The sequence below is a fragment of the Sebastes fasciatus genome, chromosome 6 (assembly GCF_043250625.1).
Source record: "Sebastes fasciatus isolate fSebFas1 chromosome 6, fSebFas1.pri, whole genome shotgun sequence".
Lineage (NCBI taxonomy): Eukaryota > Metazoa > Chordata > Actinopteri > Perciformes > Sebastidae > Sebastes > Sebastes fasciatus.
In genome coordinates this window covers 5,779,547-5,850,269 of record NC_133800.1, presented here as the reverse complement: position 1 = coordinate 5,850,269, position 70,723 = coordinate 5,779,547, and the positions used below count along the sequence as shown (strand labels likewise).

General features: G+C 41.3%; 4 protein-coding genes across 14 annotated transcripts; 2 read left to right on the top strand and 2 right to left on the bottom strand.

Moving 5' to 3' along the window:
* Positions 1-3,607: 3,607 nt before the first annotated feature.
* Positions 3,608-26,846, bottom strand: LOC141768861 (uncharacterized). Its single transcript, XM_074637306.1, has 7 exons — positions 26,633-26,846; positions 16,165-17,141; positions 12,986-13,037; positions 10,861-10,984; positions 9,424-9,566; positions 5,379-5,621; positions 3,608-5,044 (listed from the first exon to the last, which is right to left on the bottom strand). The coding sequence occupies exons 1-7, from the start codon at positions 26,711-26,713 to the stop codon at positions 4,337-4,339; spliced, it is 2,328 nt and encodes a 775-aa protein (XP_074493407.1). The 5' UTR covers positions 26,714-26,846; the 3' UTR covers positions 3,608-4,336.
* A 2,335-nt stretch (positions 26,847-29,181) lies between these two features.
* golga3 (golgin A3) lies at positions 29,182-48,866 on the top strand. 3 transcript variants are annotated; one of them, XM_074637291.1, is made up of 24 exons: positions 29,182-29,293; positions 30,702-30,985; positions 32,236-32,517; positions 33,578-33,690; positions 34,132-34,865; positions 35,131-35,239; positions 36,102-36,408; positions 36,513-36,715; positions 36,815-36,952; positions 37,186-37,347; positions 37,440-37,808; positions 38,572-38,649; positions 40,210-40,473; positions 40,606-40,700; positions 40,998-41,214; positions 42,625-42,768; positions 42,982-43,179; positions 43,338-43,454; positions 43,701-43,840; positions 43,989-44,121; positions 44,817-44,939; positions 45,192-45,356; positions 46,654-46,820; positions 46,955-48,866. In XM_074637291.1, exons 2-24 carry the CDS (start codon positions 30,832-30,834, stop codon positions 47,145-47,147), a joined length of 4,605 nt encoding a protein of 1,534 aa, XP_074493392.1. In that variant the 5' UTR covers positions 29,182-29,293; positions 30,702-30,831; the 3' UTR covers positions 47,148-48,866. The 3 variants fall into 3 exon arrangements, with proteins under 3 accessions (XP_074493392.1, XP_074493393.1, XP_074493394.1); XM_074637292.1 differs by having other exon boundaries at positions 29,201-29,293; positions 32,236-32,391; XM_074637293.1 differs by lacking the exon at positions 32,236-32,517 and having other exon boundaries at positions 29,201-29,293.
* A 258-nt stretch (positions 48,867-49,124) lies between these two features.
* On the top strand, positions 49,125-63,889 carry ankle2 (ankyrin repeat and LEM domain containing 2). Of its 6 annotated transcripts, none has more exons than XM_074637300.1 (13): positions 49,125-49,246; positions 52,416-52,925; positions 54,070-54,264; positions 55,011-55,195; positions 55,825-56,013; positions 56,107-56,229; positions 56,646-56,709; positions 57,030-57,205; positions 57,315-57,421; positions 59,007-59,197; positions 59,484-60,357; positions 60,826-60,957; positions 62,858-63,889. In XM_074637300.1, exons 2-13 carry the CDS (start codon positions 52,427-52,429, stop codon positions 63,066-63,068), a joined length of 2,946 nt encoding a protein of 981 aa, XP_074493401.1. In that variant the 5' UTR covers positions 49,125-49,246; positions 52,416-52,426; the 3' UTR covers positions 63,069-63,889. The 6 variants fall into 6 exon arrangements, with proteins under 6 accessions (XP_074493401.1, XP_074493397.1, XP_074493398.1 ...); XM_074637296.1 differs by having other exon boundaries at positions 57,030-57,209; positions 57,319-57,421; XM_074637297.1 differs by having other exon boundaries at positions 49,202-49,333; positions 57,030-57,209; positions 57,319-57,421.
* Positions 63,890-65,376: 1,487 nt separating this feature from the next.
* Positions 65,377-70,400, bottom strand: pgam5 (PGAM family member 5, serine/threonine protein phosphatase, mitochondrial). Of its 4 annotated transcripts, none has more exons than XM_074637303.1 (6): positions 69,850-70,400; positions 69,162-69,337; positions 68,935-69,060; positions 67,644-67,732; positions 66,339-66,472; positions 65,377-65,968 (listed from the first exon to the last, which is right to left on the bottom strand). In XM_074637303.1, the coding sequence occupies exons 1-6, from the start codon at positions 70,083-70,085 to the stop codon at positions 65,818-65,820; spliced, it is 912 nt and encodes a 303-aa protein (XP_074493404.1). In that variant the 5' UTR covers positions 70,086-70,400; the 3' UTR covers positions 65,377-65,817. The 4 variants fall into 4 exon arrangements, with proteins under 4 accessions (XP_074493404.1, XP_074493405.1, XP_074493402.1 ...); XM_074637304.1 differs by having other exon boundaries at positions 66,339-66,469; XM_074637301.1 differs by having other exon boundaries at positions 67,644-67,739; positions 68,936-69,060.
* Positions 70,401-70,723: the final 323 nt, after the last annotated feature.

Sequence of the window (70,723 nt, the reverse complement as noted above, 5' to 3'; positions counted from 1 at the left end):
CTTTTCTTGTTTTGCCAGGGCATTACTGTGTTCCCAGACGAGGGCAAAAAGTCACGTCAAAACCTCACATACACGTACTAGGGGTAGATTTATAATCCCATGTGATGTTTGCAGAGGATTGGGAAGGGGATCAATATGTTGTAACGCTGTCAGAGGGCACGGGGGGGGGGGGGGGCTCTGTTGTATGCTTTGCTCTGGATAATCATCTCCAAGGTGATTAGCGTAGTATAGAAGGGACGCTTTCTCCGAGCCTCATAGTAAGGGCTAAGCTGTGATGAAATGCACAGTTACTCCATGTAGACTCTTGAGAGGAAAATCTAAGTTGCACTCCAGGCAACCAGTGCTGGTTAAATATGCCGAAGGGGATGTTGCTTTTTAGAGTAGAGTTTTCATATTGCAGAGTTGTACAGGATACGTACACTTGTAGAACCAACGGTTTAGAGAATCGTGCCAATACAAACAACAGTATGTTCTGTTGTCATTTGTGTTTTCAATTATAGATGTTCTAGTTTATCTTTCTGATAGAGGTTCGTTCAGATGGTAGATGTTTGGTTGGATGTTCTCTGGTTCCTCGGGTATTGATAATTGCAGGTTAACTATTTTTGGTGGTTGGAAAAATTCAGTGTCAACCGGTCACTGAACAGTCATGTTGAATCCGATGACTTCTCGTTTATGACTATCATCACCCAAAGTGTCAGTACGTCCCCATCATGCAAACATGCACAGCTAGTATTGATGTCTACTGTAAAAAAAAAATTGACAAATCAGCCTTTTGTGTTTTGGACTTCTTTAGCCAAGTCAAATGAGAACATCCGGACATTAGTTTCTAGAGGCCTTACTATATATATTGAAATACAAGGATGAAGTAATAGTCTTGATTTTTTTTTTTTTGTAGGATCACTATTGGTGTGTAGAGAACGGTGGAGTAGAAAATGTTAAAAGCGGGCCTTAGTTTAGGCCTTCAGTTGATTTAGAAGAATACGCACTAAAGATGTCTAAAAATGTTTGCTAAATGTGTTTATGTTGTACAGCTATGAGGATATTTGCACATACCTCGTCTCACACAAGGCTTCTCTTTAAGTGTACATCCCTCATCCAACGTAGGGTATAGGATGTCAATACTCTGGCTCATAATATCTGATGTGTGATCATATGAAGAGTTTCATTCCATAATGAAATGTACATCATCAGGAAGACAAATTTAACTTTTTTAAAATTATATCCTTGATAGTTTAATAGAATTATGTGCATTCTTGATGATATGGTAACATTAGCCACCGTTAATATGGATACAGTTTGTGTTGTTTTGGAATGTAGCTCTTCATATTTTCATTGCAAGTGGCAAAATGGGGTTGTGAATGGGCACTTTCCTGGCCTCAGCCTGAGCGCAGTTAATTTGTGGTATTAGCAAGGTGGTTTAGGTGTGTTTTTTTTTTTTACCCCATCAGCCATGGTGGGTCCACACTGGCATTCCTTAGCGGCTCAGGCCCTCAGCACAAGCCCGGTCGATCCCCCGACAGAGTGGCTGAGTTTTAATTACTCCCTACCGGAGATCTGGGCACCCTAAGCCAACAACAGTCCCAAGCCGCTCCAATCAGGAATTGGTAATAAAGAGGCTTTGCGGTGTCCCTGGGGTGGGTTGTGGGAGGGCATGTTGTATACTAAGGCATAATATTTACTCACTTTGTGTGCAAAAGTCTGGACCAGGCTGCTCGGCAGCATGGAAGAGGCAGGTTTCATTCTACCTCATCACAACTCCCAGGAATATGGGAGACTGAACGGGCATCAGTCACATTCACATCAGTTCACAGCTGGGCACACATCTCTTCATATGAGCGATGGGATTCCTCACTGATGATGCCTGTAAACTTTGTATGCAATGCACTATTTGAATAGTTAGTCTAGGGTATAATTAACTTCTAGTTAAATCACTATAGAGTAGCACTAGGCACAATCAAAAATGTTGTTAGGACTTGTGTTTGACAAAATCTGTTTGAGAGTTTAATTTACGCTGTATGTTGTATTAGCAATGCTAAAATTGTCTTTGAAATGCTTTCGTATCTGATTTGCCCATTTATCTTCACAGATTAAAATATAGCTGTCTTGCTTTTGCCAGTACCGCCACTTAAACATGTGTTTTGCTTACTGTTACTTCACTTTGAAAACAGAATGTGAATGAAAACCGATGGTTTAAAGGGAAACTTTGTTATTTTCAGAATCAGAATCTGGTTAATTGCCAAGTAGGCTTTCGCATACGAGGAATTTTTCAACCTGGACCCTATTTTTTCTATGTTGTTGTGTCTAAGTGGCCAATGGGGACAACATTTTTTGAAATTGGTCCAGAATTGATGGAGAGTGCTGCAGCAGCAAAACGGACTGCAATATCATCCTTCCGGGGAATTGATGGTGCGCAATTCCCCCGGAAGAATCCACTAAAAGTGCTTATTGTTTTGCCACTGACCGGCTCAGGTTGTTATAAGTGCCTGACAGCATTATGGAAAGGACCCTACAGAGAAATGATACATTTTTCTTTACCTTTCGCTTGATCCGATCTGTTTCCTGTTGTGTCTAACCAACTCTCGCTCAAGTAGAAGTCTCGTGAGAGGGTAAGGCCTCATCCACATTGTCAAAATCATCTAAATATTCAGCCATGACAGTGAAAATCATTTAGATAACACTAAGCTACTCTTTCTGTACTCTACAACACAGACTCTTCCTGGCACTCCTCTCTTCAACTCTCACGTTTCCACAGTTGTCTTTCGGCAACAAGACACCTCTCACAAGAGAGTCAGTACGAGATCGAGTGAAGGGTAAAGAAAAACGTTTTATTTGTAGGGTCCTTTCCATAATGTTGTCAGACACTTCTATTAACAGTCTGAGCCTGCTCTTGCTCAATACTCAAATTTCTAAAATTGTTGTCCCCATTAGTGACCAAAAACATGGGAAAATAGGGTCCAGGTTTACAGAATACAGAAGTTTCCCTTTAAGACGTGTAGGAGACTCTTTAATTAGTTGTGACATCACAACTAATTAAAGAGTCAATCGTGGTCCAGCATGCAACGTTACACATGTGACATGGAGACCTGAAACCTCCAGCACGCACAAACTGAGAATGGACTTTTAAGTGAAGTAGTGGACATCTTGTGTCTAGCAGTTAAATAGGTGCATATTCATAGATTCTAGATTTTATGAGGGAGTAGATTTAATTTGAACAAGGTAATTGGAATTTTTTGTGGAAAAAAATACATCAAACAAATTATTCAAAGAAGAGTATGTCTTAAAATTTGTGGAGAGGATCTTCAAGTTATGGTGATACGAGTGCAAGGTAGCAAATAACTATACCTGTAATGTCACCTATTGTAAGTAGTGTTCAAGTAAATGGAATAAATATATTTCAGTCCCTTTTATTAAAAATGGCTTCCTTTGTATTTCCAGTTTTGCTGAGGCTTGCACATTCAAAAAATCTTAACAGGTACTGGATCAAAAACGGACGAAAAGTCGGACGAAAAATCAGCACGAGATCCTCTGATTCTAGTTCTCGTCTTAAGTTTGTTTGAGCTTCCTGCTGATGGTGTAACATCTTGCATCAGATCAAGGACACAACATGTGAGTGACATAGCCTTTATTAAAACTTGACATTAAATCATAACTCATTTTAAATACTATTGTGATTGCTAGTTCTCTCTTTATACTACATACTAGTGAATATTAGTACGCTATATGCTTTTACTTTACTTTGATCTCCCTTTTATAATCCAGTATCAGCCTTAGGAAAACATACGGTATGCATACACTGTTGCAACATTAATATTCATGTACGTTCTATGTTCTGCAGAACACTTTTGGGTAACAAGTATAAGCATTTGTTAGCTTGTGCTAATAAAAAAAAAAAATAACCACATTAAGGAAAAAGCATAAAGCTGGCACACGGCAACTGTTGAAAGCAAAGTGCAATTGTTGGAGTATTATAACTCACTGAATAGCATCAAACTGGATATTAAATGTGGTACTTTTTTTGTTCATGTTTGCAATCAGTCATCATTTTTTTTTTTTTAAACACATAATACCAAAGCAGTCATTGCCATGGCACAGTAAGCAGCATGATAGTCCATCTTTGTCCAAACACAACTTATAAAAATAGAAAACAACTAGAGTGAAGACGACTATATTTGCCAGCAGGAGGCTACAGTATATGTAGTAATCATTTTGTAGAAGTTGATTTCAGAAATGAAAGAAGTAGGTTACATGTTTCATAAAGTGGCACTAACAGAGTTCAGAAATGCATAACTGGCCCTCCAGAGTCCCTGCTCTTTTCATCAACTTAAAGCCTGTCTGGTCACATCTGGTTGGTCACACTGCACAGCACTGTGGGCTGACCGAGAGACGGCTGACTGTCATAGACTGTGCTTGACTCGGTCATGGTGGTGAGTGTGTTAGAAGAGAGTGGACCAACCCCTCCTGACACCTGGCTCCCCCAAGGCCTCCACTCTGGTCTGACCCTCTGGCTCTGTGGGCTGAGGCTGGTGTTCCCAACGGCAGGCCCCTTCCCCTCATATGTTCCCTTGACCAATCCATTCAGCGCAGCGGAGGCGGAGGTCTGGTCCAGGTGCTCAGCTGAGACCAGAGGCTGCCGGTCTTCCTCCTCAGAGATGGCGAACACCGGCACACTGACGTGGTCACCCTCGCCCGGGAACTCGCGCCTCTTTCCGGCCTGGCTGCTCTCGATCTGACACTGGGTGGAGGGAGAAGAGCCAGAGCTGGGTTCCGATGGGGAGCCCTGGGCATGAGGAACCCCGGAGGCCTTCGTTGGGTCTGCCGTCCCGGAAAGCAGGCCGAAGCAAGGCCCGGTGAAGCGTGAGCGCCGCAGGTTGCTGGTGGAGTTGAGACGCCGCTGCCTCTGGGCGGGCTGCGAAAGGGGGTAGGAGGCATTACTGATGGATGAGTCAGAGATGATGCTGTTGTCTGCCTTAGCGTCCAGGTGAACATCAGAGAAGACCCTCCTGCTGTTGTCCCCTCTGCAGTCAGCTACCAAACTGGATGGAGCCTGCATGGAGACATGACATTCAGACATACAGTAGGTGTAATGATTTTGTGAAACAGCCCCCTGGTTATTTTGGATAGTGTTGACAGCCTGATTTTAACCAAAACTATTAAAAATGGTATGATAAGTACCACAGGAAGTCAGTGAGATTTTTGTATTTTTCTGGTGAGCTGACCCTTTAAGTCAAGTAAGAATACCTGATCAAGACAAGATCATTTATATAGGAAACAAATTAAATCGACCTAATTAACTGAATGTAGCACTGACCCCTCCTCATCAACCTCACATGCCATTAATGGTCCTAGGTGTGAAAACATCAAATGGTTCTAGTACTGACGCTGTCCACCAGCTTGGTGAAGGGACTGTTGGAGTTCCAGCTGCACCACTTCTTATGCAGCTGCGGCAGCGGAGGGAAGAAGTCCTGGAATGTGCGTACGCTCCATGCTCTCGGTCTGGCACAGCCACCGTTGCCGTCCTTTGCGGACCTGGTACCAGTAGTTGAGGTGGTGGAGTCTGGTGAGGGCCAGTCACCTGCAGGGCTGGGACCGGTGTCACTGTGCCTTAGAAACCTCTCCCGCTGCTACGAGACACAGATTGCACAAATGTATAAATTAAACTGAGTAGTGGGGTCTGCATTGGGCCCCAAAGCAACCTACAGTGGCATGCCCACTGGCAGCCATATTGTCTTTAGCTGCTTGAAAAATTATAATTTTGTCTCTGATGTATATGATACCCAACTGCTTAGTGACTATGAACAAAGACTGTGGGTCCAGATATGAAAATGTGTTCATATAAGAATATCAAGCTGAACAAATACACGTGTAGCAAACAAACTTTCCCTGGAAGAGCAAAGGTTAAAAGACAAGAGTTGCCTAGAGAGGATAAACAAACTAATTAGGTATGAAGACGACCACACAACATAAATAGCTTTTATATCAGAGGTGGCATTATGCTCAAGCACTCAACTGCAGCTACAATGGTAAATGACCTGCACGGACCAGCAGGCTTGTTATTGAATCACGCACGCATATTAGGATTGAGCATGGACAGACTGGACTCTAGTAACAGTAACACTGCTTTATCTCACTGTAAATGTTAATATGGATGAAAATAGATGGATAGGCTAATATTAGTGTCATGCTTTCCTATGCCTTTTTATGACATACTACGCCATGACTTTTTATAGCATACTATACTATGCCTTTTTATGTCATTTTAATGGCATACTATAAGTTTGTCATGTAATTGTATGGCATAGTTTACTGTGGGTTTTTTATGACTTCTTTATGACATTTTTGTGTCATTCTATCCTATGACATTTTTTATGACAAACTAAACTATGACATGTTTTAGGACATTTTTTATGACATACTATACTATGACTTTTTAATGACATTTTTATGGCATACTATACTATGACTTTTTTTTATGGCATGCTATAATATGACTTTTTATTAAAAATAAATTGGAATACTATACAATGACTTTCAATGACATTCTTTATGGCAGGCTATACTATGACTTATCAAGGCATACTAGAGACTAAGACATACTATACTGAGATTTTACTGACATATTTATGGCATTTTTTAAAACATACTATACTATGACTTTTCTATGACATTTTTATGACATACTATACTACTATTTTTTTTATGGCATGCCATACTATGACATTTTATGGCATACTATACTATGAGTTTTCTATGACATACTATACTATGGCTTTTTTATGGCATGCTATACTATGATTTATCAAGGCATTTTTATGGCATAATATATTACAAGTTAATGAGTTTTTATGACCTTCTTATGGCATACTACAACTAAGCCTTTTTTATTAATTTTTTTAGACATACTATACTGTGAGATTTTAATGATATATTCATGGCATTTTTTATGACATACTATACTATTAAATTTTTTATAATTTTTTTTGATATACTATAACATGACCTTGTATGACATACTATACTATGACTTTTTTGTGACTCACTATACTATGACTTTTTGTGACATTTTTATGGCATACTATACTATACCATTGTTATGGCGTACTACAGTATGACATTTTTAAAAACTTTTTTTTTACATACTAATATATTTGTTTATGGCATGCTATTTTTATGACATTTCATGGCATAGTAAACTGATTTTTTTGTGACTTTCTATGCCTTCTTTATAACATTTTTAATGACATACTATACTATGATTTTTTTATGGTATGTATCAATAAACAAATTATTACCAAATCTATTATTATAAATATGATTATTATTATTATTATTATTACAGTTTTATGACATACTATACTATGACATTTTCATTAATGGTATGATATACTATTACTTTTTGATGACATTTTTTATGGCATACTATACTATGACAATAAAAAATACTATGACATAGAATACTATGAGTTTTTGTGACTTACTTTACTGTGACAGTTTTATGAAATGTTTTTATGACATACAATACTATGATATTTTTATGGTATGTATCAAGCAACAAATTATAACCACGTAATTATTTGAACTGCTGTCAATCAGAATCAGCACTCAAATGGTAGTTTCACTACATGCAGCAACATGGTCCTTGTGATAGGGTTATTAGGAAATGACAGGCTGTCAGTCTGCTGATTGCACGTGCAACAGTTCCTCCTAACACCTGAATTTCTTCCTGCAGATTGTATTGTGTACTACATTAATGGATTAACAAGAAGGAACTGTGCTGATTAGCTTGGCCCGCTCAGTCACACAGCCAGCCAGCCAAGCGTTTGTGGCTCACGTACCAATCTCAATCATTATTTATTAAGTAACATAAAGCTGTCCAGAGAACAACAGAGACTTTGGAATGATTTCAGACATTTGTGGTGTTGTGTATGCACACCTCTTAATATCTGAACTGTACATTACGGGTCCAAACAGATGACTACTTGAGAGGACACTTTACTGTATTGAGACTTGCATAGGTCATATTTGCTAATTGACAGGTTAGATGTGCAAAGGCCACGTTATCCTTCCTGTTCGGTCAGCTGCTGTTGATCGGGGGAGGGGGAAGGTTTTAGGGGTTGCAACCATCAGACAGAGAATGAGTCCAGATAATCCTTTACACAGAGTCACTAGCAGCTAGCTTTGTCTAGACAAGAATTAGCTAGGGGTTTAAATAAAATGTTCTTTTGGTCACTAAAGCTCCACCAACACAATGGCAACTTTTAGATTTGACACACGAGGTGAGAAATCAGCCACCCAACACACTCGCCTACAAACCATGGTTCTAAAGGCAGGGTCTGAGACCCTTTTAGGGGTGCATGAAGAACCTTGATATACACCCCAGAAAAATTAGCAACAGTTGAATTAAGTCTCTTGAATTTAGGACAGCAAGGAATGTTCAAGAGCATTTGATCCAGACTTCTTGATCCAGGTATTAAAGTCTTCTCATTGCTTTATTGTAACTAAATTGAAGCTCTCCTTCGAAGGGGTCCTTTGCAACAAAATGTTATCAAATGGGGGTTCATGGCTTAATGCAAGTCGTCTACATATTTGGTGGTGTATGGCATTAAAATACCACGCTAACCTGGAAGTTCACCTGGCAATGACATTGAGAAGATGAACTTTGCATTTTTCAGTGACCTCGGCCGTTGTTAGCCCATGCAACATTTCTCAAACATTATTTACATGGACATCTGCATCGAGGACACACACAGGCAGACCACACACTGTGTGCCAAAGCGTGCATGACACACACAGACACACAAACACACACACAATTGGAGCTGGGAATCTGGCTCTGTAGATAATACTCCATTAGCCTAGGCTGCAGAAAAGCTTGCCAGTCCTTCAAAAAGCTGCCAGAGCTGTTTTATGCCAACTCTTATTCCAAGAGAATACAAAAGAGAGCATAGAAAAAAAATGCTTGGTCGAATTTGGTTCTTCCTCAACACTTCTCCCATCTTTTAATTATCCACATTTCCCATTTATGTCCTCATAGTGTTCATAGTTTTAGACTGTACCACGCGTAAGCCAATAAAGCGGTGTCGGTCTTATTAGGAACACTGGGTCAATTCAAAGCAGTGAATGCCCTGTCACCGCTGATGTTCATTGGTTCAGGGATCATTTCCCCAAAGCGAGGAGATCACCCACTGGGAGTTTGGCCTTGAGATCAGATAGACATTTTCACTGTCCACTGTATAGCATCAAGGCTACTTTCTGATAGAACCTTTGTTGAGATATTTCAGTTTAGACCAAATTGGTGTACCATTCATAGAGCCACGCCACTAGCACGTAGATTTTTAGGGCTCCTGAATGTTTAGCTTTGGAGCAAGTAATTTCCTAACTAGGAGACAACATAGAAAACTGTATTGGCCTGAAACTTGGCCTTACCGTGTGAGGTGAGAAGGGTAGCCTGCTCGGGCTATTGGCTGAGGATACAATGAAGACCTCATCGGCACCAAGGTCGAGTTCAGTCAAACCGCTGCAGGAAAGGTCCACCTCTGCACTTTGGGAAATGTCAAAGCCTGCACTGACTGCAGAAACACAGAAAAAACAATGTATTTAGAGCATTGATGACAAGGTCATTTTTAACAGTTTTACTGAACTGTAATAGTGCTTTATTGTAATAGTACAATGAGATGTAGTACAGAGCAGTTTCAGATAGACAGTGAAATTGTGTGTACATTCAAACTTTGTACATTATATCAGTTTTCACCATTGAAATATCATTTATGCCAATGCTCCACATTGATTTTATGCTGCCTTCTTCTTCTTCTTTAAGTAAGAACTGTTTGCCACTCAGAAAAGCAGCAGAGCTTGTGATGTTGTACTGCAATTTAAATGGCTCAATGAAACAACATGCAGAGTAGGCTAATCTCAACTCCTTCGCTGTTTATAAGCTATGTGTTTTGGTGTAAACTCCTTACACCGTGACTGGAGCACACAGAGAGGGGGACTGTACTCCCCTGTTGTTCAAACTACTCCCAGGCTGCTTTGTGGGTTAAATGCCACAACCCACAAATCTCTCAGCCTGGGTTCAGTCCCACTGAGCGAGAGAGAAGCCTTTGGATTGTTCCAGGATCAAGCCTGTGTGCTGCTCCAAAACTAATGCAACTTTCCTTTCCATTGAAAACTCTACAGATCCACCCAGAGTCCACAGAGGGTTCCTCAGTTTGTTTTGATTTAAAGTTATATCTTACGACATATTTATAACGCAATAGTGAAGCGTTCGATAAATCTTTCTCCTGGAAGGAAAGAAAGATTTCCTGAAACAGCAGTGGCAATTTATTCCAACTTGAAATAAATAGAAGAACTGGGTGGCTAGCATGAGCAGAGATAACCACCATAGATGAACACACAAAGAAAGAGCGCCACCTAGAGATGCTCATACGCAGAAAGTCACAGCAATTGAGGCACATTCCTCAAACCCCAGGCCTTCACTTTTAAACGACTGCACTAAAACTTTATCAGATAATTGCTTTGCCAGGAAATGAATTAATGGTAGATTTATATTTCTAAAGGTATTATTATCATTCCTAAAATTATTCTAGTCAAAAGTCTTAACATGTCGTGTAAATATAAATCAAAATGAATGACATCCACAGTAATGTGTAATTCATGGGCTTTGGGTTTGCTGCAATGCCTCTTAGTCATACGATATAACTTCAGAGTTTACAAGAGGAACTGAGACCGACTAGAATATAAATTAAATATGTTCTGCATGAATACAGTACCTTTAATTGTTATTAAGGACCAACATCGACAAACAGCAGTCCAATATATCAATCTATCTATTGTGCGTGTGCAGGTGTGTGTGTCGTGCCCAACCTGAGTGTGGCGGGCTGTCATTGTTGTTGTCCTGCTCTGTTGTCGCTTCCAGGTCGGTCTGATTCTCAGCCATCAGCTGAAGCTCGCTGACCTCAGCCCCGGTGTTCTGGACTCCCTCCGGCACCTACAACACGAGCACACAGCACAACGCCATTCAGTTCATCCACGGTGCTTCATCACAACACCAAAGATGTTAAGTACAGGTGTTCCCAGAGGGAATCAAGCCCCAAAGCTAGCTGAGGAAATGCCTCGCAATGTCTCATACCTATTTTCAACCTGGATTTTTTTGCCTTTGACTGTTGTCACTCTGTGTGTGTGTATTACTGTAGAAGTGCTCCTGCAATTTGGGTCTCTGTACCACTCTATAACACTAGGATTACCACCTCACAATTGTATGCCTCCGCCAACCAGTCAAATTAAAGTTTACATCCATGTATGTCCAAAATATTATCATTTGATAATTTTTTCCTGTTAGACATTTGTGTGAAATTGTCATAATGGGCATATGAATTCTTGAGTTATGGCTAAAAATATATCTTTTGTGAAGTCACAGTGACCTTTGACAAACAAATTCTGATAAGTTCATCCTTGAGTCCAAGTGGATGTTTGTGCCAGATGAAATCAAAATTCCACCAGGCGTTCCTGAGATATTGCTTTCACGAGAATGGGGTGGACCTGGGGTCACTGTGACCTTGACCTTTAACCATCAAAATCTAATCAGTTCATCCTTGAGTCCAAGTGGACGTTTGTGCCAAATTTTAAGAAATTCCCTCCGAACGTTCCTGAGATATCGCGTTCACAAGAACGGTACTTACGGACGAACAACCTGAAAACATAATTCCTCCGGCCTCCAGGCCAAGGCTGTCACTGGCACAGAGGCATAAAAAAATAATATGGTAGCACAGCTTTCAGTGGTAAATATCTAATAAACGTTTTGTGATTGGTTAGGGCTGCAACGAAAGATAATTTTATTATCGATTATCAATTATCTGTCAACGATTTTCACCTTTTGTCTATAAAATATCAGAAAATAGTTAAAGATGCCCATTTTAATTTCCAACAACACAAAGTGATGTCAATGGTTTTGTCTGACCAACAGTCCCAAACCCTATGATATTCAGTTTACAATTACGTATGACAAAAAAAAAAACATCAAATCCTCAGATTTGAGAAGCTGGAACCAGATAATGTTTGGAATGTTTGCTTAGAAAATTACGCTGAAAATGATGACAACAGTCAGAGATTCAGGTGTGTTACGCCAATAGCAGCTAATTTAGCCCCAAGCCGCTAGCCTCCAGCAGAGATGAGGAGCAGGCTACAGAGGTCTGGTAATCTCACTTTTTTTTTTTTCATTTTCAAATTTGTAGTCTTAAACCACCAAACGAACCTGACTCATGTGACATCACTTGAGGACATTTATGCAGTGTTCTCTGGAGCCACAAAAGGATTTATACAGCTGTTTTCACATATGCTGTAGCAGTCCCCAACACCTGTGAACAGAATTTGATGTGTAAAATCGGTGGAATTCCCCTTTAGTTAATATGTATTTTTGTTGAATCAGCTTTTTAATAAATCATTAAGGACAGAGATTTGTTGATCATGTTGACTATTGGAAAAAATGAGCTATAAAAGTACTGTGATGGAAGATGTATCTGTTACTAAGACACAACTAACAGGCTTTAACCTTACTAATGTGCAGCCTTTAGGAAGTTACAGACCATGTGTAAACTGCAAAAAATGTTCCTCCTCTGAGAGCATCATAGAAATTGATGTGAAGAATCTGAATAACACCCAGTGCCAATTTCAGCAGTTTACAACTCATCATTCCATGATGCAAATCACGATAACCTGCTTCATCATCAGGTCGATCAACCTTTGTTTCCAAACTGCATGATCTCTGTGGGGAGTGGAGGGGCAGTGCTACAGCAGTGGACTTCAGTGGCAAAGAATATTAAAAGAAATGTCCAGTGATCCCAGATAAAGCTCTGTTTTCAGAGGAATGTCTAACCGACAAATAAGGCAATAGAGAGAAGAAAACAGGTAGGGGAGGAGAGAGAGTGACGTGTATAGAGGACAAAGGGAGAAGATATGGGAAGAGAGAGTGAGTATACAGAAGTGTCCGTACCTCAGAGTTGCTGGATGCACAGGAGCTGGCTCTTTTTTGACACAGTTTGGGTCTGGAAAACACAGAGCACCACAGCAATTCATTTTATAATTGCAGACACATCCAAAAAACAGCTTTTATGAATGTCCCCTATTTTTTTTCTACTCTTGGTAGAGTTTTCCCAAGAATAAAAAAATCCCTTTAGTGTTCACAATTTGACCAGAAATGTAAAAATGGACACTATCCCATGCAAATGTACTGTACTGAAATGGGAGCTTTTTGACATAGTAACCACCTCACTCAATACATAATCGCTCCAACATACCCGTGGCTATTTCCCCTCAATAGTTGCTCTGTTGTGGTGTTGGATGATGGAGCAAGATGCACCACGATCTTGCATTCACACATGCCACAACTCTAGCAGTTCACATAGCGGTTGTTTCTGAGATGTTATTGCTATGCATTGCTTTTTTTCCTGTAGGGATGCACCACTGTCTTTTTCTCACTGCTGATAGCCATGTCCAGTATTTGTTTCCACAGACACACTGGTGGCTATTAATATTAAATTATTTTACAACTGAGAAAATTACTATCATTTGCCTATTTTTATCATGCCTTCCTGTCCTGTTCTTTAGTCCATATGAATCAATGAAGCATGCAGAAATACTTGAGCAAGTACCCACTTATTAAAAATTACTCTTACAGCTGAATGAGTTCATTACCAGCCGCAGGTCAGCTGAGGGCAACCCCTGCTGTGACTCTCATCCACCTTTGGCTGTTTTCTGACCAGAGTGGACATTGAGAGTTAATCTCACTGCTGTTTTAAACTTGCAAGACCTTGGCTTGCTTGCGAGGCTTGTTGTTTTCCAATAATTTCTGTGAACTCATTTAAATTAATGAGAAATAAAAAAACAGCTACCGAGGCTGCTCCTGAGTTTTGTGGTAATGCATTTCCTAGCTTCTGAATGACTCGTGTTGTTCTTGCTAATTACACTTTCATTTTATTGAACACGTGTTTCCTATTCCCCTATCATTAACAGTGAGAACCTGTGGAGTTATTGTGCCTAACGGATGAGTTGGAGACAGTGAGCTGCATTTGAAATTAACACAAATCACATTAAACAGGGGTGTTTCTCACAACAAGCTGAATACTAACACCTACAGTACGCAAATCTAAACCTTCCTGGATTTTGAATCTATCTGGACTAGTAAGGTAAAACAGAACGGCTTGTCAGAACAGATAGTATTACAAACCTCCGAGCTTAACCCTTCAGCTTGTGTTCATTGTCCCCTGGGATGGACAAGAGGGAACGGCTTGTAAATTACACCTTTTGATTGCCTGACAATGCTATCGGTACCAAACTCACATTGAGTTTTAATTCTCCTTGTTGTCCCTTTTTCCCCGCCCATTCACTTTCATGCAGCCTCTTGTGTTTTTGTGTGCTGGAATTGATGCCAGGTGCTGTACCTTGAATGCCCCGCTGTCTACAGTGAGAATGCTCCACATCAAGGAAGCCGCACAGTTACAGCCAAACCCAACTAATCACCAAGGGGTCACCACATCAGGGACCGAGGCTTCCAGCTGAGTCAACATAACAAAGTGGTGACTGTGTATGTACAAGTTTGTACATCTGTGTGTGCATTTACTGTTAGACCAGCCCATTTTCATTCATGAGAGAAAGATAAGACTTGTGAATTTTGTCAGGAGAATATTTACTAAGGACTCAGTTAAATTGGGTTTGTGTTTGAAAAAAAGCAACAAACATCAATCTGACGGTTTTATCTAAGAAAAACAGAAATTCTAGTCTAAAGACTCCATGGCCATGCTAGCGGCTCTGAAGCTGTACTGCAGTGTTCTGAGCTAAAGGCTAACTTGAGCAATGCTAATGATGTTTGGCAGGCAAACCATACATGTTCACCATCACATTAGTTTTACAGGTTTTTGGCCACTGAACAAATTAAAATTTCAACCTGATGCTTTGAATAAATGAAAATGACCAACCAAATAATAACTAGGCTTCATCCTCTGGGGACCATAAATATCCGTATACTGGAGTTCAAGTCAGTCAATCTTAATGTTGTTGAGAATTTCAATCTGAACCAAAAATGTCAACCTGCTGATGACACTAGAGGAAAAGTCAGGGGATCATCAAAGTCACTAGAATGAATGAATGTCTGTAAAATAATTAGTTGCAATTCATTTAGTATTTGTTGATACTTTTTTTGCCCTGAAACAAAGTGGTGGGCGACCAACCAAGATTCCCATATTTTGAGTCATTGATTCATAACCTACATTTTGACAGCAATCAATGAATCAAATGCAAAAAAAAAGAAAAAAGTCTGGTATCTGCGGCTGTCGCAGGACTGTAAAAAGCCCGTCCAATAATTTCATTTGGGCCGAATGAAATGATGGTGCCTGCCTGTCTACCTACTTTTCTGTCTGCCTGCGTGCACGCTGCCCGTGCACTTACTGTGCGTCACCGGAGTCTTCCAAAAGCTGCTCGCTTGACAGCTGTGAGTGCTAACAATAGCCATGTTCGTTGTTTATGATCATAATGATAAAAGTGAGGGAGTGGCCTTGGAGGCCTTAATGGACGGACTGTCAGTGTTGCCGACTTGGCAACTTTCTTGATAGATTTAGGGACTTTTGGAGCCAGTGCTGCAAGCTACTTTCATTCGAAAAGAGTTAGCATCACTGGGCTTGGCTTTTTGGTTGAATTATTTTTAAAATCTAGCTTGCCCTTGGTAGTTTCTTAGCATTACCAACCTGACCTTTAAAGAAACGTTTACTTTGTAGTTTAAAATGAAAAAAAAGCTGCAATACATATTAGTTTTTCTATTGCTAAAATTGCCCTATCGTATCTCCAGGGGGTTGATAATCATGACTCAAAAAAAGCCTCACCTAGTGGCTGATTTCTGGCTTTTACAACTCATTTTCAGTTTGTACTCTGTTCTGGAGAAAAACAAATTTCCAAGACATGTCTTGAGCTTATCTCTCTCTCTCTATTGTGAAAATATTTTTTACTTTAAATGACGTTTAGTCTAAAACATGCATTTCATTAGTGGCAAATAGAAGTCAATAACCAACTGTATTTAAGCTCACATTAAGCTGATCTATCTGGTTATTGTCCCTTATCTATTTTTTTGTGCTATTTTTCATCTTATTATCTTATAAATAAAGTTTTCTCTACTTCTCTTACCTGAAAACGACGCAGAGGGCACTTGTAAGTATCATTGCGAAGAACGCAGCTCCACTCACAGCAGCCAGCAAAGAGTCTACCTTGCCGGCTGCGGGAGCAGAGGAGCGGCGGTCCCCCCCTGGCTCGGTCAGGTTGTGGTAGTGGAAGAGGAGAGCGAAGCCGCGGCCCCAGTGGGTGGTGGTGATGAGCTCCATGATGACCTCCACCATCTCCTGGCTGGAGCCGAAAACCAGCTGGCTGCTGGGAGGCCGGTTGGACCCACAGAACCTGGAGGAGAACGTGATGAGGTCTGAGATGTAGAGGACATCGTGGGGGCAGGCGTCAAGCACCGAGTGCTGGGTTTCGGGGCTAACAGCTGGAGTGTCAGTGGAGGGTGGCGAGGCAAGGGTGGGCTCCTCCACAACTGTGCTTGGGTGAGAACTGGGGCTGAGGTCTCCCCTGAGGTGAGACGAGGAAGCAGAGTTCACAGCCTTGTCTCCTGGAGGCACAGCCCCAGGTAGGAGGAGGAGAGCGGGGGGAGGTGGCGAAGATAGGCCAGAGGAGGCATCCGCGGATCTTTTGGCAGAATTTGAGACTTTGGCAATCTCCATCTTTGTGGACTGCTCCTGGACCACTACTTGCTTGACCTCACCATCTTGGGAGGACTGCTGAGTCTTTGTGACATCCAATACACTCTGAAGCATGGGCTCTTTAGCCGCTGATGAAGTTTCATCAGCCGCTATGCTGCCAGGAGTGAAGGTCACCTCTTCGCCTGCCTCTTCCTCTTCAAAATTAGAGATAGCAGAGTACTGTGCAGCGGAGTCATGGCTTTCAAACACGTCAAAGTCAAATATCTCCAGAATGAGCTGGTAATCAACAGGCACAAAGAACTGCCAAACGCAGTGTGTCCCAGAGGAATAGTTGTAGGGGAAGCCAGGGGACAGAATGAGGCCTTGGACGTCCACCACATCCACCTTGGCACCGCAGTCAAAGTATACCTGCAATATGAATCACATTAAGTTAGTCATGTCATAATTTCAAACCTGCTTTTAAGGAATTATAACTAAAGAATTTCACACTTTAAGGTTTATTTCAGGTACTTACTGACACCCTGACAATTAACGTGACTCATACAGCTCTACAGGTAGAGCTTGGCACAAATACTGCCAAGGTTAGGGCTTTTGATTCCCACTGGTGCCACCCATGCTAGCATTCATGTCATTCTTTGGCATTGTGTTTAAAAGTGTTGACCAGTATTATATTACACTCTGCCTAAATTCTAAGATGAGTCATGTATTCAGATAATGGCCGCTGAGTGATTAAGTTCTCTACAGTCTAAGGCACCAACAACCAAGGTACCTATCAGCAAATAATACACTCGACTTGTGGTCTGATTACTCACAGACATAAACCAGCTTGAAACTGAACTATTCAACCCTGCTGTTCTGCCTTTATATCAAAGCCTGTGTTTTGCCTGTATTGCCTGCTTGGGTAACCCTGGGGAGGGTATTTCTTCAAACATGCTGGCTGTAATTCATCCCAGGTGTGTGGGGGACCTGAAATCTAAGCAGAGGCAGATGTGTGGCAGGGCCAGGGAGCTGAGGACCAGACCTTTGTAGGGGGCCTGTGAGTTTATGAGCTTTCCTGTTGGCCTCAGTTCTGGACTATGGGAATGACCCAGACTGGCAGACCCCCATGCCAAACAGGTAACAAACCAACGCCCGCGGGCGACACTTGTGCTCTGGACTGGGCTAAAAGCATAAGAGATCACTTTGAGAATGCAGCTTAAATGGGAGAGGAGAAAGAGGGCAACAGGGACACAAGGGAAGCTAAAGTCTATGGAGCCAGACAGGCACTTTGATTGCTCCATGGTCCATCTATCCCCATCTGAATGCATTTATCAAAGGCATTCCTCAGTAGCAAAATCTACATGTAATTTTAAATCATGACTTGAAGAGAGGACCACTCGCTCAGCCCTCCGGTCATCAGGATCAAACCAAAAGCCCTCTCCATAGTTGATGCAGCTGACAGCCTCACAGCCAGGCAACAGCATACAACAGGGACATGGGAGGTCAGCGAGGGCAACGAGGGCAGCGTGACCTACGTAACTAAAGAAAAAAATGTGTGAGTGTCTGTGTTCTGTTGGGTTTTAGCAGTTAGATGTTGTGATTTTGTTCTCACATTGGAGTTTCATTGAAGATCGTCAAAAATCACCATCTACCCCCAAACCATGACGGCATATGATACAGTAGAAATGTAATAAGCAACAGGTCCACAGCTGAACTCGTACTTTCTACCGACCTCTTTAAAGCTGGAGTAGGCAGGTTGGAGAAATATGATTAAACAAAAGTTATTTTTATAAAACGGTCACAATATCCTGACAGTAGTGCATGAAACTGAAAAAAATCATGTGCCTCTGTGTCCTCCGGTGCTCCTAACTGCTGATCAAATTGATTCATCTTTGATCAGCGCTGCCTAGTTTGACCGTTTGATCAGGGTTTGCGAGTGATTGATAGCTGCGCCGTTGAATGAACAGCCAATAGGAACGCTCTGTTTCTGAAATGATCTGTGATTGGCCAAAGTCTCCTGTCACAGGCTAGATTTTTTCTAAAGCCTGAAAACAGAGTTATGAGGAGGTGCAGAAGTCTAGCTTTCTCTCAGAAAAATATTCTGTCTACAGCCACTTTAAATTACATGATACACGATGATTTAGTCAAGTAGCTGTTTGCTGGTTACTACAGTACAAGCCATAGTTGCCTGATAACATTTACATATTGACAAAGACATTGAACTGTTTGTGGCACGTGAGAGACATTAAATTTAATCAAATGTTTGCTCACTCATCTTAATATTTTTAAAAAACCCTGCTAAATTGAATATCATTTTTTTCAAGTTACCACAATTCGGATGTAAATTTTGCTCATTAAAGTCCTTTAAGATAGTTGCTGTTTTTTTCCCTGACGGACATTTGGAGGCAATTACTTTGGCACATGGCATGCTACACTTGCGCTGCCTACACACTTCCTAGAAATTAATGTACTACAGCAAAGAATTACACGGATGACATTTGAACGGGCCGAATGCCATTCCTGCTGAGGCTGGAGAGAGTAAGCCGATTTGGGGTTCGCAGTGTTTGCAGCGAGGTTGCGCAATGAGGGGGAACCACTTCACAATATGGGGGCATAACAGGGGGAAAAGAAGGACAGCGTGTCCCCTTTTGGGGCAAGAATGACCAGTGGTGAGAGAATGTATGTTTGTTCATACTGCTGCATTGCTGGCCGTTCCTCAACCTCCCTTAAAGACTTGTTTCACTCAGTTTTCACCCTGTTTTTCATCCAATTCAACTTTAAAAGTTAAAAAAAAAATAGATGTTGCAAATAATGCTCATTTATGAATTAATGGTCTGATGTGAAATCCTGCATCAGATGAAAGAGAACTGTGTCATGGACAGAGACAGTGTCATCTCTCCCACCAGGACGAGGCAGCTGGGAGGTCCCCAGCACCCTGGGATGTGCATGCTAGACTACACATGAAAGGGCCCCAAAGTGCCACAGTGTCGAATGGAAATGGGACATTCTTATAATGCCAAACATCTCGGTTCTGTTACATCACAGGCCGCTCCACTGGCAGGCCGCTAATTATTCAAGGATGCCTTTTCTCATGGCGAAACAATGGGCCGCAGTAGCGTTTTGGTGATCCACTCCGCAAACGGGGAGGGCAGATAATATTTTAATGAAGTGATGCTAATAAGTACAAGGCAAGCTGAAAGTTTACATAAGAGCCGGCTGGTCATTATGTCCCAGTTGTGCCACTGACAGGGACTTCCGTGGACAGAAGTAGATCAACTGAGCACATAATTGTCTGAAATGACTTGTTCAGTGAAACATCAGACCAGCTGCTGTCATTACTGAGAGGCCCCTGACAAATGGTATTGTTCTATCGTTCTCACTTTGCGTCAGTACATCTTTAAAAAAAAAAAAAATAATCACATTCCATGATGGGGTTCATACGTCTGTCTAATTACCACAGAGGCAACTTTAAATCCACTGACTGATGTTGTAGATAATATGTATTAGAATATGATCTTTTATTTCATTTAAATATTACTTAGCGTTAAAAAATATATTTAAATGAAATATTATTTTTAACAATAAATAAAATTTAAATATGATTTATTGTTACAAATATTATTTTAATAATAAATAATATTTAAATATTATTTATTGTTACAAATATTATTTTATTGTTGAAATATTATTTAAATATGATTTATTGTAAAAGAAAATATATATTATTCAAAACTAATGAAAGCAGTTTTAACCAGAATATTTTTTTCTATAACAGGTAGCTTTCTATGTAAATGGCAGGATGTAGTTAGAAAAAAAGATGAGAAATAAACTAAACAAAAAAAGTACTGTGTACCTGGGCATTAAAATTTGAGTTCTGGGCAAAAAAATAAAAATAGATTTTTAAAAATATATGATTCCAGCTTGAATGTGTTATAAAAAAAAACATGTTAGACCTCTCTTTGTAGTATAAAGGTGAACAAGCAAAAAAAACAACAACACTACTTGTCAGTACACCTTTATTTGACAAAACAGAAGTCTGCAGTCTGACTTAACTGTTGGCTGTAACATGTTTTTTTGTTGTTTTTTTTAAACCACCCAGGCTGACGACACCACTGTGAAAACTCTGCAACACGAGCTGGCTTCTGCTGAAGTACTGTTAATACGCACAAACACACACACACTCTGCCTCTCATGCACAAACAGCCCTGGACTGGCTCATAAACAGGCAGGCGGGCCCCTAAAAAAGGGGGCAGGAATCCTCACCAGCCCTGTTTACTGGAGGAGAAAAGTGACACTGCTTCACAGGGCTAGTGCTTGAGAAGCAGCAGTCCACTCGGGATGCTTTACAATCACATTCATTTCTCAGGTCTGGACCGATATCAACATAGCATAGCTTTGTGAACCAACAGTTTGTAGCCTGCACTGAATTAATTTTCAGTTATCCTTAATTTAATCAAGTAGTCGGACAGGGTTCAAGATCTGAGCGATACAGACCTGAGGAGAAACAATTAAAGCAAGGGTCCGTAGTGTTCTTCAAAAACATTATTATTATTATTATTATTATCATTATTATATCCCGACAGCAATCAATAAATCAAATGCTCTGACAAAAAAAAAGAAGAAAATCTGTTATCAGTGGCTGTTGCAGGACTGAAATAAACCCGTCCAATAATTTCATTGCCTGTCTCCCTGTCTATCTACCTGCCTGCCTACCTGCGTGCACTCTGCCCGTGCACTCATTGTGCGTCTTCCACAAGCTGTTGAGTACTAACAATACCATGTTCGTTGTTTATGTTCATGATGATAATTTTGGGGTTGTGGCTTTCTGGGGAGGCCTGAAGGAACGGGCTATAAGAGTTACCGACTTGGCAACTTTCTCTCTAGATTTAGCGTCTTTTGGAACGAGTGCTGCTAGCTACTTTCATGGAAAAATAGTTGTCAACACTAGGCTGGGTATTTCTGTTGGATAATCTTTCAAATCTAGCATACCCTTGCTAGTTTCTTAAGATTACGACCATAACTTTAAGAAAAATATAATCAAAAATGTACAACATATTAGAACAGAGTAGTGATTACTAAATTAGAAAATGTAAGAATGTATGCTGTAAAGTCAATGATGGGGATGAGACAAATCTTACCACAAATCACATAAAAGCTGAAGCTATTTGAGTTTAACAAGGAGTGCCACTAATTTAATTAGAATAAAAAGCACTTTTTCTCAAAGTGCAACAAATGTACAGGGAGTGCACTGGTGGAGAAAGATACAGACTTCTCATACAGTAATGCAGAACACACTGACACAAGGGGACAGGCTACACAGAATACACTGGTTTCCCATATAGCAATCATAAACAGCTACATGCAGCTAAACACATGTTGCATCACCAGCAGCTGCAACTCAATCAACAAGATGCCCCATTTGTGTTTTTATATTTTGTACAGCTGCCTCCAAATAAATAGAAGCTCCTTGAGGTCATTCTCCACAGCTGTGAAAAGCGCCGATACTCGAGCCCAGGATTTATCACGTATCTCCCCTGTGATGTCAATGCCTCTCCTGATGGGCTCATGTCAGTGGCTGTAGTTCAAGCCAGGGTGAGTTTACAAACAACTGGTGCGGCGGCCTGATTAAGCCCAGGCATTTCTAGGGTCGCCCTCGTTGGCCACTGCAGCGCTGGCTCAGCACATTTACACCACCGTGTGCATCATGGGTGACTTATGAAAGGCCTCTTTGAGCCGTTGCATGTTTGATCAACATTTTATTTACAGAGCCATCGTGGACGCGGAAAAGTGGAACGCTGGAAATTATTACTGCCGTGGTCCTGGAACTCGCACAGATATGTGACTGGGTGAGCGAGGGGACAGGCAGATGCAGGCTCGCTCTTCCATGTTTGTGGTGTAAAAAACCTATTAACATATTTCCTCTAAAAAGAGCTGCTGCTGCTGCTGTGGTAGCTGTTAAAGCGAGTCTGTGGAACCCCGTGGTGAATCATGACCTTATCTCCACGGTGGTTTCAACCAGTTTGGAGAAATCATTTCCAGATTTTGGAATGTAATCCAGTGAATGCATCCATGATAATTAGACTTTCAGCAGCACCTCGTGAGAAGCCCCATCTTGTAGGCTGGGCTGCACTGTACAGACACAGTGAAACTGCAATCAATCAGAGTCTAAATGGGGACAACAACAAATCCAAGTGCAACCACGGCATCAAAATTGCCAGACAAGCTTATTTTTTTCAATATCATCTCTAGCAACCCTGAACTACAGACTATTTCACCTTAGCTGTTATGATGCATTGAGCCCCAGTGTCTCTCATGTATTAGCATTGCATTCGAGTCACAGAGCTAAGCAACCGATTTTCCTTCTGTTCTGAAGGCATTTCAAGAATCCGCAAAGACTTCTAACCATCTGGATGAAAAAACATTCCCTCTGCTGCACGACAAGAACGTTTTTTAACCTGTTCCTCAAGTTGCGACTCTATTTCCTATCAAAGAAGCCAGAAAGTATGTTTCCTTGCTCTTTTGTTTTACAACACAAAACAATGATGATTGTGTTGTAAATGTAATAGAAAGTAGCATCAATATAGAAGCATAAGTGATTCATTTTGGTTCACGTTGAACAGCTTGAGTGTGGACATTTCCGGCTACCATCTTTTTTTTTGTCTGTTTGCCTGGTTTGTGGGCTCTCTGCAAGCCGGCGTCTGCAATCTGCCAAAGACTGGTTATGAGGTACAGTAAAAGAAGCATCACTATGTAACACTGACTGAGATGTTTTGTAGTCCCAACAATTCCAACAGAGTGGTAAGTCGTCTATACCCAATCGCTTCACGGCAATTTCAGGAGTCACATTCTCCCTGTTATACTTTTATTTACATGGTATCAATAATTTATTTAAGCTTATACATTTTATCAGAACCCTCAGTATTTGGATTGAGAAGCTCGTGAAAAATAAGATGTGCCAAATTTAGAAGGCTACACCTGTTATTTAAATGTGTCAGATACATATTCAATCAAGAGTTAGGAATATATAAATATCGGATCAGACTCTGTGTTGGCAGATTCCCAATATTAAAGGACTTGGATCTGGACCAAAAAAACTTGATCAGGACATCCCTATTGTCACTGCGGTACTCTCACACCTTCTGAGGAAAGCAAAACAAAACAAATGCTGTTTGTACCAAATGCAGCTACTAGAGCTTTTATTTTGAAAGCTAAACATCATCAGCCATTAACTCAGGGTAGTTTGACCTTTCTAAAGTTAGGTGGCCACCTGAAAACATCCTCCAGTATTAGCAACATCAAGATCTTACAGTTTTGATGCTACCATAGACGGTATTGAAAATAAAAGTTTGTTTTCTATTGAACAAATTCCTACTGCAACATAAACAGGACAGCTTTCACTCACTCTGTCTCTGACCCTGGCTTTCCATCCCATCTCCTCTAAAAATCTAAACTGCAGCTCACTGACACACAGTGACATGTTTATCTGTTGACTGATTGTGTGTATCAGATTGTCAGATAATTCATGGGAGGAGTAAGCACATTCACAGTACACTGGGGTCCTACAACTCAATTCAATTAGAGATGAATGTCCCCTCTTTCCGTCGTAAATAAAACCTTCCCAAAGACAGAGCGGACTGGAGCAACAAAACAAAGATCAAATTCACGCTCCCTCGTCCACAGCACTCAATTGTGGACTGACAGACTAGGATGCCTCCCATTTTTTTCTGAGGGGGATAGAATAAATTCCAAGCTTGTTTATGCTGTTCCAAAAATCAACTTAATACAAAAGGGGAGCGGAGGACAAAGACATCATTTACCGTGCCCCCTCAGGCAGATAATTGCAAAGATAGTGAGCACCCTATGCACACAGAAACTAAAGCTGGAGACGCTGACAATTCAATATAGCAAGGGCTTTTGTTGTCTAGTTCCAAGAACTGTGCTGCTGAGCCGCCATTGCCCATCAGCGGAAGAGGATGACTCTTGACAGGTGGAAGCTTCTCCTAGCTGACAATGTGGTCTTGATGTCCTCGAGGGGATCTGTGTCAAGGGTAATCCCTCTGTGTTATGACACCGGCCACTGTCCCAAATGGGGACATTTTGGAGCGGAAATCAAAAACAGAATGGGATCGGAAGTAGAGTTTACAGTTTGGATGCTTTGCTTCAATGACAATACAATACTTGGCAGGAAAGTACATAAAATATGAAAGACTGTCATTTTAAGAATGTTGTTGATGTTTCAATTTCCAAGACCACAGCAATAACGCACAGCATCTATTCAGCCTGGGAGGCATTCACCTACATAATACAATACACGCTCTAGCTATCATACACGGTGTTTTCAGTTGTGAGCAATGAGACATCACGTTTCCTTTCTTCAAGAGCAAGTACAGAGGCCCACCCCTGCCGCTGTCTATGTAAACATGACTGTTCCAGGCGGCTGACAATGTACATCAACAACTCCTGTCATCTTTAGTCACATGTGTAGTTATTCTTATGGTTCATGTATCCATATATACCTAGCTATAAAGTGACACTTCAGGTTAGGCATCAAAACAACTCAACCCATACACAGCTAAACCTCACTAACCTGGCAGGAGCCTTGACTCTATACCACAGAGGAAGCTAAAAACATCTCAAACATGAATCACAGCCTGATTGAATCAACTCCTGACTGTTTGGATTCCTCTTTTATCAGAGACAAACTTTTGATCATGAGCTCCTCGCATGTCAGAGGCAAAGCTTGGGAATTTGCCTCAATGAGTATGAAAAGTAGGCTACAACACAAGGTTTACATGCTCTCAATGTGGTTCTCATTTCAGCAGTTTGGACTCTGCATGCCATTCTCTGACTCTGTGAAGTGCAGTAACATCAAAACATGCCTGTGCCATCAAAACATCCCTTTGAAAGCCCTTGAGGATATAATGTCTCATGAGGTTTGGAAATTTTAAAGTATAGCCCAAAACTTTTATATTTTTGCAGTGAATGGCACAGGTGGACAAGAGTAAGTGTGGATGTAAGGTGATTAAAAAACTCTGAAAAGTTTGTTTTTTCCCCCTAGATTTTACTGTTTTTGATTGTCAAATATGCACATAGGATATTTTTTTTCAAAAAATAAATAAAATAAATAAACTAAACTTGAACCTTGAAATGCAAACCGCACTTAAAAAAGAACCATTTAAGTTAATGTACAGTAGGCTAGTTTATAAGCGACATGAGGCGGATGTGTTGGCTAAATGTTGTGGACAGACACGGTTTCAAATCACAAGCTGACAAGACCATTTGATATCCTCCTTATGCAATAGCCTATATTTTGTTTCCTACATAACTTTCGCAATTTCAGGGAAGGTAATGTTAGGCACTATTCTGTTGTCCAGCAGAACGTACGCAAAACTAAATTGTAAAAATTGTCAATTTAAAAGTCCATCGTTTTCTGCCAAACTTGTCTACACAATCATACATGAATTTAGACGTTTTTCGAAGCAGATAAGATTTCTGACATAGTCGGCATAAATGTTATCTAACAAAATTGCTTATTAAAATGACAACTATTTAAAATGTAGCTCAATACGTGCCTCTTCTCGCTGTCGCCTCCAGCTAACGTTACTGTACTCTGGTAGTACAACACTGTTGACAGAACAGACGAACTACATTACAATTTAAAATGTAGTTGACGCAAGTGTTTCTTTGTGTATCAGACCTATGCCGAAATGAATGGTGCCACCTAACTTTTCTTAAAATAACTTGCTTCAAGTCCCTTGAGGTCAGCACGGTCGACGAGAAGCAAACATTGTTGAATATGAAGATTTACGGACGGAGTTCGTGGCTTGCTTCTCTCCATACATGTGAGCACGGCACTCAACAGGGCTGGAGGTACAACTTGTGAATTATTGTCAGCTTATTGTCAACAAATGTCAACTTACTTTCTGTGCAACGCATCCCATCACGAAGAGTAGATATGTTGTCATAAAAACATGCGCCCCAAGCGACGTAACACAACTCATTTTCCTCTAATTGTTCCTTTTGGAAGCGACGCACAGTGAACCGTGTCCGTGTCCCGCTCCTCTGCTTCCCTCTCATTCACCTGAAGGATCGGGAGCGCGCTTCCATCGTTCATGGGCGAACTCCAACTCAAACACAGGACCAGACCTCTAGATTAAAAACTCTCCTATTCCTCACTTCAGCCAATAGTTAACAGTTATTTATATTAAATTGATTTTATTTAATTTTTTTATAACCTAAATAATATTATTGTTGATTGTATGACTGGAGTTATAGCCAGTGCAATTTATGATGACCATGACGTTATATCATTAAGGTCTAGCTATTATATTTATTTAGCCTAAAATTATTTCCTTCTTCCAATCTAGCAGATGCAGAGAAGTTACATAAATGTTTTAAACTTGCAGGCTTGCCCCATGCATTCAGCAATGTGCATTACTATTATTGCTTTATTTGTAGTATAGCCTATAGAATAAGACTTAATGTAGCACTAGTGCAATCTAAATTAATGCATGAAAACACCTATAATTTAACAATTATTTCGTCCTTTCTTTTTAGAATTATATAATATTTTATTAGTTATATTATATTAATTAATTATATTACTATTTGAGCCAGGGTAAATCAGTCTAAAAGAGTAAACAAATCAAATATAGTCATTGTTGCACACTATTTTTTACTGAATCTATTCCTATCTTGTGTGGAGCCTCATATCATGAAATGTGAAAATATATATATATATATATTTCCTGTGTCAATGAGTATTTAAGTTTGGGATTTTTTGTTTCTGTGCGCTTCCTAATGAAACATCCCCTATTTGATTGTTGAGTTGTTTTTTTAATACAAATGTAAATGTACTTGTTTTTGTTTGTTGTTTGTAGTAAATGCACTAATAAGAATTAGCAGCACAGATAAATGCATAAACTGACCAAGCCGGAGACTTATATGAGAGCTTTATGGCAAAAGTCTAACCAGACAGCTGGATGAAAAAGCAGCCAATGTGTCCATTAGCATGTCACAGACAGAATGTCTTCAGACCAAAGAAACAGAATGTTAGTTTGATGCTGTATCAAGTACTCTCCTTATAGGGGTCGAATTACAAATCATTATATGATATAAGAAAACACAGGTAGTCCTGCATAGTTTCTGCTCTGTTATTACCAAATTCTTTAGAGAGCCATCCTGTAGGCTAGATGTCTTTCAGAGAGCACCAAATCCCAGGGTGAGTCCCTGCTAGTTCTTATTTTCTCACAGCTAAACAAAAATCCTTTGTCAGTGACATTAAAGAAGGTGACTAAGTGTGGTAGTTTGAGTTTACTCCAAAGCACCACTCCTTCAACCACCCACACTCAGGATCCCAGACAGGCATCCAAGCAATTATATCATGCTCATGACCTTTTGATAAGCCTGTGTGGGCAAAACTAGCAGAATGTTAAATACTTAAGATATCTATGCAAATTATTTTAAAAGAAGGAAGGTTATTGGCAACACAAACTTAAATCTGTTCACTCTTAAGAAGGTTTAGCCTCTTTTATATGTATGATATATATATATATATGTGTATATATATATATATATGAAGTTGGTGAGGTTGTGTTGTTTTCAGACTATTTACCAGTCTATGTCTACAGTGTCATTCTTAATATTACCACTAGATGGCATTAAAGCGAGACAGTTTGAAATCCTTCACATTGGCTTATAAAAAAAATTTAACCTTTTCATTAAAATTGTTGATTTACTATATAAATACTTTTATTTGCATTAAAAAAATGCATAAGTGGGACTCACTAATTTAACTATGCAATTTTACTGGAGAGTCTGATGAAATATAGCCTATAGTCCCTACACTTTGTTTACACCTTACCCATGTTTCTTGTCCGCAGGTGTCTTCTAGTGGGAGCACTGCTGAGGCACTCTGCATTGGATGGTGTCCATTAGTGTTTGGGGCATGCAAGGGTCCTGTTGTGGCTGCTGGTGGCATTGCCGTCAATAGAGTCTGTGGCTGATGTTTGTGATCTGTATATTACAGCCAGGCTAATAAAAGGCCAATACAAATAACAGTATATAATCTGAACTCAAATCCTCTCTGCCAAATCCAGTATAATCTCATTACACTGAGCAGAGGCATAATATAATGATGTGCGTATTAATGCAATCCTTGCATTCTGTGCAACGCATGGTGGCAGGCTCAAAAACTGGCATGAGCAGCACTTCTGGTGGCACCCTGCAGCTGCAGGTTGGTTAGCTGCAGGCTGCCACTGACTGCTGAGAAGTAGGGCGCAGCTCTGTGACCACCAGAGTGAAGCACTGTACCACATCCCACACATTCACCAGTAGTATTGTCCGCTCCATATTATATTGTTCGTGTAATAAATGTCGCATTATTGCAATATAATTATCTCATATAATTATTTTTGTTGTATTTAAAATCCAAACGTTGTGAGCAGCAGACCCCACTGTTGTCTGACCAGCTTTATTTGTTCTTCCAGATGTGTGTATCGTGTCCTAGCTGTGTTTCCCGTCGGACACACAAGGGACGGACACCAAACAGCCACGTAGTAAAAGGTGAAGCTCGCTAAAGGGTGAGCATTTATTCTCTTTTCTTGCATTTAGCACAATTGTCATTTTCTAATTTACACACGGGGGTTTTGTAACATACTGACGCGACAGGAGGTAATTCTGTGATTGATTTAAACTATTTGATAAATCACTCCTCTGCTCTGGAGCTCGCAAGGCTAGCTGCTAGCGAGCTGTTAGCACACTTAGCTCGACAGGTTCCGTCGTAAACACATACAGCTAGCTGGTTAGCTGTCTCACTACCTAGACTCGCTTTCAGTCTGTCATCCTTGTTGGCATTAATTGGTAGAGTTTCACTAAACCCAGTCAACACATGCGTTACCTGTATACGAGCTTTTACATGCTACGTGAGCTTCGTTATGTCTCTGAACTGATGACTCCAGCTAGACAGTTTGTAACTCAGCTAACGTTGCTGTCAGAGAGCTAACACTGAGTCAAAGGTTATCATTAACAGATAAAGCTCAAGATGAATATATGACGTTTAAGATGGAGTTTTTAATAATAACGCTGTCATCTTACTGTAAGTCGACAGCTGTAAACATCCCTCTGTTAATAAAGAGATAAACAATAAAGAGCCTAATGCTTGACTCTTATTAAAAACTAATGTACACAATATGTAAACATGGCTTGTATTTGTCTGCTGCTCTCAATAAACTGGATATTCCCCACAATCTTCACTAAGCTGAAGTATGACGATGACCATGAAGTTATATCATTAAGGTCTAGCTATTATATTTATATAGCTTAAAATTGATTCCCTCTTCCAATCTAGCAGATGCAGAAAAGTTACATACATGTTTTAAATCTGCAGGCTTGCCCCATGCATTCAGCAATGTGCATTACTATTATTGCTTTATTTGTAGTATAGCCTATAGAATATGACTAAATGTAGTACTAGTGCAATCTAAATGAATGCATGAATACACCTATAAATTAACAATTAAGTTTGAAGGCTTGAATGCCTGTTTGCTGGTCGATAAGGCGTGTTAACGTTATGTCTGATTTGTCAGCAGCTTCTACAGATTCCTACAAAGATGTAATCAAACCTGTTCCAACTGAACCTTACAAGATAAAAAGGGAAAAGTCAAACTGTCAGTTTTGGCCTGGCTTTTTTGTCAACAGTTTGTCGTATCTGTGTCAAAGTAAAGGAATTCAATGTTAGTTGCTAGTTGATCTATATTTAACCTGACACAATCTACTTAACTACCAAGCCAGCTTGTTGGCCCCTGACTCTAGCTTATGTTTAATTAAAGCAGCCTGTGTTGTTACATAACACCATTAGTGTCTAAAACGGATGGATCTACAACTTCTTCTGTATCTGAGCAGTATACTGATCTTTATAATGTGTCACATTCTCCAGCATGCACTGCAAATTATAAGCTAGAAGATAAACTGAATGTTTTCTCTCTTTAGTGTGGTCTGTGTTCAGAAGCGTTCTTGGACACTGACATGCTCCCAGCTGACCTGCCTCCTAAGACGATGGATTTGTGAGAACTTCTTTCCAGAAGGGGCACCAGCAGTATTGTGACTGTTCAGTTTCTTAATGGAAATGGAAACTAACCATTCAGAAGCAGCTCAAATGGAGGTTAATGCTTATCAAGAAGACCATGTTATAAAATCCAAAGTGGAAGGTGAAACGAAGTTGAAACAACAAGGGCTGGACAACACACAAAACACAAAAGGGGATATTCATAATGGTGAGTACTGATGCTGTCTCGATAGGATAGGATTAGGTTTCAATGTATATAAGGGGATGTGCTAAAATTATCTCTTAATATGAAATACCCACAGACACACTGCCACTGAGTGGCAAAACAAACCAAAAGGTGGCATCTATGACTCTTCTGACTCACGTGTGTGTACAGTATAGGCTAGCCCAACATCAGGGCAGTAATGTCATAGTACATAAAGCCTGTTCAGGCTAATGTCAGTCTAATCAAAATCACAAGGACTTCAAAGGCTAGAAACCATTTTGTGTTTGCCCTATTTTTAATATATATTCCTACTGGAATGACTGTCCTTGTGCTGTGATTAGCTCATTTCCAACTCTGCTCTCAGTTCTGGAAAGTTCTTTCCCCTTTAGGCATATTACTGGTAATGCTTGTATCCTGCCTCGCATGACCTGTTTTGATGGCTACTACAAGGCCTGAGTCCTTTTACTGCTCCATGCTACATGACTCTTTGAACTGATGCGTTAAATAGCTGAACTGAATTCTACTTAGTCATCTTCAGGGTGCCACTATGCTTATAGTCTACAGCAGTTACGGTTTAGGAGAAGGAAAAAATTAGGCAATATGAAAATCAGTGAAAATATATTTTTTGGGGGGGAAAAAACATGTATGAATTAATGTATTATTCAAAAATCTTAATCATTTTGCTGCGGACTGTGTGGGTGTGGTTTGATCAGATTTGTTTCACTGTGGCCAGGCAACATAAGCAAACAATCCCACAACTGCGATCAGATTTTGATGAAACTATTCCTAATTGCTCTGACTGGTGCATATGTGACGGCACTTTTTTTCCAACCATGCCCTTTTCAGTTCAAACCAGTGAGAAGAGCACAGACAAAACAGCACAGACCGAAAGTCTCATATAAAATAACCAAAACAGTCCCAAATTTTGCAGAAAATAATGTGTTCTTGTTTGACCTAATCACCCATAGTTTGAAACTGATAAAGAAAATAGGTTACCAGGGCCTTTTTAAATGTATTTGTCTTGCAAGATGAGCCCTATTTGTGCTCCTTGATACAAGAGTAGGTGCAGCTAAAGGGATGCATCAGTTGCCACGTGCTGCAGGAATGTTTCCAGCCTTTTCACTTAAGCTATTGTAAGTTGACAGAGTTGCCCAGCCAGCTTACCAAGTGGTCCCTTTGCAGTCTAGTTCACAAGAACTTATCGTGACGAATTGTCAAATTCCTTAGGGCTTCTCTTCCCCCTTCTCTCTCAGGTCCTGTCAGTTCAGATGCGATGCCAAATGGAAACGGACTGGCAGAAGACTTTAGTGCTGTGGGGAACGCCCATTTAAATGGGTCCCTGCCTCTGACAGCCCCTCCCCAGAGCACCAGCTCCCCTGTCAACTCCCAGACCCAAGAGCCCTCCCCAGGTTTGGCCGCTTTTCCACCCATGATGCTAGAGAAGTCTGAGGGGGCTAGTGCTGAGATCACGGTTCACAAGGGTGATTCATTGCAGTCGCTCAGACTCAGTATGCCTATGCAGGAGACTGAATTGTGTAAGCATAAACGTATGTGGAGTGAATGCCCCCTCTATACCCCCCCTGTATTTTAACCTAATTTTGCTGTGGGATGTTTTGCTTTTTTGGCTCATGTACACGTCCGTTTTAACTCCCTTGTCTGTGTGTTATCTGAGCAGAAGGATTCAGTGGGACTTTCTTTCAGTAGTTTGAGTCTACCCCCCGTTCTGCAACTTGCATAGACATTTGATTGCTTGATTAGATTTGGTGTGGGTGCTTCCTTTGGAACACTGTTTGGACTAATGGCTGCGTTTTGGAACTAATCCCTCTAGTATGTTATCTGTTTTGGCACCGGTGCCTTGTTCACAATTCTGAAATGTAATATTTTTAGGCCTGGCACAAACCGTGGTGATTTTGTTTGGCTTCACATTATAACTCCCACACAGAATATATGCAGCAGCGCATGAAGAATCCTATTGCATTTCTTTGATGGCACATGGATATGACTGATCCAATGTACATCTGTTGAATGCATATATAGACATCTTCATTTAACTCATTGCAATATTGGCAATAATAGCTGCATAGCTGTTGCAGTCATGACTGAATTAAAGTTTTTCATATGCACGCATTCTAACCAAGCAAATGGAGACAGTGGTACAGCATGGGGCACCCTTTAGATATATGGCTGTAACTGTAACACCCATAACGCCCAAACTGCTTTTAAAATCCACAGTAGCTGTCAGGTAAAATAGAAAATGTTGCAGTGCAGTTTGTGACTAACTAGTCACTGTGGCTTGTACCAACAACATGTTTCCTGTCCAGTGATTAACATAAAAAGCTCCAATTTGAATAATTTGTTTACTATTGCTGTGTGAGGACAGGATTCCAGGCAGCGTCTCTCCTTACCATATCCAACCAACATTCTACAAGCATTTACATTGAATCAATGATGCAACATACAGCTCATTGCTAGGATTCAGCTTTAACAGTCATACAAAAACCAGATCTTGTGTAAAATAAAGAACCGTAGTGTAGTCCTGCAGTATGTGATGAAAGGGAACATTCCTGTTTTTGGCCTAACATACATTCCCTTTAGCCAACGAGAAGCCATCACTGGAGATGGAGAACGAGGAGAAGATTCGCCTGGAGGCTCGCCGGCGTCTGGAGGAGCAACTCAAACAGTACAGAGTGCAGAGACATAAGGAGAGGGTGAGTGAATGGAGTAGCTGTCAGGTTACAGACAGCACCAGCTCTTCGTCTATTTGCCCTCGAGGTCCTCGTGTTTCCAAAACCAGTTTTGGCAGCTCCTACATTATCTTAACGTGACATTTCGGCCATAAGACAACTATCTATTTTTGATGCTATATATGCAGTGTTCAACTTGTGCTTCATGCTTGTGGATTTTCTTATTCTCAGCTGAAGTTGGTTGCTAAAACACGCTATTTTTTTGGGAAAATGTAGCCCAGAAGATAAACAGTTTAAGAGGTATAGAGGTCACAGCTTTTCACTTTGGAGAAATGTTCAGCATAGGTTCAGGTTTTGGCTATATATTTTTGCTTAATATGTTATACTGTGTATTTCAAGCTTAACAACCATGTGTCAGAATTTATCAGGATGGCAGTACCGTGGTTAATTTCTTTCTGTTTCTAGTCTCACCGCATCACCCCCAAGAACAGGCGGTTCAGCACCCTGGATCCAGAGCTCATGCTACATCCGGAGGGTCTGCCCAGGGCCAACACTGTTGCCATGACCACTGAGTATTCCTTCCTGAGGACCAGTGTCCCCCGTGGTCCCAAACTGGGCAGCTTGGGAATTCCCCCCTCCAAGGAGAAAAAGTCCAGACCACCCCGCCCGAGCAAGATCCACTCCTTGGCTGACTACAAGTCTCCTGAGAATGATGGTGCAGGTGAAGGAGGAGGTGGAGGTGGAGGTGGAGTAAGAACAGCAGACAACACCATGAGCTCCATCCAGTCCACCATGAGCTCAGTGTCCACTTTGTCTGAGGTCAGTGTGATGTCGGAGGGCAGCACCTGTGAGACAGAGGCACAGCCCAGTGCTTCGCTCCAAGCTGGGGACAATGTCTCAGAAATTGACGGCAGCGAATCGGGAACAAGGCCGGGGAACGACGGCAACGACAGTGACAGCTCGTCTTACAGCAGTGTGTCTACCAGGGGGACATACGGGATGCTTTCCGCAGCAGTGGGAAGGCAGCGGGGGCCCTACACGGTGGAGGGGAGGGAGATCGCCCCTGAGGCCATGGGTCAGTTCCCCTCCCTGCAGGAGGTGCTGCAGGCGGCCAGTGAGGAGCAGCATCTGCTTGAGCTGGAACAGGAGAGAGAAGGGACAGCGGAACCTCGGAGCCGCAGGGACAGTTTCTCCAGCAGGTATTTGTCAACATCAGATAGGGAGGGAATAATATAATGACATCGACAATTCTAGGCATTAACATTGTGTTTACTGCCAAATTTAAGCCAGTATTACATTGAGATAGTGCTTGTTGAGAACTGCAGATCCTCACATTGATTGCTGGAACTTACAAATGTTTGGCATTTTAGTTTGTTACTGTAGATTACTTAAAACAATTAATTGATTATGTGAATTGCTAGAATTTTATCATTTGCGCTCTAATGTTGTTGACATTTGTTGCAGTGTTTCTTTGGAGAGTTCAGTGATGGGCCACGATGACATGCTGCAGGTGTTGAAAGAGAAAATGAGACTGGAGGGTCAGCTGGAGTCTTTGTCATCTGAGGCCAATCAGGTAATGTAACCGACTGATTTTCTGTACTCACATTTTCCGTTCCTTCTGTACAAATTACCCATCCATGCATATTCTGTATATGGTTTCCAAAATAATAGAAACCATGAAAATCACCCAATATGGAACCATTATATACTCAAAAATGAGCATCAGCAATCACCATGTCTTTCACAGTTTCATAAGCGATGCAGATTAATTTATGACAATCCAAAACGGATGCGCTATGATGCAATATCTGGTAGTAAGCGCCTACTTGAAAACTTGAGGTATGGCCATAGTTTGCTGGTGAATTGTGCCACCTTTATTTGCCGTTACTGAGCTTGTACGTCATATGTTCAGCATCCAAATAGTCTTCAAAGTAAATGCTTACCTTGGATTGCAGCTCAGAGATTTTCAACATCAAATGTTGTTTACTGGTAAATTCTCCAACCCCAATGGCATGTCTTGGAAAGCACATGAACTATAGAAATAATATTATTATATATTTGCAAATGTACTTTTGTTCGCCAATTGAATAAGTGACGGTTTACCATCTTAGAACCAGCGCATTATTTGTATCTAGTATGTGTTTTTCCATTCACTGAAGTCTTTTACTTTAGTAAGCTAACCATGCTGGCTGTGTTTGCATAAATACTGCTAATTACAAATCAGTTAACACCATATTATATTGTGTACCATGTTCAACTTTGCCTGTAAATGTCGGTACTGATGCTGCTAATAAATGCCTGGTCATGTATCACAGCATTCAAAAAGATAAAATTTAGCTTAAAGGCTGTTAATTTACCCGCCCAAATGACACTATACTGGAAGCCAAGAATAATTGGGCGTAAGTGCTGACCACACTGTCCTTTCTTTCCTCCAGGCTCTCAAGGAGAAGACAGAGCTTCAGGCCCAGCTCGCTACGGTGAACGCTCAGCTGCAGGCTAAGAAGGAGGAGGCTCAGATCAGCCAGGTGAAGCAGAGCACCCTCACTACAGAGGCCGGCACGCTGCGGAAAAATTGCAGCCAGCTGGAGAAGGCCATGGTGGAGCTCCAGGGCAGTCTGGAGGGCAAGAACGCCAGTCTGACTTCTCTCAGCAATGACCTGAAGGTGGCTGAGGACCAATACAGCAGGCTGATGGGGAAGGTGGAGGAGATGCAGAACTCTGTAACCTCGAGAGACAACACAGGTGAGTGACGGAGACCCAGAGCGTAACAACAAATAGTCAACATCTCTAATCGTGCATAACTACACTCAGATTAAATGAGATGTTTTGGTCTTGCACTTTTGCAGTTCAGGAGTTGCGTCAGCAGATGGGCGGTCTTCAGAGCCAGCTTCAACAGGTCCAGCTGGAGCGCAGCACCCTGCAGAGCCGATTGAAGACCTCCCAGGCTGAAATTGACTCGCTTCAGCAGCTTAGACAGTGGTACCAGCAGCAGCTAGCACTGGCCCAGGAGGCAAGAGTACGACTTCAGGGCGAAATGGCCAACATGCAGGTAAGGTTGATGCTAATGTGGTTGTTTGTCTTTTATCAAGGCTTTGACATCTGTCAGACAAGAGTTGACATGACACTTTGTTGATTTTCTCTCTCCCAGGCTGGACAGATGACTCAGATTGGTGTTCTGGAACATCTGAAGCTGGAGAATGTGACTCTGTCCCACCAACTCACCGAGACCCAACACCGCTCTATCAAAGATAAAGAGCGTATTGCTGTTCAGCTGCAGAGCATTGAGGTATACACTCAAACATCCCTATCTGAATATGCCATCATCATTCATCATCATTTGTGAAGTCTTTATAACCACTTAGGAAACAACCCTGAAGGTCATTATCCAGTCAAGGACCTCAGATAAAAGCAGGCTTTTCTAAGTAACCAGGACTACAATGTTGTATTATAGGGACTTTTTTTTTTTTTTTTAAATCACTCTAGCATATTGTGTAAAACCTTTTACTCTCTGTGACTTAGGTCGACATGCTGACCCAGGAAGCTGCTTATAAGCAGATCCAGGATGCAAAGAACATGGTGGAAGATGATCTGCAGCACAAACTGGACGAGTTTGAGGATGAGCGAGACCGCTTAATTAAACTGGCCAACACAGCCGGCACCCTGGAAAGGGAACTAGAGCAGGTAGTCAAGTCATTTGTTTTCCACGTTGTATGGGCGGTAAAATGTGTAATGTTTTCTCCTCTAAACTGCTTTTCACACTCTGTTTCTCTCAGGCGAAGTTGATCCTTTCCCAGAAGGACGTGCAGCTGCAGGCACTCCAGAAAGAGCATTTGGAGCTGATGCGCCAGCTGACCACCACTCAGGACAACCTGCAGACCAAAGAGCAGTCCATCAACCAGCTGGAAGCGCGCTACCTGGAGCTGGAGGCCCAGCTGGCCGAGCTGCAGACAGAGAGCAGCGCCAAGGACGACAACATCCAGTACCTCCAGAACGAGAAGATCGTCTTGGAGGTGGCGCTGCAGGCGGCCCGGGCTGACAAGAGCCAACTCGACGAGGGCGCTGAACGGCTCGGAGAGGATGTTCTGGTGGCTTCAGATATCTTGGATCAGCTCAGACAGGAAGTCCAGGTCAAAGCTAATCAGGTATGATACAGGAGGGAGGTGAAAAAATAAAAACACCAGTAATATAACCACAAGCGAGATTGAACCATAGCCAGTGACTCAACAACAAATATTGACATTCCCTTGTTTCCCTTTGGGCATCATTATATTCCCATCTACTTCTGTAGTGACACCTTGAGTTAGATACTTTCTCAGGCCTGGTGAGCAGCGATTCTTTTAGCATAAAGCATTATAGGAATTGCAGTGAATTGAAAGGAACTGAGCTACTAGCGAAGGAGGCTAAATAACGCTCCAAACTTACGTTAAACTTTGGCGATGAAAAACTGTCATGGGGTCCCTTGACCTCTGACCTCAAGATATTTGAATGAAAATGGGTTCTATGGGTACCCACGAGTCTCCCCTTTACAGACATGCCCACTTTATGACACTCACATGCAGTTTGGGGGCAAGTCATAGTCAAGTCAGCACACTGACACACTGACAGCTGTTGTTGCCTGTTGGGCTGCAGTTTGCCATGTTATGATTTGAGCATATTTTTTATGCTAAATGCAGTACCTGTGAGGGTTTCTGGACAATATTTGTCATTGTTTTGTGTTGTTAATTGATTTCCAATAATAAATATATACATACATTTGCATAAAGCAGCATATTTACCCACTCACATTTTATTTGATTGACCGCCATAATTTAATTCAAGTAGCTTTTTGCATCCATTTTTTTGTCTTTTGGGGTTACCTCTCCCCTACGATGTTGTGAATAATGAAGGGCCTTTGCTTTGTTACAGATTGAAACTCTTCAACAAGAAAATAGTTCCCTGAAGAAACAAGCTCAGAAGCTGAAGGAGCAGTTCCAACAACAAAAGGTAAGTCATCTCCCTTGCTCTTACAGTATGTGCCATCATGTACAGCTCTCTCTTCTGGGTGCAGTTTGTAGAAGCTGTAGACTGTGCAGACTTTACGTAGATTTATTATTTTTATTACATTTATTTATAAAAATTCTCCCAGCTGGCTAAGGCTGATGCTGTCGTGGGAGGATGTATTGTGAAGCCAGATGGCTGTCATCTCAGAAGAGTGCTGGCTGACACGCCTCAGTGTATTGAGCAGGGGTGGATGCTGCTCATTTTGCATCGACGAGCTGTCATAAAGAGGGTGGAGTCGATTGACAGAATGACAGAAATGTCAATTGTATTGGATTTCTTTCAAGACTTGAGCTTTTGTAGACCCTTCCAACTCGTGCATTAACATTCATCTTGGTCCATCAAAATGTACTGGGGGCTGCTTTCAGCAATGCATGAAAAGCAAACAAGTGTACCTCTGGTGCTAAAGAAGAAAAATCTGGCTGCATTATCAACAATCTAATATGTGTCTTCACTGCATCTGGAGTAACTACACGAATGGGAAGTCAGTGATGTGTGAGGTACTGTAGCATGACTGATAAACTAGTTGTTAAATGTGTGGAGGATCATGGGAAACAAGTAGGATGAGGTAATTAGATGCAATGTCCATTTTTGGTTCGTAGAAAAGTGAGAAAATGGAATCTACTCAATTCGCCCTCAAATGCAGGTTCTTAAAGGCACAAAGAGCACAAAAAGTATTGGACTGACAGCTACTCTGGTAATTGCAATGTGTTTCAAATGTTGCTCTCTTACTTTTCTGCACAGACAAGTTTGTTCCTTTTTTCAATTTTTTTTTTATCATATATTTATTTGTTCCTAGATAATACAGCTGTACACGTGAGCAGCTGTACCTACATTAAAATTTGTAATATAGTTGAAGCTCTGCATTAACAAAATCCACCTGTATCACAGCTTTCCTTTGGTGGTTTCCTGTAATATTTTGTAAAATCTCCTGTTGTTTTTAGTGTAATATGTGTGTTCATGTTAGGAAACAACTAGGGCCGTCCTCTACCCAAAAAATTCTTGTTCGACTAACACTCATACGACTATGTTGGCAAATTGATTAGTTGATTTAATTGCCAGATCTTTAAAACTGAGTTTCTCCACAAAGAATCACACAAAAGCAACACTTTAAATCTTGTGTTAACCAGAGATGTGCGCTTATAAGTTTCTTGGAAGTTAGTCATTCAGCTTGAAGATAGCACAAAAAACGTCTGAGATCAAAACGACCCATTAGTCGACTAAGAGGGGGCAGCCCTAGAACCAACACAAACCCATTTAGACTGAAAAAATAAAGCCTGTTCAATTCCTAACTATGTCAAATGTATCTCGCTCAAGCCTAGAGATGATGCAGTGTGGGATTCAAATCCTATTGCAGTCCTCTCTCCTGCATTGTATCTATTTGAAAAGTATTTTGCCTGCTGTCTCAGAGTCGAGACAAATATGAGCAGGACTACTTGCACTGCACTCCTTGAAAGGAGAAAACGCTAACTTCATTAATTAGACACACGGTTATTGACTATACAGGTGATGGTGGAAGCCTACCGTCGGGACGCCATCTCCAAAGACCAGCTCATCAGTGAGCTCAAGTCCACCAAAAAGCGTCTGCTGGCGGAGGTGAAGGACCTGAAGCAGGAGGTGCTGGGCGTTCAGGGGGAGAAGCAGAAGGCAGAGCTGGAGCAGGCCCGGCTGCAGAAGGAGGTGGTGAGAGTCCAGGAGCAAATGAACAACATGGAGGCCCATTTGCAAACCATTCAGACAGAAAGGGATCAGCTAGAAAACCAGATCCAGGTAATGATAGTTTCATTTCAGTAATTTAACATTAAAAGTAAAGTAAATGTTGATGTTTTGGATGTAGTATACAGGGGTGTCAGTAAACAGTTTGTTGTCAGCAGTTCTATTATAATGTGAAGTGTTCTCCAGTCTTTACAGTTTGATCAGAGCCAGCTAGCAGCAGTGACAGAAGAGAACGAAGGCCTGAGGAAACAGGTGGAGCAATTGGAGGGAGAAGCCAAAAAGTGAGTCATCTGCTGCATAGATATTTGGAGAGCTGGAATAACTCCCACAGTAATGACTTGGACCATGGTGCATATATCTGTTATCAAGTGCTATTTATAAATATAAATAAAGGGCATTGCTTATGCAATTCCTGATCTCCACATAGACCTATGAGTCAGTACATGTGGTTTTAAAATCATTACGCTCCGTTTGTGTGCCATCTATACACCTCTTGTGTTGATATGCACGTATGGTCTTCTGTCAGAACAACCTGAATTCCCCCATGGACATTTTTAACTTAATTTCTTATCTAATAGGGCCATCTCAGAGCAGAAGGTGCGGGTGAGGCGGCTGGGGACAGATTTGACCAGTGCTCAGAAGGAGATGAAGGCCAAACACAAGGCCTACGAGAATGCCGTGGGCATCCTGAGCAGGAGGCTCCAAGAGGCTCTGACTGACAAGGAGACGGCCGAGGCGGAGCTGGTCAAACTCAAGGCCCAGGTGTCGAATGGGGGAAACAGTCAAGCCTTACAGGTACTGTGTAAACCTGCCGGACCTTGTTCACTTCCTTGAAAAACTATCAGCTACAACTGAACACATAGTTAGTTTGGAGTGGAGTTTCAGACAATTAAAACAAGGAAAAGGATCACTGTTGGAAAAGTGTCAGCAGAGCATTCTACACTGTGCGGGCTCTGATCCATTTACAGTCCTTAGCAACTGAAAAGAGGTCACAGTATCGGTGTGACTCTTTCTGTGCGCTTTACAAACATTAGGAGGCCTACGGTAGTTTGGATATGAGCTCTATAAAACCTGTTTTTCTTCCACTGAATAAAATCGAAATATTACTTGCAACTGTCGAGCAAAACTGAAGAATAAGTCATACAGTATTTTCCATTCACAGTTGAAGTTGAGTACTTTTATGCGATTAGCTTGTTGTACTGTAAGTGCATCCCCAAAGTATGAATGAGGAATAATATTATAGCTTAAAAATCTATTTTGTCCACAGAAACAAGGACACAATTTAAAAAAACAAAACTGGGGCTGTCAAAGTTAACGCATTAACGCAAATTTGTTTTAATGCCACTAATTTCTTTAAAGCATTAACGGAACTTGCGATTTTGAGGTTGTAGCGGACTCTGTTTTAAAGATAGAGTGAAGATGCTGGCATCATATGAAATTAGAAAGCCTAATAATTGGTACCAACCATGTCATACTAGCTCGCAAAGGAGGCTAAATAACGCTCCAAACTTACGGTAAATCTTGGCGATGAAAAACTGGCATGGCCATTTTCAAAGGGATCCCTTGACCTCTGACCTCCAGATATGTGAATGAAAATGGGTTCTATGGGTACCCACGAGTCTCCCCTTTACAGACATGCCCACTTTATGATAATCACACGCAGTTTTGGGGCAAGTCATAGTCAAGTCAGCACACTGACACACTGACAGCTGTTGTTGCCTGTTGGGCTGCAGTTTGCCATGTTATGATTTGAGCATATTTTTTTATGTTAAATCTAGTACTTGTGAGGGTTTCTGGACTATATTTGTCATTGTTTGGTGTTGTTAATTGATTTCCAATAATAAATATATACATACATTTGCATAAAGCAGGCATATTTGTCCACTTCCATGTTGATAAGAGTATTAAATACTTGACAAATCTCCCTTTTAAGGTACATTTTGAACAGATAAAGTGTGATTAATTTGCAATTAATTAATTAATTAATTAACTATAGACAATCATGCGATTAATCCTCATTAAATATTTTAATCGATTGACAGCCCTATAAACAAACATTAATAGGATAGGATTTAGTCTACCCATGTCCTCAACTCATACTTCTTTATCATAAAGATATTTGTCATTTCATTGTTCATTGAGTTGCTGCACCTGTTGAGTAACTGAAACGTATTGAAATCCAATGTGGTTTTATTTGTCATCCAGGATAAGGTTAAGGCTCTGCAGGCTGAGCTGCTGGCTGTGTCCAACAGCAAGACTATGCTAGAGAAAGAGCTGCAGGAAGTGATCACCCTCACCTCCACAGAGCTGGAGGAGTACCAGGAGAAGGTCATGGAGCTCGAGGACGAGGTGAACAATGATCACTTTGTGTCCGTTTGTGTTAATATGTTCAGGATTTTGAACAGAACTGCTTGTTATCTCTAATGGGGAAATGATTGTTTCCTTTATTTTTTTCATGTCATGATGCTGATCACAACCCTGTATGAGCAGTGTGTTTGCACTTTTGTAATCACTCAATTCATGTATGTTATTTTGTATTAATGACATGAATTGATTTCACAGCTTCAAGAGGCCCGATGCTTCAAGAAGCGGATTCGAAAGTTAGAAGATGCCAACAAGAAGCTAGCACTGGAGCTGGAACATGAAAAAGGGAAATTGGCTGGACTGGCACAGTCCCACAATACACTGCGGGAGCATTCCAATATTTTGGAGTCTGCCTTGGCTAAGAGAGAGGCAGATCTTGTCCAGCTCAACTTACAGGTGAAACATTAGTTTACATCTGATAATGTTGATATGTTGTTTTTTTTATTACCCCTGTGTTGTAAAGTGTTGGGTTACCTATAGGTCGAAATAGGAATTATGCACTTTTTCATTTATTTTTTAACACAACATTGTTTTCCCATTCATCCTTTTTACAGGTTCAAGCTGTTCTGAAGCGTAAAGAGGAGGAGGACCAGCAAATGAAGCAGGTGGTACAAACTCTACAGCTTGCCTTGGAAAAAGAGAAAACCAAAGTCAACGACCTGAAAGAACAGGTAGGAGCTCTTAGCCGTACATCCGGATCCAGTATGTTCTCAATGAGAATGATTCCAAAGAGTCTGTAATTTGAATGTATTTGAATATATATTTTGCCATCATTTGCTTGGCACAAGGCACAATAAGAAGCCTCTCAGGAAAAATTAGAAAGCTGAATTGTGAGATGTGTCTAGTCCGGTAGCTTTTCTGGAGCATTGGGCTCTCCTGGGGTCTGTCGGGTTGTACTGATGTGATTTGTCCTTTAGGTGGCAGCAGCGAAGGCAGAGGCAGCCCACAATAGACGGCACTACAGGGCAGCCATGCTGGAGCTGTCAGAGATCAAGAAGGACCTGCAGGCCAAAGAGGACGTGGTCAGAGCTCTGCAGAGTGAATCCCACAAACTACTGTATGTGCATTTGCCTGATTAAAGAATACAGTGACTTTTGACCAATTATATATCTATATATATATATATATAAATATGTTATTGAAAAAATTAATAGCAGTTGTATATCTTACCACTCATTTATCATTGAATATGTCATACTCTGCAGGGCTCAGGATGAGCAGCACTCTCAAGAGGTTTCCAGGTTCCAAGAGGAGCTGGCTGAGGCCCATTTACAGCTCCAGATCCTCCAGAAACAACTGGATGAAGAACTGGCCAAGCAGCCCCTCACTAACCAAGAGGTAAGAGACTGACTTACGCTGAAATATTTACCTGATGATTACCTTTATTTGGTCATCTATCTCTGATATGATAGACACAATGCAGTTTTTTTGGTTATATCGACATTTTGTATGCCTCTGTGCCGGCGACAGCCGTGGCCAGAGGCATTATGTTTTCGGGTGGTCTGTACTGTACGTACGTCTGTCTGGAGCATTCTCATGATATGATTAGATTTTGGTAGTCAAGGTTACTGCCACCTTACGTCCGTCCCATTCTCGTGATATCTCAGGAACGCCTTGAGAGAATTTCTTCAAATTTGGCACAAACGTCCACTTGGACTCAAGGATTAGATTGAGGAACAGATTAGATTTTGGTGGTCAAGGGTCAAGGTCACTGTGACCTCACATAACACGTTTTTGGCCATAACCCAAGAATTCATGTGCTAATAATGACAATTTTACACAAAAGTCTTAAGAGGATGAAATGATGAAGTGATGAAATTTTAGACAGACATTGAAGTATATTTTGACTGGTTGTCGGAGGCATACAACCGAAGGTGGTAATTCTAGTTTATGATTAATATCATTCAACAGTTATCATTGTCCTGGGTTTTCATGAAGAGTTTTAGGGATCCAGTTATTTAAAATCAGTTTCAGCTGTAGTTTGAGCCATCACTTGTGACACTGATGTCTAACACTGACTGCTGCTTGTTCAGGTTGAGGACCTGAAGTGGGAGGTGGAGCAGAGGCAGAGGGAGATCGAGGCACAGAAGCAGCAGCTGGAGATGATGGAGCAGTGTCAGCACAGGGAGCTGGACAACCTACAGAGAGCTCTACAGGCAAGTATTCACTCTCCAGTTGTAAAAGATGGACACAAAGCTACTTGACTAGACATTAAAAAAGTAAAATGCTACTGTATTTACAAATGCACAGAATTACTTTTACTGAGGTAAACAGTTAGTATCTAGAAGGACACGAAAAGTGAACGGAGCACTGTGGTTATTTCTGTATAGTATTTATGTCATTACCTCCACCTTCCCCCTTTTCAAAAGGGTTTATAACTAACAAAGATGACTCTCTCTCTGTCTCAGAACATCAAGGTGGAGCTGGAGTCGGTGCAGGATGAGCTGAGCGGCACCAGGAAGGACAAGTTTATGCTGCAGGCCAAAGTGGCTGAGCTGAGGAACAGCATGAAGACAGTCCTACTGCAGAACCAGCAGCTCAAACAGGACCTCAAACAGACTCGTCTAAGGAAGGTGAGGCGACTTGTTTTCCTCTGTGAAAGTTTTAGTGCTTTTTCACAAGCTTCCCAACTACAGCACCTTTCTAAATTTTGGGGAAACCACTAAATATGCGTACTAATTTAAATGGTATTTGAATTTGCTCATCTGTCATCATTCACGCCTATATATGTAATCAGTCAATACTGGCCTATAACCTTGGCCTACTCATATACTGGTCGGGCTCTGGTGTTAAGTCACTCTTTCATTGTCTTGGCATGAAAGCTTTCAGATACTTTGAATATTTATTATTATTTATAATAGTGCAGTGGCTGTGCAAAACATGCCTGTTAAGAAAAGTCAGAATGCTTGGCCTGTGGCCGCTCATACAAACAACTTCACACTCAACACTGCGCTCCCTTGGGTCCACAGCAATACGCCTTCCATGTCACACACCTAAGCAACCACAGTCAGAAACATCGGTGAAATACACTAAGCGGAGGTAATTTCCAAATAGGCGTATTGGTCGCTTGCTTTGACATAACTACTGCGTTCATAAAGTAGAGCATGGGTTTAATTAGCGGAGGTATTTTACTGGCGGTAACGTTAGTGTTATATGTTAGTGTCAAGTCTGACACCGGGGAGTTACAGTCTTAACTCACGGGGGAAAAACAAACCCGCGGCTTACTCACGGTCACACCGGTGAAATACACTCTGATTCTGCATCCAGTTGGCTAACCGCTCGTGTTGACTTCAGGGAAGTGAAGAGTCCGGCTGTAACACTAGTGTATCCAGCGTCCATGTAATGTTTAACGTTAGCATATATTATCAACATGATGGACTCCCTGCAGAGCCCTGAAGCCCCGCCCCTGCTGCTGAACAGAGCGCTGGTCGCTTTTTTATTAATATTGAACGTGCTGCCTGTCCAAATTGCACAGAGCACTCCATGGGGTCTCCAGCAATAAGTTGATCGGATGAGCAGTTCTCAAGATATGCGAAGGACACACGGACAGACAGACAGACTCCTTGAGATTCCTTGATTTATAGTTGGATATAAATATCAGCTATCATCAGACAAACTTTAAAAAAAACATTATAACTGAAGTAACTGAAAAATAGTACGTCAGTGTTTTTAGCATTATACATAGACAGCAGTGAGTACTGGAACAGCTGAGGTGTAGCCATTCATTTCTATGAGTTATACTTACAAAGCCACCACCCTCTCTGCAGAAAGATTTAAGGGACAATGTTGTAAGTTTAATTCCAAATAAAAAATGCCTGCTGAAGATGACTGACTAAATACCTCCCTGTAATGATGGTTTTGTTGGAGCAGCAGCGCATGGAGCTGAAGAGCGAGGGGAACCCATCCAACCCAGTAACACCAGTTAAGATTCCAGACTGCCCAGTGCCGGCCTCCCTGTTGGATGAGTTGCTGAAACCATCGACTTCTGTCAACAAAGAGCCCCTCAACAACCTGCACAACTGTCTACGGCAGCTGAAGTAAGCCTTTTGTTCTAACCAAATGGCTAATATTATCTACGTACCTACATGAAGTTTTTTTTTTTGTGTAGTGCTGAGCAGCTATCCAAATGCCAGAATACATGTAATGTGTTTTTTTTGTTTTTTTTTCTCAGGGAGGAGATGGACAGCCTCCAAAGGCAGATGGAGGAACACACAGTAACAGTACATGAGTCAATGAGCTCATGGACAAACACAGAGGAGGGACTGGCTCAACTGGAGCTTGAAAACAACATCTCCGAATCATCAACGCCGCTTAACAACACGATGGTGGAAAATAACAATGAAGCAGAGCCGCAGCAGTCATAACAGAAGAACTTTTCTCAGGCCATTAGAGGGAGAGTGGAGTTTTATCCACAAAGGCACTTTTCAGCCCCTTATTCCCTTTCTCTTCTCTTAACAATTGCTGCCAACATTTGGCGTTCTCCCGTCGGCACAGAAGTGCTTTCGCAGAGTAATACTTTCTATACCATAGCTTTATTCTTTCCTCTTTATTTGACAGTTGTTTATATTTTTGTTATGCTATTGTCACATATATTTATTTAGAGTTAAGTAATTACAGCTTATCTGACAGCCTCTCCAAGAGGATCCCCCATCTTCGGTTGTTATCGTAGATACAAATATGGTCTAGTGTGGACTGTTTAACTAATTTGTGGGCCAGTTTTTCCGTGTTGAATTAGCGTTTTTTCTCTATAAAAGGTATTTAGTCATCACCCTCCCCGTAATATGAAATCGGTGGCTTTGGTTGCTGCTTAACGATGGCTGACATTATTTAAAAAAGTGTTTTAGGTGACAGAAACAAACCATTAGTCTGTCACCAGACTGGCTATGAACTGTTCTTCCATTTCTTTGTGCCTGTGTACGAGAGCGGTTGCTCATCTATGATTTAACTGACGTGGTTAAACGTTCCACATGGTTTCTAAGCAGCTGATGATGAAACATCATCACTCCTTTTCATGAAGTTAAAAGTCATGCACAATTGTGGTCAGTTTTTTTTTGTATTGCCTCTTGTTAAAATGCAGTGTTTCTTACATCTGTTGTAACCATATCACCTTGAGTTCTTAAACTAAAACCATTAATCTCAGTTATATATGGAGGTGTTTTGTCTAGCATGGACTGCAGTAATTTGTACGCAAAAAAGCCTTAAGCAATCTTTAATATGCTGTAAAGGACTAAGTTGGTTTGAATGAGCATATTTCTGCTGAGGTTGTGTGCAAGGTGTAATATGTTATATTGTATGTGTGTGCAAATCCTTACTGAAGAATGGTCTATTGTAAAATAAGTGGCTCACATCAATGAAGAGAGAAATTTGTACGATGAAGCAGAAATATTGCTACTTCTAACAGCAGGTGCAATCAGATGTGTTCATTTTCTGTTACATTGCGTACATATTATATTTACAAAAAAGGACTACCCCTGAATCTGATGTTATACTTGTTTTATGGCTGTTTCATGGTTATGGGGATAGGTTAATTGTTTTCAGAGGTTAATATATAAATACGTTTCCTTTTTTGTATGATTGTAAAGTCATCATAATTGTTTAATATTGTAACAAAGATGAAATACAAAATATTCAAATGCAAACCATAAATCAAAGCCGATACTAATTCTGGTACAGCTGCACACTAACATTTCCGTGTAGAGGGGGCCATTGGATAGTACAGTAGCTTTTTGCATGCAACTGTGCTGCAGCTGCTGAGTTGGTGCTCATTCCCACACTAAAAACAAAATGTTTTTGAACACATTGTATGCTTATGAATTTCCAAAGGGACAATACATCTTTTGAGGAGAATGCTTACTGAGTCAAATAACAAATATATTGATATACTGTGTTCTGAAAAAAAAGAAATCTTTTGGACTGTATCTTCCAAACTACCTTTCACTGTAACGTTAGGTAGTATGTAATAACATTTGCTCTTGCTGCTGTAACTGCTTTCTTTTTCAGAGATTGGAATTGATTCATTCCCTATGTTTTAACATTTGTGTTGGGAGATGTGATTGTATTTATCATAAAAATTGCACTATTCATCCGTTATTATTGTTTGTGCTCATTCATTATATGTTCTCATCTACAAATACTTTCTAAATGTGCACCAAGTTGTTGTTTTTTTCGTTTTTTTTCTTATTGAGAAATTTACATAACAATATGGCATCGTACAGAACAGTCCACAATTACAAGGGAACAGACAAGCCAGGAAATTGGCGTACAGTGCATACGAGTGTGGATGAAGAGAGAAAAAGAAAGAAAGAAACAAAAAAAAATGCCCCAAGTTGTGTCTGGTTTCCCCACGTTGAAGCTGTTTTGTTCAGGCACTATGTTAGACGGAATGGGGTCCTCGCTGTCTGCATTTTGAACCCGTCGCGGTGAAGACACCTAGCAACAGTATCCGGGGAGAGAGGAGGAGGAGGTGGGCATGGCACTATTAAAACCATCATATTGTTAACTATAAGTGCACTACAGTTAACTGTGATAAATGTGTAAGGTTATGTGTTCGGTAAGAATATAAAACTCGTCTTCTTACCGTCCGTATTTGACGTATTTAACGTGTGCTATCGCTAACCGGTGGCTGGAGTGGTTAGCTTCCTGCCTTGCTAAGTGGCTAATGACTGTTAGCGTGCTTGTGTCAAACTCAGCTTCCTAGGACGGACCTCGGAGCTAACGAAAGTCAGTCTAATTGTCTTTGCTTCCACCTTTAAGGGACAATAATCTGTTCTGGTAAATTATGTTTCTTTCCGTTTTTATACGAATATCTTGAGACTCGTCATGTCTTGCTGCTGGCTCGCCTCGTACATGCCTGATCAAGTTGGCCTGCATACGTGGGATTGTGCCAACACGAATATTCTTTAGCATTTAGCGTTTATACCAGCACTACATTTCCGCCAATTTCGTTTATTTTCACGGGCAGAGGGTAGAGCAGGTCATCCAACAATCGGAAGGTCGGTGGTTCGATCCCCGGCTGCTCCGGGTCACATGTGATGTGTCCTTGACCAAGACACTTATCACTAAAATTGCTCCCGAAGGCATAGCCATCGGTGTGTGAATGAGTATTTAGATTAGAGTCTGATGGGCAGCCTCTGCCATCAGTGTATAAATGTGTGTGTGAATGGGTGAATGCTGACATGTAGTGTAAAGAGCTTTGAGTGGTCGGAAGACTAGAAAACGCTATATAAATGCAAGTCCATTTACCATTTTCGTTTATTTTAAATTGTCAATTGTGTTGTTAATCAGAACAAACTTAGACCACTGTGCTAGGATATGGTTTCCTTGGATTAGTCACGTCTGCTATGGGAGAGCATGATGAGACATTCAAGACTTCGGGGAAAGTACGTAAATATAAGAGACGTCCTCAAAATACAATTTTAAGTAGCATGCTGTTGTATCATGGATCAGTGATGAGCCCAGATAGCCACTTCCTGACAAGATCTTGTCAGGAACTGCGTACAGTTGTGTGGGATTGTAAGAAAGAAGGGAATTAAAATAAAGTGCAACTCAGTTTTGTGAGAAAAAAAATTAATTGTCATGACACGGCACTGCTTTTGTTGTGATGCCGTTATGGCTTTTAACACCAAATGTTAAAAGTAGTTTGATATTGATCTAGTTTATCCCTTCTTAGTGTTAAGAGAGAAATGTGACAATTCACTTAAAGGTCCCATATTGTAAAAAGTGAGATTTTCATGTCTTTTATATTATAAAGCAGGTTTTACGGCTATATAAATACTGTTAAACTATCAAAACGCTCAATATACGGAGAAACACACACAGACTGTATTCAGAAATTGCGCGTTTGAAACAAGCCGTTAGGATTTCTGTCCATTTGTGATGTCACAAATATACAATATATAGATTATGACACGGTTCTACACATAAAGATTCTAAATGTGTCCCAGTTTGTTTCCTGTTGCAGTATTTGTAAATAACATCAGCTGACAGGAAGTAAACATGGACCCAAATTGTTGCCTAGCAATGCAATTCCGTTGAAATACACTAAAACGGAGCATTTCAGACAGAGGGTAAATACAGGTATATTCAGGAGATAATTTGAGGAAAATAAAGTTTTTTTTGAACATTACAGCATGTAAACATGTTCTGGTAGAAACACAAAATACAAGTTTGAACCTGAAAATGAGCATAATACGGGACCTTTAATGTCCGGCGTCCTGTCCCCCTCATGGATGTATTGGTTTAGGTTTCCCTCTCAGGTCCTTCAGGTCTGAGTTTTCCCACAGGTCTGGAATGCAGCGTGCGCCCTCCCTTGAAACTGCGCATGCGCAGAACATGTTGTAAACAATGAGCCTCTTCCAGACCAGACCGTCTCCAGCTTTGTGTCTGTCCAACACTTTATCTGTGCTAAACTAACAACGATCTCCCATAGTTCCGCGTGTATTAAATAAACATGTTCCTTGGTAAGTATAGGGACGTCTTTGTTACTAGATGTCATCACTTACACTTTGATTTTTATCGACATCATCAGCACGAAGACGTAATCAAATTTGTTGCGTTACAGCCCGAAAGCCCACCTCGAATGACAGATTTGGGCGTGACAGCATGCGAATGAACCGACTGTTATTGTTTTAATCTATGCAGTTTTCTGTATATTTGTAATCGTTAACATTTCAGCTCAAAGTTGTGTGCTTTACTCCGTCAGTGTAGATGTTCATCTGAACAGTTTCCCTCCTGCTAGCTTTGCCAGGCTCACTCCCGGCTGCTAAAGCTGGCTCTTTGGTTAGCAAGCTAGCTAGCAGATGCTAGTCCCACAATAGTGTGGTTGGTTCTGATCAGATATAATGTGTTGGGTTAACAATCTGGGTATCTGGGACGTCAGTAGCACTTGCTTTATTGCATTACAGGGACTTTCACTTACAGACTTTGTTAGCTGTTGAGTATATACATGAGCTATGGAATAGATTTGTGCAGCCTACCTGGATGTACTTGACACTGAAGGGCAGGGGTTTACTTGTTGCTATAATCAGTCTGTTTTATATTTTACAATGTGTGGCAGCTTGTTGGTGTGAAAATTATGGATGGCATTTAATATTAATATGCACATAGAGCAGTTGCAGGCTTTTGGATTGCTCATCATGGGGAATATAGTGGAATGTAAAAACCTGCTATCTTACTTTGTCTTTTATTTTAGTCTTGCCAATCTGACCAATGTCTTGGTTCATGTGCTGATATTAGTTTTAGGAGTAATGGCCAAGCTAAAGTGTACACTAAATAATATCAAACTAAAAAAAGTTTGTGTTCAGACTGTTTTAAAGGGAAGTATAAATTAATGTGTTGCTGAATGTATGTTTGTTATTTGTAAATAATAGTTGTTGAGTTGTTATTTCTTATAGTCTACATGGAACTGCCATTTTTAATTGGTGTTGAAGAAATGATTCTGGAAGAATTCTGACTTAGTAACTGTGCTGAAGTATTAATTGAACCAACACAATTATGATTTTTGATATTTATTTAAAAAATAAATAAATCTGGAACTGTAAAGAGGCAAATGCTAAGTATCATATTTTCCTACATGATGTTTTTTGTTCATCAGCGGTCATAATTGCTGAAGTGTTTTGTGTTTTGTGTTGTAGGGAGCTGAAGCATGGAGGCGGTTCTGAGCAGGCTGAGGGAGCTAAGTGCTGACGAACTGCGCGAGGAGTTTGCCCGAGCAGACGTCAAGTGCGGCCCTATCACAGCTACCACCCGAGCCACCTTTGAGAGGAAGTTAGCCAGAGTCCTGGCCAAGCCAGATAGCACTGCCACTGAATCAGACAACGGCTCTTCGGCAGGCGTCTCGGGCGATGCGGCCTCCGTTGCAGATTATGCCAAACCTGTGTCATGTGCCACTTCAGCAGTTGCACCCACCACTGCTGCAACAAGCAGCAACCCCACCGAGGCCGCCAGCGAAGAGATGGACTTTGGCTATGGCGTGGGTCTCAACCCTCCGGAGGAAGAGGAGATCTCGGTGAAGGCAACGTCAAACAGCTCTGCAGGAGGCAGTAACTCACAGTCCAAAACGGAAACCCCTTCAAAGTCGGCACAAGTGTCCCCAACCTTTTATGGAGTATGTCCACTGTGGGAGGATGTTTTGGCTAGAAATGGTAAGAAAGCTTGTTACTTGTCTTACAGATTTCAGTGTTATATATTGATTACATCATTTCACACAATCAGAATGTTATACGTGAGAGAGAAAAGTAATATGATGTATTGATCATCAGTCTAAACTTAAAGATCTAGTAAGGTAAATATTGAATGAAAGTCATGCTTGTTCACATGGCAAATAGGTTGATTTTAAATAGTGACAATTTATTTTTACTCCGCTTAATTAATATATTTCTGATGTGTTTTGCTTTATTGGGGTGACCTGGATGCCCTAGTGGTTAAGGCATTTACCCTTTACTGTAATCGCAATGTCCTCGGCTTTATTCCAGCTGTGGAGCTGTGTTGCATGTCGTGTCTCTTTCCCCTCGTTTCCTGTCACCACTCAATTGTCCACTACCAAATAAATACGACGGAAAAAATACTTTATTGATTCCATCTGGTGTAACTACAGGATGGAAACATACATAACAAATATATAGATTCAGTGTAATTAAAACAGTAATTCAGTCAGACATATTAACTGTTTTGTCCAAATGTATCAATTCTTCAACGTTTCTTATTGTATCAGTCTTTTAAAAAATATATACTACTCCTGTGAGATCTATTTTCTTTGATTGGTTCAACTTTTGGCTTTATACTGACTAGAGGCTAAAGTCCACCATAAGAGACTATCATGTTGCTTGTTTGTTTATTGTGTTTGTCGAGCTTCTGTATTTGTTTAGGAGTACTTGCTGCTGTTGTAGTCTGATGTCCACATTTGTTTCTTTAAGTGGATGAAAATATTTATTGTTATTTCTTTGGTGGTAAGCAGCAGGGCAGTAGGACTGCCTGTACTCTCTGGAATAGAGTATTGATCTAAATGAATCTTGAGGTACCACAGATATCAATGCTGTTAATGTTAACCCATCAGGGCAGGCTTTTATTTCAACTGTGAAAGCAGTGGCACTTTGTAGATCCTCATCAAAATATGACTTTAAAGGCTGACTGGACAGAAAGGGAAAGAATGCAAAAAAAAATATCCTTCAACCACCAGTTAGAAAGTCACGTTAACAAACAGTAATGAGTGAAACAAGAAATTCAGGTCATGTAGAAAAATTGAAAATGAAAAAAAAAACTGATTCTGAGTGTTTTTTTTGTCTGTAGAGAGAGCACATGTATACTCAGATAAGAAAGATGCCCTTCAAGCTGTTAAGATGATGAAGGGAGCCCGCTTCAAAGCCTTTCCCAACCGGGAGGATGCTGAGAAGTTCGCTAAGGGGATCTGTGACTATTTCCCCTCTCCCAACAAATCTGCACCCTGTGTATCTCCTGTCAAACCAGGCCTGGTCATTAGTAAAGGTAAGTAGATACGATTCTCTGTAAAAAAAAAAAAAAAATCCATAATCAATACCCTCTGTTGTATATTATATTAGAAGTTCAATCTAGGTTTCATCATTTTATGCACTATTCCGATACTATAATTTATTAACTCAGGAAAAAAATCAACTTGTAATCAATTCTTCTTTGCAAAACAGTAGCCTTCAATCCAGCCTGGATGTATCATGGCAGCCACTGGCAACTACTGTTTTGCAGCGAAGAAGAGCTGATTGCAGGTAGTTTATCACAGCTGTTAAATAATAATAATAATAATAACTATACAGTGTATGTTTTTATCATGCTGGTATCAGATCAGTACTCCGTAAGGAAAAAATGGTATCGGAACATCTCTAGTTAAAACTGAAGTATTGAAGTGTTTCCTGTTAATATAATGCTCTCTGTATACTAAAGGAATCACGTTAAGACTATAATATTGCATGCGTTGCTTTTTTGGTAGGACAATGAAATCCACAGGAGTACTCTGCATCACTTGCAGGGATTTTTTTTTGCAGCTTTTTGCTGCCTTTAATTAAAGTGCCCTCTTTGAGTTATTTATACTAATTTTGAAAACATCAATATAGTGGTGAGATCCATCATTCCTTCCAAGTTTTGTCCGTTCGATAGTAGCTGACACAAAACAGATGAACGGGGCACACCAGCCTTGAACAATATTTGGGGTTTTTGACAGCAGTGCCTGTCTTTCACCTTCTTCTCCCTCTCAACACCAGACAACATGGAGATCGATACCATCAACCGGGAGCGGGCCAACAGTTTCAAGAGCCCACGCACCCAAGACCTGACCGCCAAACTGAGGAAAGCTGTGGAGAAAGGCGACGAGGTGACCTTCAGCGAGCTGGTCTGGAGCAACCCACGCTATCTCATCGGCTCAGGGGACAATCCCACTATAGTGCAGGTGAGGACACAATTTATTGTCAATGTCTTTGTTGACTCAGATTGTCCACTTCTTCAAACTCTCCCAACCCGTTTCCTAAACATAGAATAAATAAAAAACCTGTAGTAAATTATGAGGCAGCGTTGTTTGTGGTTGTCGTAGTAGCAATGTTGTGGTTTCTCAAACTCTGTGTGTTATTAATAGAGATGCATTAGCCTTACTTGGAACGTCATCGTTTGTTGATACATGAACATCTTTTCCACATCAGTGCCAACCTTTCAGCTAATGCCCTTGTTGAGCTTGCAGTTGCTAAGATGAAGACACAAATATGACCTGGTGTATGTGTGTGTGTATAATGAGCCTTTCATATCAGTTTAAAAAGACATTTATGATTTTCTTTTCTTTCTTTTTTTTGTCCTTAATTCAAAGTATTAAATCAGTCCTACAAATTTGATGTTCCTATATTATAAATACCAGCTGTTATTAAAAAAACAGAATAAATGTCGGCTGGTAAATCCCTAACTTCAGCAGGTGAAGTTAAGGTCAGATGCTGCTTTTGGACAAAATGAATTATCCTTTTCTGTTGACAGGAGATTAAAGAGGATTATGTCCTGATCCATACAGTTGTTCCACTGTTTTTGTCTGGTTAGGAGGGCTGTCGGTACAACGTAATGCACGTGGCAGCCAAGGAGAACCAGGCAGGAATCGCCCAGCTGCTGCTCGACACCTTGGAAAACCCTGAGTTTATGCGCCTCATGAATCCAGACGACCAGGAAGTTATGCTGCAGAAACGTATCCGCTACATTGTAGATCTTTACCTCAACACTCCAGATAAGGCTGTAAGATCTTTCACCTTACCCGCTAAACCAGTTTAGATTAGATTTTTTTTAAATTAATGGGCTGTGTACATATTGTTTTTCTGTTTGTTCCAGGGCTTTGAAACACCACTCCACTTTGCCTGCAAGTTTGGGTGCCCAGACGTGGTTAATGTCCTGTGCTCGCATCCTGACAGCGATAAGAACCGTAAGAACAAGGATGGCCAGAAGCCTTGTGATGTAAGGAGTTTTTTATTTTTAACCCTTATTGAACTTTGTAACATGCATGCTGAGTAAAACAACCTTCAGCATAGCCTGGGTTGTCGTTGCTGGGGGTTAAATACAGGAAGTATTCAGGAATGTGTACATATGGGACCATTCTAGCAGCTACTCAGCCTTGCACACACAATACCACTGAAAACTAGTATCCTGGCAGTAGCTGCTGAGGGGAGGCACAGTCGTGCTCACTCAGGTTTTGAAGTGTGACCTTTCAGCTTGCTTTTTAAAGCTTTTGGCAACAATCACTCACTGCACATTGAAGGCTAAAATTAGATGAGCACATTCTTTCCCCAGCTAATCCAGCAACAGTTGTATGTGGTCAGTTGTACATACTGTATATCCCCAATCATTCTTTTTGTTTTCCCCCCTTTCCACAGCTTATTTGTAGCAGAAAAAATAAAACCCAAGAAGTGAAGCAGAAGATCAGTGACTATTTGGAGGGTAAGGACAGGCGTATTTCTTAAAACATGACACGTTTTTGTTCCTCTTCGCCCTCTGCTTCCTGGAGGACACATGCAAGTGTACTTTCACACAGAGAGGCCTGTTTCAGAAAGGGATTAGTGAAAACTAATTTTCAGTTCCAGGAAGAGAGGTAACTTAAACTCTGGGTCAGTTACCATAGTAACTGACTCCGTGAACCTAAGTTGCTCGCTGGCAGGTTTTCTTTATTGATAATATGTGCGGTCATCATTCTGTAGCGGTGTGAATAAAAGTCACCCCCATTGAAGATTTGATCAGAACTTTAAATTGTTGTCTCACAGACCGCTGCTATATCCCTTTGCTGAGGGCAACCGACAACACCTCTCAGCCCATCATTGGTGGTCTGTGGTCACCCGAGTCCTCAGAAAGTCTCTCGCTGACCCAGCGGCACACAAGAAGCCCCATGGATCCCGTGATGACCGTCACAGCCTTCGCTGGCCCACTGAGTCCTTCTAAAGCAAGTTCTTTACCCGATTACCTGTCTGTGTTTGCTCAAGTCCATCACCACATCACTGCCTTGCATCATTAAAACCATTTAGTGACCACATATTGTTTTACTCCTGTAGGCAGATGATTTCCGTCGGTCCTGGAAGACGCCGCCCCGAAACCGGGCGGAGCTTTTTCATCACATTCTCAAGTCTGATCCTGACCGTGGGGCAGAGAGAGTGGGCAGGTACGTCCAAAACCGTATTCTGCTTATGTTGTCTTTATATTTATCTCCATGTATTCTCAGAGATGTTGTGAGACTACTGAAGGGTGCTACTACTGGGCTCACTGCTGTCGACTGTGATGCATAAAGACAACACTGAACACTAAGGAAATACTTTTTGCACTAGCAGGATGAACATGTTGGGCCATGTACTACACACCCTGGGTTCAAATCTGGTTCATCCTTTGTTAAATATCATCTGCACTCTCTCTCTCTCATACGCATCTTAGCCTGCCCTCATTCATATAAATGGGATGGACAAAGTAATAGAAACAATGTAACACTAAACAATTCAACAGCACCACAAACTGCAGAGTCCAAAATGACCACACAGTTGTATCAACACCTCTGTAAAACAGTTTCAACAAAAACGGAACAACGGATTTATTGTAGGGTTGTTGTATGAGATAGTACCAAATAAATTGGAATGCAGAGTAATTCCTTTCAGTCTCAGAGAACTGGACCAAAATTAATCTATATAAATAGAGCGCATTAAAAATGTATGAAGACCTTGGCGTGAAATCATCACATTAGTACAGGAAATAGCTCAAAAGTTGTTGTCTGTCTGCACTAATATTAACACTAGGGCTGTCAAAGTTAACTCCATAATAACACGTTAACACAAATATGTTTTAACGCCGCTCATTTCTTTAACGCATTAATGCAATCCGATCCTTTGGAGGTTGTAGCTGGCTCAGTTTTAAAGCTAAAGTGAAGATACCGGAACTTAATGAATCCATTGGTACCAACCATGTCATACTAGCTTGTCACGAAGGAGGCTAAATGGCGCTGCAAACTTAGGCTAAATTTTGGCGAGGGAAAACAGGCATTGCCATTTTCAAAGGGGTCCCTTGACCTCTGACCTCAAGATATGTGAATGTAAATGGGTTCTATGTTTACCCACGAGTCTCCCCTTTACAGACATGCCCACTTTATGATAATTACGTGCAGTTTGGGGTCATAGTCAAGTCAGCACACTGACACACTGACAGCTGTTGTTGCCTGTTGGGCTGCAGTTTGCCATGTTATGATTTGAGCACATTTTTTATGCTAAATGCAGTACCTGTGAGGGTTTCTGGACAATATTTGTCATTGTTTTGTGTTCTTAATTGATTTCCAATAATAAATATGTATATACATTTGCATAAAACAAGCATATATGCCCACTCCCATGTTGATAAGAGTATTAAATACTTGACAAATCTCCCTTTAAGGTATATTTTGAACAGATAAAAAATTTGTGATTAATTGCAATTAAATATCGATTGACAGCCCTTATTAACAATGTTGAAAAGTATGAGTAGCATAAGAAATATTTGATACCAGGCAAATACCTCTATTAAAAATCTTAAAAATGACTGTGGTCTCCTGGCACTGTGACAGCAGGTTATACTCAGACATAATCAGTCTATAAAATTGCAGGGAAATTCAAGGTTTATTCATGCTCCATCAACTATGAAAAAAACATTTGTATTAATACAGAGATGTGGCTGAATTGTATTTGTAATAATGTGTAAAGTGTAAATGATAACTCATCCTTTTTCTACAGAGACCTGGCTCATGAGATGGGCCACCCGTGGGCTGAGTACTGGGACTTCCTGGACAGTTTCGTGGATCTGTCATCAACCGAGGGGCTCCGCAAGCTGGACGAGTACCTTAACAAGAAGGATTTCAGCCCACGGCCTCATGAAGAGGCCGGGGAGAATGAGACCAGCAACAGGTTCAAAACCCCCTCTCCAGGTACCTTCACCTGCTCCTGTCCTGAAATAACAGTATAGATTGCTGAAACAAGAAATGCAGATTCCAGATCATCCTCTCTGACAGAATCTGTTAATTGGCATTGTAGTGTCAGTGTTCTCAGATTATAGTATCTTGTATGATATGATATGATATGATATGAAATGGACATGGAAAGGATTTTGCAAAGCTGCATAATCTCTTGCCAGGAAGAATTATATGATAAGATTACGCTGTAATAATGACGAGTTTTAAGTCTGTTTTGGTCATTCAACGTCTCTGGTTGCAGGCAAGCCCAAAAAGTTCTGCAACTCCATCTCTGTCGGTGCCTTCCTGGACGAGGGTGATGACATCAGCCTTGAGGAGATGAAGAACCGGCAGAACGCAGCACTCACCAGCATCACATCCTCTGCTGCATCCAAGGACTGCCTGAAGGGAGCAGTGGGCGGCCGAGAGTTCCACATCCTGCCCATGGCGCTGCACCACCGCGGGGCCGACCTGATCGAGACGGCGGCCGAGCAGGACCTGCTGTGCTGCTGCGACGACGGCCTCCTGTCGCCTGGCGTCGTCTGCAAAAACGGGGTGTGCTCCTCCTCCAGAGATAGGACTCACAATGGAGACAAGGTGACTCCTCGCACCTCCCCATCCTCCTCCTCCTGCCTGCTGTCGCCCATCTCCAACCTCATGGTGGAGTTTGAGCGCATGTCGCTGCAAGAGCCGCTGGACAGCTCCGCCAGCAGCAGGGAGCGGAGGAGCAGCGGCGGGAACCGGCACAGGGACGTCCGGGACTCCTACAGCTCCTCTTCGGCCACAGACCTCAGCCCCGGGCTGAACCGCCTGTCTCTTGGTCACAGCAGTCAGGATGGCGAGACCGTGGAGGGGCCAGGCTGGAGAACAGAGGGAGGAGAGGCAGAGGAGAGGCGCAGCAGTGGCAGCTCAGAGGAGTACTTTGAAGCAGAGGAGAGTCTGGAGGTGCTGGGCAGGACTAGGGGGTCAGTAACAGGGGCGCGCAACTTCTGTGCTAGGTCCAAGTCATGGGACCACGGGGGGAGGGACCTGAGCAGCTCAGGATCCTCTGGGTCTTCCTATAAGTCCTTGGATAACTCCAACGAGTTCCTACCCAGGACTCCGCCGCACAGTAGAAGAGGACTTTTCATCGACGGGTGAGTCACACTTGTTCCTCTGCAGATAGAAATAAGTATCAAGTCCTGTCTAATAGTTTTTGGGTACTCTTAGCTGGGTTTCCACCAAAATTTCCCAGTACTTTTAGTCCCTGGAAAGTTCCGGTACTTTCAGAAAGTCCTACCCCCTGACCAGGGCCTTTTTTGGGGGGTAAAAAGGTCCCAAAAGGTGTCTCCAGAACCTAATTTAGACCCTGGACCCTGCAGTCGAAACGCAATGAGGTTCTTAGTTCTGGGGGAAAGTTCCTGTGGTGGAAACGGGGCTATAGTCTCTAATTCTAGTGCAGACAAGTAAACTGGAGCTGACAAACAGCCCAATTTGACTGCTATTTGGGAAATGTGACAGGCAGCCAGTTACGAAAGGATTTGATGATCCGAAACTTATGAGTTGCGATGATAATGATACACAATGATAATAATACAGTAGATTAAACTTCTGTGTTTTTACAGGGATTCACCATCCAAGCTGGACAGAGAGGTCTTGTCCGCAATTGACGACTTAGACGTCGATCCCCAGAAGTATCCCAGCATTCACAAGTGGAAGAGCACAATGAAGTCGTACACGACGTCAGACATGCAGAGGTTAGTAGGCGTGGCTGACATGTTATAGCAGTGTGTACTGTTCTCTGTTATTGGTCTACTGGTTTTACTGTGTGTTTATGACCTAAACAGTGAGGTTTTTGGTCTCAGTGGCTGATTAAATCAGATTAAAGGCTAAATACTGTAATAAATATTTATTGTGTGGGGGAAACAATTCAGTTTCAGAGTTCATTTTGTCAGAGAAATGCATTGGCCTCTAGTTGTTAGACCATGATAAACCCTGACTACAATTACATGTGTACAGTCTTCAACATAAAAGCATATTTTTACAGTCTGAGGTTGTTCATACAGTCTTCTTACACCGTGACAAATACGTGGACGATACCGACTGTCCAATATTTGATCTGCTTGCGAAAATGACGGTCACATATTTTTTATAAAAGGAGGAAGCACGGTTAGTACAGTATAAATTCAACATCGATGTTTACTGCACAGAGGGCTTTTCAGCTCTTGCAGCTAAAACGTTTAGCAATTAGCGTCACAAGACATTTTGGGGAATTAGTAGTGAGGTGAACAGCCAGGGGGAGGAGCGTTTTGTTCCAGAGAATAAATATGAAAAGACAAACAATGGACAGATATTTGACAGGGACAAAAAAACAATAAAAAAAAAACAGACGATGCTTTATAAAACTTATTATCACTATTATTATAAAACTTCAAGAAATATTAGCCTACCTTCTGTTCCCTCCTCTCTCTAAAACACACAGACTTCAGTCTATATTTTTCATCGTTTAGCCTTTGAAAAACAACAGTTTCACTGCAGTTAAAACCGGTTTACTCTCCCGCACGCACCTGTTACGGGGCGGTCCAACAGCCCCATAAATCACATTTATATAACTATAAATAATAATGAAGGCGGTGTGAGATGAGGACAGACCAGTGGGCATTTTATGTATGAAAACTGTTGCAGCTGACAGTATGAAACCCGACATACTAAGAAGACATTTAGAAACATTACATCCCAGTCACATCAATAACAAAGTGGTTTGATAAAGTTTAACTCTCATCCTACCAACTTATTTAACACACTAGGACTACCGACTGAATAGACTATTAAAAAAAACAACCATCGAAGGAAAATGTTAACTCATTTCTTCTCAAAACATTATTTGTTCTATAATTAATGTCATCTGAAGAAAAAAAGATTATTATTTTAGGAAAGTTAATTTGCATATTGTGTAAAACGAAATTCGACCCGACCACATGAGGAAATCTGTGATAGACTGACAGAGTGCCCCTACCCCCCCTGATATAATGTGTGACACTTTAAATTCAGTCCCATGGCAAAACAGATCTATTTATAATATTTTAACTGCGTAGGCTGCAATTGGGTGCTTGTGACTGGGGTTCCCCCCAAAACATTGGTCTTTATAAAAAACACTAATTAAAACAGGTTTACCCCCTGAGGGTGTGGGGGGCATGAAAATATTTCTTCCTCCAAAGGGGGGAATGACAGAAAAAGTTTGAGAACTACTGGTGTAGATAAAATCAGCAGACTTGACTCTGATGCACACTGACGAAAAAGGTGTAAGAAGCTCTTTGAATGCAGAAAGAATGTTTAATTCATGTACAAAAGGAGACAAAATGTGACAAAAAAGCATCATAGGACATAGCAACTTAGGTGCTGATGATGGCACCGAAACGTGTGTGGTGTTTCAGCGTGTGGGCATTTTTTACTAACAGAAGGGAAAAGGCATAAATCTCAGCACCAGGTGCAGTAATTGTTCAGTCCCTGGTGCTGATAAACAACCCTGTCAACTGTATGCAGCTAGGTCGAGGTTATTTTGTGCTATGGGACAGCAGAATCTGTAGTAATTTATTAACCTCTCAGTAACAATATTGTAAAAGCAACCACTGACCTGTGTTGATGTGTGTCGTCTAGCTGGCCCAGCCCTGCGGTGGTAAAACCACGACTCAGGATGCAGCATCAGACTCCCGGGTCCCCGGTCAGCGGCCTGATGTCTCCCACCGGTCGCTTCAGTCCCGCCCGGCACGCCGCCTCGCCGGATTTCAGCCCCAGCCGTTACAGCCCTGCCAATGCTAGCTACATCCAGCGCATCCGCCTCAAGCACTTGAACGAGCCACCGATCTAACTGCCCAGTCCGCCCCCCCCCCCGCCTCCCACCACGACGGCCATACCCTTTCCGAGCCCTAACTCCGCCCTCCCCGTCCCACTACAAACCCAGCTGCACCAAGGTGGCTACACCAGAGCTCAGAAACCACATACCTAACAGAAATATGCACAAGTGTCTGGAAGATTTGTATTAATGATGTATGGTACTACTCCTATGTAATACAGGAATTCTCATCACGTTGGGTTGTGATGTACACAAGACTTTAAAAAGGAAAAAAACAAAAAACCTTGATAATTTATGTACTGTATGGGTGTGGGCCATGTTGAATTGACGGTAATGTTATTTGTGGCAAGTGTGAAGCACCTGTATCATAGCCTGAGTCAACTTTTTTGAATATCGTGAATACAAGCCGCACTCCCCAAAGTTAGTTCATTACTAAAACCTTAGTGTTTGGATCCTCAACAGGATTCTGTCACTGAGGATGTTCTTAAAAAAAAGTAAAATGTCAATATTTTAAAAGTTATTTTTTGTATGTTGGTCAGTAGCACAAAATTTAAATGTTTTTATTAATGGTGTTAAAACCAACTGCCATTTCCTATGTTTTCCTCAGTTCAGGAATTGCCTTAATTTTCTGAAGTGATGGACCAGCTCTCTGTCAGTTTGGACACACTCTCTAGCTCATACGAGTAATATCTGGAAATGGCGACCTCACTGGCTGCGTCGGTCACAGATGATTATGGCAAACATGGGAAAAAAAGTGATTAGAGATCTTCCATGTTTTTTTATTTTGTTCTTCAATAAATGCATACATTTTCCATCTTTTCTCGGTGGTTCCTGGACATGTCTTGACTTTTCCTTTCTGCCACTACCGGCGGCCTTAGACTGTGCAATTTGTATTATTTTTTTCTCTGAAATATCTTTCATTCACACAAGCATCTCCCACAGTGCGGATGACAAAACACACCCATCGGTAAAATGTCATTTCAAATTTGTCTCGTCTGGGCTCAACCTTAAAATTGCCACGCCGGAGACCATCTTTAAGATGTATTGAGCGATTTAATCACTAGGGGACAAAGACTCCAAAACGAACTAAATGGCAACAGAATCCTGATGTATTTATTAGCTTATTATGGACATATTAACAAAAAACTGCCTTACGCTTACAGCGAACCCAACTGATTAGCTGAGAGCTGCATAGAGTTGGGTGTTGATTCTCAGTGGGATCGGCAGTATTCTCAACCTTTTTCACGTTACAGAAAGTAGTTTGATTCAGTGTTAATTTAAAAACTAGCGCTTAATAGAGCTTTAACGCCCAAAGTTATATGTCATGAATTTCTTCGGTGGTTCAAATTGGCTTACATTAACTCACGTACACATGGCAGGTTCTTGCAGTTTTTCAAAAATATGTTAATGGTGGAATGTGAATGTACAAAAATCCTGCTGTATCCAAATTATTTGTAACTTGGGGATAAATTCACTGCTGTACGAGGGCTTATCAGCTACGTCTAGGACAAAAAAGCCAATCATTTCAAATATTCAGATTGCCACTCTACTTAGGTTGAGAGAAACAAGTGTTCTGAATGTAAATTTTTTTGTGAACTGAACCTTTATCCGGGAGCACAAACTACTTCACTGAGAAGATTGTACTGTCATCCTTGTGCTCTCAGGTGACAACAGATTCGATTCTGGTCTCTGAATGTTTATGAATGTGGAACTTTGCAAAAATGCACCTAAAAAACTTAAAACATGCTTCTTGTGCTTTTAGCATTCTGTGCTTTATTAAAAAAAAATAACTTTCATGGTGAATTCTTTCTGTATGTCTCGACCTCATTTGCTTTCAACTAATCAATAAAACATCACTCTTACTTTACTGCCAATGTGTGTCTGTGCTGCTTTGGAGATATTTCAGTTTATTTCAGGTATGGATGCACCGATTTATCAACCCAACACCGGCATCGGCATATTTTCACCTCATTTACTGCAATCGGTAACGGCTAAATGTTGTGTTAGCAGCTGATTTAATTACATTTAATTTATGTTTCACAAAATGTTTTTGTTGGCTTAGGTAATAAATTCCTCTCATTGAGTAGGTAGTTGTATACTGGGTAAAGGACTTTTGAAGCAGTTATTTTTCATGTGAAAGGTTATTTTAAAGCTTGTTTCATAAATTTAAACAATTTAATTTGTGCTCGTTCAAGATATAACTGAAGGGCTGAATTACTTTAAGAGTGAAGACAGTTAAGTTATTTTTTTTTTATAATGAAGATATCTTTGTTTCCCTGACACCAAGGGGGGAATAAATAACAAAATAAACAACATAACATCGTTATCTGCCAAATTTTTATTTTAAACATCGGTATTGGCCCATGATTTTGCATTTCAGGAAAGAAATATGACAAAAACTGAGGCTTTTATTTACTACAGCTGCACCATACAACACAATGATCCTCACACTTTTGTAACGCCAAGGGAAAGATCTGCATTTACAACAGCTATACAAATACAACTTTTTTTTTTTTGGTTTAAAAATCAGTCACTTTGTGTAAAAATCCTCAGTTACATTCAGGAGCAGCCGTTGATCACTTCTGCTGGCATTCTATGGCACAGACCGCGACCATAGAGTCTCTCATTACAAGATGGTAGTTCAGTTACAAAATAATAACATCAAAAGTAATTTTCAAGACACTTAAGGAGAAAACTGAGCTTTGACCCTGCAACCGACTCACTGGGCATCGGAGTCCCAGAAACTTGCCATGCGTCGGGGCCGTCAGGTCCGCGTTAGTTTGTCCGGGGGCATGAATCCTGAGTCTCCCAGAGTTCTGAGGGCCACCCTGCCGCTGGGTCGGATGGTGAGCCACGTGATGCTGCCGTTGTTCAAGCCCATACGTAACCAGCCCTCTGGAGGAAACTGAAGAGCCCTGAGAGGACAAAAGAAATATATGAGCAATATTTACACAGCACTTATTTAACAAATAATTTGATTTGTGTGCGATTTTCTCCTGTAAGTAGTCATTTGGAGGATATCAAACCCTTGTCATAACTATCTAGATGTACTAAATTTTCAACCAGATGCACCAAGAAATGCACAAGGCTGTCTGTAGCTGCTAGAAGATTTCCATTAAACAGGAATTTTCTTTTTAAGAGCACGATGACACAAGTGAAGCACATACTTAATCAAAAAAATCTTATGAAAAACAGCATAGTTTAAACACAATGGTTAGCAAAGCAAGGAGACCACACTCTGGCGTCAGCTGAGCCGCGACCACAGAGTCGGCCGGCGGCACAAACCTGCAGACAAAATAACGGATGACATTGGCATGACACACGATGATCTCGAAGCTGTCCTCCTTCTGCTTGGCGTCGGCCCGGTGGATGTAGCGGCGGAAGGCTGCCTCAATGCGAGCTCCGTCTTCGTGGTACTGCTGGAGGATGGTAGAGAGGTTGAGAGCCACCTTTGTCACATGAAGGGGTTCTGTTCGAACCCCTCCGTCAGTACAGACACGTTAACGTGATGCTGCTGTGCATTGTGGGGAATGTATGAAGAGTTTTGTTCCAAAATGAGGCCAACTATATGGAAAATGTTACTTCTGCTAAAAGGCTAAATCGGCACTGAATCACTGAGGGAAGAAAACGGTTTACATGGGTTGTTTATAGGATTGAAGTATAGTCTTTCTGTCATGGTGCTACCATTTACTAAGCTCTTCTTTTAGATGGAAATTTCCCCAAGATAAAAACTCAACAGCAATGTGTCTTTCTAGAAACAGTGTCCTGGTTAGTATTGGTAATAGACGTGTCAAAAATATCAAAGTATCGATACTGAATATTTGACACGGTTTCTATACTCATTTTCCACAGCATCGATACGCGGATACCAGCTGTGCTTTCTTCTCTCTATTCTCTCCGTCAGCGAGTTGACACACACAGCTATTTATCTTTAAATTCTCTTAAATAACATGCCCTAAATGTTGTGTCAATTACCCCCGTGGTATTGAAAAATGGCATTGGATATCCATATTTTTTCAAGGTATTGTGTGAAAGTTAGAAATTCCAGTATCGTGACAACACTAATGGATAATCCCTGCCTGTCAACAGTTTTCTTTGTAACCACATTTTACTGAAGGTAGCTGGGCTCATGGATTACCAAGAGTAACCAGGACAGTTTCTTCTGAAAAGTTACACACTTTAGATGTTGAATATTTTTCAGTGGTGTGAAGAAACCTGAAATCCACCGGCATGGCTAGATATCATTTTGGTAAATTTTTTTAATTGGGTAAATCAAACCCTGAAAGTCTTATCATTTACCAAATGGTTTCGTAACAATGCATTATGTCCATTTAAATGATTTATAATAGAAAGACTGATCCTCAGCTGCCAGACTCCTTCAAACGTTGCCATTTTGGAAATGTACTCTTCCTATGACCCATTCCTGTGGCAGTGCACTGATGTATTGGCTTCTTATTTTGGCAGCTGTAAGCCTAAACAAGCACTTGACAGGACACCTGCACAGACATGTGGGCAGCAGAAAGCTACCTAAACAATAAATCAGGCCTACAGCCCGCTCTAGAGGTAGAGTGTGTGTGTAGCTTCTCTCACCACAGCGTCGGGCTTCCAGTGAGTAACGGGTGGAACCGGCTCGATAGGTGCGCCCTCTCTCAGCAAATCACAGCTCACCAGATCCACTCCTGGACCCGTATCACATTCGGGGCAGAGGAAAAATGTTAATATACTTTTGTGACATTCAGCATTTCTGCACCTGCGTTAATTTGTGCTGTACGGAATCTGGGTTGCTTTACAGGAAAAAGTAACCGGATAAAACAATTAATAAACAGGATATGAATTGCCAATGTATCGCAACAGCGTTATGTATTAACCAACAACTTTAACATGTATTTAAGTATGAACATTTTCAGCATTAGGATAATATTGTAATTAGATCTTGATATGTTAACCACACACATATTTGAAGTGGCATACATGCTGGCCAAAATGACATGGGTACATAAGTACTTTGTACTTTGTTATTATCACATAATTTGTCTAATAAACTCTCTCAGCTGACATTGGGCGAAGGTCGCCAGACTATCACACGGCTGACACATAGAGACAGACAACCATTCACGCTCACATTCACACCTACGGGCAATTTAGAGTCAACAATTAACCTAACCTGCATGTCTTTGGACTGTGGGAGGAAGCCAGAGAACACCGTAATTTAAATTCCATAGTTTTGACCAATTTGTTTCTGCATTAAAAACGTTTACAATTAAATTGAAATTCCTGTTAATTTTGAAACATTTTACCAAGTTGCTGGTGCACGATTTATTATGTTAATAATATATAATTCAGTAGATTTAAATCTATGTATTTATTTGTTACATTTTGTTTTACGCAGTTAGGAAAACAATGATCCCAGTCACTTCCACACAGTGAGGCATACAGCTTATTAATTAAACACTGATACCGGATCGGTACTCGGTATCGGCCGATACCCAAAGGATCAGTGCATCCCGAGGAAAAATGCATTACTGTGAGAAGGCAAAAACTACTTTAACTATTGATTGCTTTTAAGAACCACAAATATAACAATATGTATGATGACTGTGGGTTTACAGCTAACATCTACTGTAATATACACTAGAGTTGAAAAGCATCATTACACCTGTACCTTAAACCTTAATTTTGGATGGTTTTCTTTTACTTTTATTGTTCATATGAAATGAATCCTATGAAATCTTATAAACTGAAATAGTGCTTAGAGCAATAGAAATTAACTTGACCCCCCCCCCCCCCCCCCCCTAAATTTATCAAATTGATTCCAGACTTGGGGAAACTAACTGGTGTTTGAGGTGCAGTTCTAAAAGACAGTGTGGCATCTATCCACTACCTGAGAGGTGTTTGCTGATGATATTTGCCGTCTCTGTGGCCCTGGCCATGCTGGAGTGGACCAGAACATCATACTTGAGCCCCAAAGCTGCCAACCGCTGGCCCGTGAACTCAGCCTGCTCACGACCTGGAAGTGGAGACACAACGGCCGTTAGAACAAATGTCTGGTCTGTTAGAAACGGTCAGGGAAAATGTGGGTAGGACAACAGGGGGGGAGCAAACAAGCACCTAATGGAGTGAGGATCCTCTCCTTGTCGCTGATCCCACTCAGGTTGTACTGGGAGTGTCTGATGAGGAGGATGTTGCGTGTAGCTTTTGGTTTGCCGTTGTCCTGCTCGGAGCTGGGGTCTTCAGTAGCTGGAGCTGGAGTCTTCTTCCCATTAGTCAGAGCAGCTGGGTCTCTCCTAAACAGAGAGGTCAGACCAGGTCATCAAGAGATTAGAGGGGGCTTTGACTGACATGGTTAACATAAGGGATGGAAAACTGGGTTAACACAACTGTGATGTAAGGTGATGATCAATAGAATACTTTGAGAACTTCCAAACATATTGTTTTGAGGACACCCTAAACCAAACTCAGTTTAAAAATGTGCTACTTGTAGCTGACTGGCTTGTGGGCAGCATTGGAGCTCGAAGAATAAGGATCAATACATCTCATAAATCCTTATGGGCCACCCTTATATTCAGTATGCATCCCTCACACCAGTTCAGTTTATCAAGATATTAAAATGTTGTCCAATATGTACTTCTACAAAATCAACCTGAATCTCACCGTGGTGGACAGTCTGTTATTAAACTGATGTATTGTGACAGAGGTTTGGCGTGGCGTTCACTCTACACAGAGGTGCACAATGGAGGGAACAAAACGCTACTAAATAATGAAACAGGAAAGAGACAGCGCGTCTAGAGACACCTACTTGTCCCAGTTGAAGTCCCAGGCGTGTCCAGTGGGTGCTGGTGTGTGGCTGGCCGGTGTCCACGCCGGCTGCGCAGCTTGAAGAACCGTGGTGAACCTCGACCACCGACCGGCCGCCGCCTCTCCGCGCTGCTCACCGAGGTATCCGCGGGAGTCCGCGGCGGCAGCAGCGAAAACCAGGACGGCCGAGCCTCCGGCGAGACCAAACACGAGTTTCAAAGTTTTCCTGTACGACATCCTGCGACTACTGCTGCTAGCTAATTAACGTTAGCCGAGTTTAACCGGTTTACCGTTACCACGATGTGAAGCTGTCTCTCTCCTCTCTAGTGTGTTTGCTTTCGGTTGCTTTAATGGCGTTTAATAACAAACTCCAGCAAAGGAACCAAAACACGCCTTTTGTGCCTCAATATGAAAGGTTCCCGGGCGGAGGCTCTTAGCTGGGAACTAAACATACAGTCCAGAGACAGAGACAGAAAGCTAATCTGAGCAGCAGTTTCCTACAAACATTACGGTTCTTCTTCTTCTTCTTCTTCTTCTGGTGAATCGAAACCAACTTCCAGGTGCATACCGCCACCTACTGTACAACAGTAACATCATGTCATTTTACACATACATTCAAGAGCCAAGAAGGATTATGACAGCCTCTGACCAAGGCCATCAGGTCCTTACTCTCTCAAAAGCAAATATTAATTCACTTAAAGTGAATTTCTATGTTCTGACAAGCAGTTTGACAGTGGTTCATCCACTCCAGCTGCAATCAGGATGATTACGTTGTATTTAATATCGCTGTCGCTGTTGGAGAGGAGATAACAGCAGGGAGAGTGATGTGTCTGGTCTGAATCATCATTCCCACATACATTCTCCTCTACCCCCAG

Excerpts from the sequence above, each read along its gene's own strand:
- ankle2 (XM_074637300.1), top strand. The coding sequence starts at position 52,427 with ATGGAGGCGGTTCTGAGCAGGCTGAGGGAGCTAAGTGCTGACGAACTG. Across the intron at positions 56,230-56,645 it reads ATGGCCAGAAGCCTTGTGAT|CTTATTTGTAGCAGAAAAAA; the intron begins GTAAGGAGTTTT and ends CCCTTTCCACAG. Across the intron at positions 57,422-59,006 it reads GGGGCAGAGAGAGTGGGCAG|AGACCTGGCTCATGAGATGG; the intron begins GTACGTCCAAAA and ends CTTTTTCTACAG.
- pgam5 (XM_074637301.1), bottom strand. The coding sequence starts at position 70,085 with ATGTCGTACAGGAAAACTTTGAAACTCGTGTTTGGTCTCGCCGGAGGC. Across the intron at positions 69,061-69,161 it reads GAGGATCCTCACTCCATTAG|GTCGTGAGCAGGCTGAGTTC; the intron begins GTGCTTGTTTGC and ends CTCCACTTCCAG. Across the intron at positions 67,740-68,935 it reads TCATCAGCAAACACCTCTCA|GGTCCAGGAGTGGATCTGGT; the intron begins GGTAGTGGATAG and ends GAATGTGATACG.
- golga3 (XM_074637291.1), top strand. The coding sequence starts at position 30,832 with ATGGAAATGGAAACTAACCATTCAGAAGCAGCTCAAATGGAGGTTAAT. Across the intron at positions 33,691-34,131 it reads TGCAGAGACATAAGGAGAGG|TCTCACCGCATCACCCCCAA; the intron begins GTGAGTGAATGG and ends TTCTGTTTCTAG. Across the intron at positions 45,357-46,653 it reads AACAGACTCGTCTAAGGAAG|CAGCGCATGGAGCTGAAGAG; the intron begins GTGAGGCGACTT and ends TTGTTGGAGCAG.
- LOC141768861 (XM_074637306.1), bottom strand. The coding sequence starts at position 26,713 with ATGAGTTGTGTTACGTCGCTTGGGGCGCATGTTTTTATGACAACATAT. Across the intron at positions 17,142-26,632 it reads TGGGATGCGTTGCACAGAAA|GTATACTTTGACTGCGGTGC; the intron begins GTAAGTTGACAT and ends TTCATATTGCAG. Across the intron at positions 5,622-9,423 it reads TACCCTTCTCACCTCACACG|CAGCGGGAGAGGTTTCTAAG; the intron begins GTAAGGCCAAGT and ends TGTGTCTCGTAG.